General features: G+C 34.4%; 10 protein-coding genes across 15 annotated transcripts in view; 4 read left to right on the forward strand and 6 right to left on the reverse strand.

The window, feature by feature from the left end:
* The window catches only part of LOC125865938 (protein DETOXIFICATION 18-like), a 5,120-nt gene extending 2,275 nt beyond the window's left edge, over window positions 1-2,845 (reverse strand). The window contains exons 1-2 of the mRNA XM_049546204.1: window positions 2,503-2,845; window positions 473-1,020 (exon numbers count right to left, since the gene is read on the reverse strand). Of these exons, the coding sequence (XP_049402161.1) occupies window positions 473-1,020; window positions 2,503-2,781 (827 nt within the window). The 5' untranslated portion in view covers window positions 2,782-2,845. The remainder of the gene's footprint in view (window positions 1-472; window positions 1,021-2,502) is intronic.
* Window positions 2,846-4,266: 1,421 nt separating this feature from the next.
* LOC125865937 (protein DETOXIFICATION 18-like) lies at window positions 4,267-7,425 on the reverse strand. The gene is made up of 7 exons (XM_049546203.1): window positions 7,033-7,425; window positions 6,037-6,584; window positions 5,697-5,783; window positions 5,548-5,604; window positions 4,826-5,064; window positions 4,581-4,699; window positions 4,267-4,461 (listed from the first exon to the last, which is right to left on the reverse strand). Exons 1-7 carry the CDS (start codon window positions 7,423-7,425, stop codon window positions 4,327-4,329), a joined length of 1,578 nt encoding a protein of 525 aa, XP_049402160.1. The 3' UTR covers window positions 4,267-4,326.
* A 6,323-nt stretch (window positions 7,426-13,748) lies between these two features.
* Window positions 13,749-16,233, reverse strand: LOC125865445 (protein DETOXIFICATION 18-like). Its single transcript, XM_049545643.1, has 7 exons — window positions 15,811-16,233; window positions 15,159-15,706; window positions 14,853-14,939; window positions 14,714-14,760; window positions 14,206-14,454; window positions 13,961-14,079; window positions 13,749-13,871 (listed from the first exon to the last, which is right to left on the reverse strand). The coding sequence occupies exons 1-7, from the start codon at window positions 16,231-16,233 to the stop codon at window positions 13,749-13,751; spliced, it is 1,596 nt and encodes a 531-aa protein (XP_049401600.1).
* Window positions 16,234-18,227: 1,994 nt separating this feature from the next.
* LOC125864717 (uncharacterized) lies at window positions 18,228-22,291 on the reverse strand. 2 transcript variants are annotated; one of them, XM_049544768.1, is made up of 7 exons: window positions 22,226-22,291; window positions 21,316-21,682; window positions 20,002-20,229; window positions 19,560-19,914; window positions 19,326-19,450; window positions 19,064-19,199; window positions 18,228-18,750 (listed from the first exon to the last, which is right to left on the reverse strand). In XM_049544768.1, the coding sequence occupies exons 2-7, from the start codon at window positions 21,657-21,659 to the stop codon at window positions 18,511-18,513; spliced, it is 1,428 nt and encodes a 475-aa protein (XP_049400725.1). In that variant the 5' UTR covers window positions 21,660-21,682; window positions 22,226-22,291; the 3' UTR covers window positions 18,228-18,510. The 2 variants fall into 2 exon arrangements, with proteins under 2 accessions (XP_049400725.1, XP_049400726.1); XM_049544769.1 differs by having other exon boundaries at window positions 21,316-21,679; window positions 22,226-22,287.
* A 967-nt stretch (window positions 22,292-23,258) lies between these two features.
* On the reverse strand, window positions 23,259-29,553 carry LOC125866002 (sister chromatid cohesion protein PDS5 homolog C). 2 transcript variants are annotated; one of them, XM_049546276.1, is made up of 8 exons: window positions 29,375-29,553; window positions 27,818-27,873; window positions 27,605-27,729; window positions 26,385-26,541; window positions 25,761-26,179; window positions 25,068-25,637; window positions 24,435-24,534; window positions 23,259-23,746 (listed from the first exon to the last, which is right to left on the reverse strand). In XM_049546276.1, exons 1-8 carry the CDS (start codon window positions 29,441-29,443, stop codon window positions 23,608-23,610), a joined length of 1,635 nt encoding a protein of 544 aa, XP_049402233.1. In that variant the 5' UTR covers window positions 29,444-29,553; the 3' UTR covers window positions 23,259-23,607. The 2 variants fall into 2 exon arrangements, with proteins under 2 accessions (XP_049402233.1, XP_049402232.1); XM_049546275.1 differs by having other exon boundaries at window positions 26,385-26,544; window positions 29,375-29,551.
* A 2,952-nt stretch (window positions 29,554-32,505) lies between these two features.
* On the reverse strand, window positions 32,506-39,477 carry LOC125865588 (gamma-glutamyl hydrolase 2-like). The gene is made up of 10 exons (XM_049545788.1): window positions 39,051-39,477; window positions 37,610-37,696; window positions 37,229-37,318; window positions 36,313-36,407; window positions 35,410-35,470; window positions 34,498-34,587; window positions 34,300-34,362; window positions 33,576-33,664; window positions 33,025-33,120; window positions 32,506-32,939 (listed from the first exon to the last, which is right to left on the reverse strand). The coding sequence occupies exons 1-10, from the start codon at window positions 39,354-39,356 to the stop codon at window positions 32,882-32,884; spliced, it is 1,035 nt and encodes a 344-aa protein (XP_049401745.1). The 5' UTR covers window positions 39,357-39,477; the 3' UTR covers window positions 32,506-32,881.
* Window positions 39,478-42,048: 2,571 nt separating this feature from the next.
* On the forward strand, window positions 42,049-54,755 carry LOC125865048 (uncharacterized). Of its 3 annotated transcripts, none has more exons than XM_049545211.1 (4): window positions 42,049-42,844; window positions 53,688-53,805; window positions 53,969-54,228; window positions 54,335-54,755. In XM_049545211.1, exons 1-3 carry the CDS (start codon window positions 42,120-42,122, stop codon window positions 54,185-54,187), a joined length of 1,062 nt encoding a protein of 353 aa, XP_049401168.1. In that variant the 5' UTR covers window positions 42,049-42,119; the 3' UTR covers window positions 54,188-54,228; window positions 54,335-54,755. The 3 variants fall into 3 exon arrangements, with proteins under 3 accessions (XP_049401168.1, XP_049401166.1, XP_049401167.1); XM_049545209.1 differs by having other exon boundaries at window positions 54,351-54,755; XM_049545210.1 differs by having other exon boundaries at window positions 53,969-54,755.
* A 1,717-nt stretch (window positions 54,756-56,472) lies between these two features.
* LOC125865049 (protein trichome birefringence-like 42) lies at window positions 56,473-59,979 on the forward strand. The gene is made up of 5 exons (XM_049545212.1): window positions 56,473-56,746; window positions 57,300-57,471; window positions 58,611-58,786; window positions 58,862-59,020; window positions 59,675-59,979. Exons 1-5 carry the CDS (start codon window positions 56,490-56,492, stop codon window positions 59,967-59,969), a joined length of 1,059 nt encoding a protein of 352 aa, XP_049401169.1. The 5' UTR covers window positions 56,473-56,489; the 3' UTR covers window positions 59,970-59,979.
* Window positions 59,980-63,759: 3,780 nt separating this feature from the next.
* Window positions 63,760-67,873, forward strand: LOC125865051 (uncharacterized). The gene is made up of 4 exons (XM_049545213.1): window positions 63,760-64,486; window positions 66,143-66,260; window positions 66,421-66,676; window positions 67,530-67,873. Exons 1-3 carry the CDS (start codon window positions 63,873-63,875, stop codon window positions 66,637-66,639), a joined length of 951 nt encoding a protein of 316 aa, XP_049401170.1. The 5' UTR covers window positions 63,760-63,872; the 3' UTR covers window positions 66,640-66,676; window positions 67,530-67,873.
* A 1,095-nt stretch (window positions 67,874-68,968) lies between these two features.
* Window positions 68,969-69,897, forward strand: part of LOC125864922 (zinc finger BED domain-containing protein RICESLEEPER 1-like) — a 4,165-nt gene continuing 3,236 nt past the window's right edge. Inside the window, exon 1 of one of the 2 annotated variants that reach the window (XM_049545043.1) lies at window positions 68,969-69,175. The gene's annotated coding sequence lies outside the window, so the exon portion shown is untranslated. Of the gene's footprint in view, window positions 69,176-69,255; window positions 69,382-69,897 lie in introns of those variants that run through there. The other variant, XM_049545044.1, reaches the window with a different exon arrangement.

Here is a 69,897-nt window from a genome sequence, read left to right on the forward strand (position 1 = left end):
TACTCAAACTTGGCCTCAGTTAGCAAGTAAGCACTTTTAACTTTGAGAGTGCATAATTAGACACCTCAACTGGCAACTAAACGCTCCACCTCGTCCTCATTGTGTCCTGTCTTGTGGAAACCTAATGCTGACGACGCGACACATAAATTTTTGAGGTGCTCATTTTGTAAGTTTGAGTATTTAATTAACAGAAAGGAGACGAGTTGAAGTGTGTAGATGTGCATACTCAAAGTTAAAGTGTTTACTCGCCAGCTGAGGTCAAGTTTGAGTGTTTGTTTATATATTATGCCAAAATTTTATATTAGCAATGTGATTTAACCTGCTATAGAAGGTTACTAGTCTTATTTTACAAGTAATTAATTTTACTCGTTATGATTAGTTGCCTGTAATCGCCTTTGTGCAAAAAAAAAAATGTCTATGAATATATAAGTTAACTCTTCTTGTAATAACAAAATTTACAGTTAATTCTTACCATACCATGGCAGCAGAGGGCAAAGCCAACTTCAAGTTTGTAAGGATATGATGAAACGGCTCGAACGAGAGACCATCTCTCCAGATATGGTTGAATCTCTTCGAAAGGAGCACGTATAGGCCCAACGTCAGAAATGAGATCCAGATCGAAATGGAAGCCGCTAATGATGCTCCTTTAAAAGCAAGACCTGTCCAATGAACCAAGGCATAGGAAATCCCAATGTGGATGACTAAAGATCCAACTGAACAGAAAGCCAGAGGCATGATGATCGACTGTGCCTGAAGAAATCTCAAAATGTTTTGCAGAAAACTATATGCAAACAATCCAGGAATGAGGAACCTCAAGAATACGCCGGCTTCTCTAGCAATGTCAGGATCTTGATGAAGTAAAATCAGAATCATATCAGAATACCACCAGATGGCAGAAATCACCACAGAAAAGAAGAACGATATGATGCATGATGCCTGCAAATGTATCCCCAACATTCTGTACATTTTTGCTCCGTACCCTTGGCCGCATAATGTCTCAAGTGCACCACTTAGACCAACCTATAGATTGTTCACTAACAAGTTTAAGGCTTGCTTCAGTAACATTGGAAGCACAGGGCATCATGTAAAAGTTGGATTCTTATCTTAGACATGCTCATTTCCGGGCAAGCACGATCTCTTTGAATATTTTAAACACTTGCATAGAACATTAATACAAGAAAAGTTGCATAGCTAATCATCATTTTGTTAAGAGCTGCAAACAGTTCTACTCATTCCAAGAACTACTCTTCACTCTTTAGCACCTAAACAATTACCATTTTGTTAGAGTTCAGATCCTCATTTCTACAAGAGTATGGTTATGGGATAAGGCACATGTACCACCTAGACTATGACCGAAATCCCACAAACACACCTTAACTAAACTAAGGTCCTATTACCCCGAACTCATTTTTTTGTAATTTTGTACACCTTTTTGGGTTTCGCGGCATCCAAACATCTCTTACACGCCTCAACTACGTGAGTCACGGAGTGTGCCACGTAAACCAAAAGGTGTATAAAATTACAAAAAAAATGAGTTCGGGAGGGTAATAGGACCTTAGTTTAGTTAAGGTTTGTCTCTGTGATTTCGTTCATAGTCTAGGAGTACTTATACCTTATCCCATATGGTTATTGACAAATATCGGTTTAACTAATTTGGAATTGAGACAATTGACTGGTAGTACTCTGAACAAAATGATAGTTGGCAGGAAAGAAGAAAATACGAACAAATATTGGAAGAAAATGGTAATGCATAAGTTAAAGAGATATCAAACTAAGCAATAAATTAAGGATAATTTGATTAGACACAAATTTTAAGACATAAATTGAAACTTATGATCTTAAATATGTCTTTAGATGTTTGTTGCTGTAAAAGCATGTCATTTAGGATAAATGGAACCTCATAACTTTTTCTCATACCATATATATATTTAACTATTTTGATTAAACATTTATAAATATTTGATTGTAAATCCAGTTATTATATATTAACTTGAGATCTTTGTAGGAACTCATAAACTTCAAGTCCTCGATCCCCTATGGTTCTTGTTGGATGTATTCAGCAACAGATGCAAGTTTTGTACAGAGTTAATTGTCAAAAACACATCTAAAGTATTCCGATTGTTTGAGTTTCATACGTGATCTATTAGATGTTCAAGTTTCCTACCTAAACTATCAGCAATTATTTATCAAAACACACCTCAACTACCCATCGTCCCTTTGTCCTACCTGAAAGATGAGTGATATTTTATGTAGGAAAACTAAAAGAGAACAATTGATAGTTGGAGTGTGTTCTAATAAATAGTTAGTAATATTTCAGGTAGGAAACTCGCACGCCTGATCGTTTATGTATGTTTTTGACCGTTAACTCTTATATATACTAAAAGTGTAATGAATTTTTCACACAATTACCTTTTTAAGTGATCCGATTATATAAATATTTTCTCATCATCAATGCATAAAACTTAAAAAGTTGTAATCTAAAAGCAATAAGTTTTTACATACCATGAAACTGAAACCAGTAACCATAGCCCATGAATTAGCAAGATTTGATGCAGCCAGCTCGAGTTTCCCGAGGTGTCCGGCGAACATGACGGAAACAAGGTTGATAAAATAGAAACAACTGTTCACTACAATCATTGGCAATGAAAATAACATCTGATTCTTAGCTTCTTCTACGTCGATCAACTTTGCCCACCAACTGTTCGATGAAATGCCTGACGACGATGATGATGATCCTAACAGGGGACTTTTCGGACCGGATGAACAATTCTCCGAAGCCATTTTTTCTGATTTTTTTTTTTGGGGCTCTGCCCTGAAAAGTCTACAATGAGGTCTTTTTTATTGGGAAACAAGCTACCATGTAATTTGGTTACATAATCGAGATCTTCGTTTTTACATATAAGAGATATAATAGTTATGTAATCGAAATTTTCATTTTTACAAGTGAGAGATTTGAAAAAGAAATATTTTCTTCTGTTTACTACTCTTTCATCCATATTTACTCGTCAAATATTTCTTAATCAATTAATAGAGTAAAATAATAAATTAATATACCAATCATTGTTTCTCTAATAAATGTGTCAAATCAAAATTTGATAATCTAAGAGATTTGATTTCATATTTGATTTGATAGTCTTTTAAGAATTAATCATTTCTCAATGATAAGATAAAAATAAAATTATGATTCCGCCTCTTATATAATAATTTCTCATCGCTATCAAATTGAATACGAAGTAAAATTATTTATCTGTTTATGAACTCCCAACTTGTCAAATTAAATGTAGCACTACTTTCTATGTTGTTGACTAAAATGAAGCACTCTGATCCATTCAATTTATTTTATTTTATTTTAATTTGATATAGGATTTTAAAAAGTACTAAAAGAAAAATTGAATTTTATGTGAAATATATTAAAATGTATTTTAATATTATAGTTTTAACTTTTTAGAATTAAAGAATTGCTATAAATACTTTCCGTTTTACATAGATTAAAAAAAAGTATGACAATTAAAACGAATGAAATATTATGTTTCTGACAAATCATCTTTTTTATTTTATACATATACAAAAGGAAGTTTGAAAGTGATATCTCAATTTCTTTTTGGTTTTTTCTATTTTTACATTATTAAACATTCTTTGTAATATCATTATAAAGTATATTATAAATTCTTTAATGATCATGAAATACCTAATTTTTTCTAATTTTTATATTCTTTATGCTGGTTAATTTGTAAAAATTCGTTACTTCATTAGAATTAGTAATATAAGACCTGGTTCCCTTTCTTATACTTATTCACGTTAATTTTTTTTAATCTATTATTAATAAAAATTCATTAAACGCTGTCACGTCGTCAAGTTGTGTCTAATTGGTACAGTTTGAGCATAGATTATGCGTTTTATAGCTTGTAAGTTTAGTTTAAGTATCTAAATAAAATATCTCCATAAATTTAAGTATCATGTATTTGGCCTATTAACAAGTAAAAATGTGATTTCCGCACCTATTTAGAAAGATCGGTACTAAACGAATCACTTCTCAAAATGAAATACAAACTTCTTCTCTTCAAAACTACTTTTCCGAAAAGTTATCTTCACAAAAAATTATTCATTAAAATTCGGACACAATAGAAGAAACGCGCTTAAGGACTCAAATCTATATGATTTAGATTCATACCTTCATAAGCGCAAATAAACTAATGTCTACATACACAATTTATTCTAAAACTGCATCGATACGTCAAAAAATTTCTCAACATCACAAATCATATGAATTAATTAATTAATTATAAATGATCAATCCAAGTAAATTACATGAACTCTATCCTTAATTTAAGGCTGGGGTTCATTTTCATGGTTGGTATCCTTTGAGACTTGGTCTTCTTTTCCCCATTTTATAAAGAATGTCAATAGCAACAAGCTAGTAGATTGGCATGCTAGACCACAAATCAACCCTACCCATAAACCCTGCATCATTCACAAACAACAAAAAACGATACTCTGTCAGCATATAGAAGTTAAACTCTTACACAAAAACATACTGAATGTTTAAACTCTTACACAAAAACATACTGAATGTGAATTACCTTATATCCTTTGTTGAACTTGAAAGCCAAGACCGCGCCTATTGTCATACCAAAGAAATAGAAACTTGCCAAGTTGATGCACATTGCGAAACGTTGCCATCCACATCCTCTTGCCACTCCTGATGATCAATATTCATTTACAAGTTAACGTTTTAGCTTGTTCAATTCTATTGATCAATATGTTAAAACTAAAATGTAATTGTCGCGAAAACACGCACATATATATGCAAAGAAAGTTGATTAACCTGATAGAATTCCTTGTATGAAATCGAACAAGAAAGAGACTAATAGGAGAGGTGTCATTGAGGCAAATTTGCGAATAATCTCCGGTTCATCACTGAAGAGGCCAGCCCAGGCATTATGACCAAAACCTAGGGCCAAATCAACTATGAGTGCAGCAACAATAGCTAGCTTGAGAGTAACAGCCATAGCTTGTTTAGCTTTGCGGATATTTCCTGCTCCTATCTCGTTTGACACCCTCGTGCTGCACGTTAAGAACATAATTAAGTTAATAAGAGTTATACGTCTCCTTTCAAATGACATGGTCACACAATTCAATATAGTGTTCTGTCATCAAAAGAGAATTTTCACGTGCAGACCTTGGTCTATGAAACAGAATCAGGCTTGCACGTAATTAAGATTTAAGAGACATGTTGAGACATAGTTTAGTAAATAAGAGTTATACGTTTGATCTCTCTAACAGCTTAACATTTTAGATGAGTTGGTCGTCACACAAGTCAACATAGTGTTCCGTGCAGACCTTGTCCTAGGAAACAGAATCAGGCCCACACATTAAGAGGCGTGTTCAAACAAATTAAGTGAATAAAGTCGCGATATCTCTAATGATTTAAACATTTAAATGAGATTGTCACATAATTAATTCAACACGAGATATGTTTTAGCATTAGAAATTGATGGAAATATAAAGGAAAAGAATTATTTTCAACAATTTTGTTGGTGAAATTACCTTGCAGCTGCACTGAGGCCATAAGATATCATGTAGGCTATGGTTTCTGTATTTACACTGTAACACAAAACTTAGATCAGCAACTAAAATTCGACTTCCAAGAAATAGGAAAAATTTGCTTGTGTTTCAAAACCGTGTTGAAAACTTACCACATTGCAACGACAGAAGTAGTTGTTTCCGCGTTTGGCATCAAACCAGCTAATAACACAAGAATCTCAAACGCCCAATACTCCAAGCTGTTACACATCAATTAGAGACTATCAGTACCGATAAAGGTGTGTGGAGCATGTAATTTAAGGGGAAACATTTGAATTTGCTTTATTGTACGGTCATACCTCTCTATAACAGTCATTCATTAGGACAACATTTCACTACAACGACTAAGTTTTCTTTGGAACCAATTTTCATGTTATGTGATATAACAACCAAAATATATTCAGAGAAACAACGTCATTATAGAGAGGTTTGACTTTAATAACAAAAACTTACCACACCATTCCAGCAGAGGGCAAAGCCAACTTCAAGTTTGAAAAAAGATGCAGAAGTGGCTCGGATGAGAGACCTTCGGGCCTAATATGACTAAATTTCTTGGAGAAAAGCACGTATAGACTCAACGTAATGAATGTGATCCAAAATGAAATCGAAACAGCTAATGCTGCTCCTTTGAAAGCAAGATGTGTCCAATGAACCAGAGCATATGCAATGCCAATGTGGAGAACTAGAGCTGCAACCGCGATGCAAGCTAAAGGTAAGATGATCGATTGAGCTTGAAGAAACCTCACAATGTTTTGCAAGAAAGCATATGCAAACAATCCAGGTATGAGGAACTTCAAGAACACCCCTGCTTCATGTGCTATGGCAGGTTCTTGATGAAGTAAAATCAGAATTCGATCCGAATACCACCAGATGACAGAAACAACAATAGAAAAGAAGAATGATATGATGCTTGATGTTTGAAGATGTATCCCCAACATCCTGAACATTTTCGCACCGTATCCTTGACCACATAATGTCTCAAGTGCACCACTTAGTCCAACCTATATATAGATGATCAATCAACGAGTTCAGAGTTCACTTCCGTTGAAAATATAATTAAGTAAATAAAAGTATAGTACTCTTTCTGACAACTTTAATCTTTAGACGAAATGATCACACAATTGAACATAATGTCTCAAGTACATGACTTATATATTATTAGTAGCTAGTATTTTATATGAGCACCCTATGTGTATATTAAACCAATGAAAGTAAGATATAAACACCCAATGCATACATGTAAGTATTTACCCTTTTAACATTATCAACATAATTTAATTTGTTATAATACTACAATACTAATTATTGGATCTGCCCTGATTATATATATAGAGTTTGGAACATTGAAATTGTGTTCCACCCTTAACTACCACTACCTTTTTAATGAACATATTATTTTTGTATACAGTCAGTGCATAGAAGTTATTATTGTCATGTATTTTTACGTACCATGAAAGAGAAACCAGTAACCATGGCCCATGAATTAGCAAGATTTGAGGAAGCGAGCTCGAGTTTCCCAAGGTGTCCGGCAAACATGACGGAGACGAGGCTGATGAAGTAGAAACAACCGTTCACGACGATCATCGGAACGGAGAACAACACTTGATTTTTCGCTTCTTTACAATTGATTATCTGTCCACAAGACTTGTTCAATGGATTGTCCTTTTGTTCAACCAATGTTGATACCGGTGCCGGAGTTTGTTCCGGTGATGGTGCCGGAGTTTTTTCCGGTGACGGTGACGGAGTTTGTCCCGGTGACAGTGCCAGAGTTGGTGCTGGTGCCGGTGCCGATGGGACGACACTCTCCTCCGGTGAAGGGGCGTTCAAATTAGTTATTGTCATTGTGAAAATGAGATTGCTATAGTAGGAACAATAATAGTATGATGATTGAGAGTGTAGTGATTTCTAAAAACTCGAAATTTTGAATGATGACTTTGATATATCTTTTTTTTTGTATATTTATATATAAAAACAAGATTTTGGTTGAGACAATCTTGGGATTTGTTGTTGTCAGAGACAACTACAACAAGCGAAAAATGCTCAGTTGAACACGTTTGTATCGAAGGTGTACCAAAGAGATGAGTAAAAGTTGCTATGTAACAAATTTTCCAACAAATTTTCTAACTAATACTAATAAAAAGTAAAAATGTTAATAAAAGTTATGACATTCAATTTCATATCGCAAGAATTTCGGTATAAGTACTAGAAATGGTTGAAAAGTCTACACATCCTTTTATTTACTTAATATTCTTGTAAATATAAATTAAATATTTAAATTTAGAATATTTTTAGTGAAATTTTAGAGTTCTTATTATCTGATACGTAATGTGAATTGTAAAATGTGCACATACATATCAAAACAATTACTCAATTCTTTTCCTACCCTTTTCTTTCTGCAAAAAATTATACTATCCGTTCATAACGAAATTATTTACTAAATAATTATATTTAAATTTGCATATTAAAAAATTACACTTATAATGCAATTAAATATTTATATTATTCATGTATTTAATTTAATTAAATTTGAATTTTATCCATTTAATATCAAGCACTTTTTTAAAAACTACGATCACGTGGTGTGTACATTATTTTCGTGAAATTATGTGAATGAGAGAAGAAAAGAAGACTGAGAAAAATATTGGATATATAGAGTTAGATTTAAGATTTAAATTTAAATATATTTAATTTTTAAGGTAATTAGAACAAACTTTATTACACTTTTCATACTACGAATTTGAAATATAATATTTGAGTCATTAAAATCACTCAATTTTGTTTTATCTTACAAAAGTCATTCAACTTTTCCCAGTTAGATTTCATGGTTGCCTAGTTAGCTTTCATTGTCATTTTATCTGAAAATACCGTTTTCTATGCTTATTTAATGATGTCGTAGCTTTAAATTTTTAGGGAAAAAGATATTTCAATGTATTTAAGACTGGACTCATTCTAAACACGATTCAATTTTGACCTAAACCGCTAAAAAATGTCTTTAATAACATACCATTAAAACATATAATAATTAAATATTATTAGGGCATTTCTAATATTTTTGAAGAATCATTTATTATCATAATCGTTTTGAGTCGGATAACGGTTTACTTTGCATATGGGATCTAGAGTATATTTGTCACGCCCCGAGCTAACCCCGAGACGCGGACACGGGACCTAGGACCACAAGTGATCCCAAGCTAACCCTGCTGGCATGATCATGAGCATACTAAATATAAGCATGAATAATAGAAACTGTGCGGAAGCTATAATCATAAACAAAATGAAAAGATGGGGAATACCCATATACTATAACTGAAATATATGAAAACTNAAACTGAATAATAGAAACTGTGCGGAATACCCATATACTATAACTGAAATATATGAAAACTGATGAGTTTAATACAAAGAAGATATTAACTCAATACTAAGTTGAATCTATATATGTCTGAAAATAGTCTCTAACTGACTAGAAATGCCGGGAGGCCCCAGCTAAGTCTAGCAAAACTGAAACTAAAGGACTAAAAATATTGAAAAGAAACTCATGACTATTGTCCTCGGAGAATAAGGACTCACCACTGATTCTGTTGAACTGGAGATCGAGAACCGATCTAAGCGTGATCTGGATGCTGAGAACCTGAACCTACATCACGAGAAGATGTAGCGCAGCGTATGCGTCAGTACTTGAAAGGTACTGAGTATGCAGGATAGAATACAGTTGAAATAACATATAACTAAACAAAGCAAATAAGCAATGACATAATCTGAACATGATATAGATACTGAATGCTGAGATAACTGAATGCATTGACCAATTTATAACATTCTGAAATTGAATACTGGATATATTGATAAATGGTCAATACAATAGAATCTAACTGAACTGTGGAAGCTACTAATAACCGATAATAAACCACATGAGCTAAATGTGGAGTCCGATGTATATGCCCCAACGAGTGGACCCAATATACCCTAGTAGAGGTATAGAGGCATGCTGGCGTGATCACTGAAATGATGCCCACAAAGGGGACTTACAACTTACGTGGCTAGTAGTTTTGGATTATTTGGTACGCTGAACCCTAGCCCAACTCGGTATTATGCTACTCCCAATGGATTAAGTAATTAACACATTATGACTGAATTATTGTAAGTTACTGGATGGCTCGAACTAAACATGCAAACTGAGAATGCAACAATTAAACTGATATTGATGCATTAATAACTGAGGCATGTATAACTGAATAACTGAAATATCTAACCTAGCATATGTAATTCAAGAACTAAAGAAATATATCTCTAGGGTTCTGGAATTGATGCATTAAACTGAATATTAACGTACTAATCTGATTTGGATCATTCTAACAACTAAGAACCTAGTAATTCTAACATTCAAGAAACCCTAGGTCTAGTCATAATAAGGGAATCAAGAAACTGATTGAAAACTAAGGACCTAATGGGTGAAAGCAACCCACTAGTGAAATCCCACATACCTGGTGACGAATTCCATGGAGAAATCTGTAGATTTCGGGGCTAGAACTGAAGGAACGTTGTTGCGTTCTTGAACTAGGGTTCTTGACTTCTCTTCTCCTCTTACGCTCTAATTTTCTAAGTTTTGATTAATGATTTGACTTAGGTAAGTTCTAGTTATGTTTCTAGGCTTAAACTAACTAAAACCTCATAATTTAGGGTCTAAACGACGTAGCTTAGGGGTCCAACGAAATAGGAAAAGACCAAAAGACTCATGACTTAACTGTTGTCGAAGTGATCGACTGATGGGACCTACGGGCCGTAGGTCAATCTACGGTCCGTAGATTGCAGTCGTAGGTCAAGTTTGCCCGACAAGGCTTCACTAAAACAAGCATAAATTTTTACTCGGAGGTCGGATTTTAGCAAACTCGGTGACGTTGGAAAGAGGATTCAATTATCTATCATACCATAGGTCATGAGACACATAATTCATTTTGTGCTAAGAGTTATGACTATTTGAAGTTGACCCAATCAACAATTTCCCTCTAATTGGTTGCTGACCCTCACCTACGGTCAGACCTACGGACCGTGGATCGAACGACGGTCTGTGCTGGTCGGCCATGTTTGCGTCAGAGGCTGGGTAAAGGGGGCCTCGATCCACGGACCGTAGTCTGACCTACAGACCGTGGGTCTATCTGTGGGTCGAGACTTGGCCGATTTTCTGAGCTGGATTTGGGGAGGGGTTGCAGTGGTGAACCACGGACCACCAGCACGGGCCGTGGTCTAACCTACGGTCCGTGGATGGCAACCGTGGGTTGCACCTGCAACTTCTCAAAATCTGCATTTTTGGTCTGTTTTGGATACGAGGTGTTATAATATTACCATTTGCAATCCCACTATTAGAGAAGTAAGATTTCTTTCCGATGTACCTCACAAGGAGTTTATATGTTCAATAGGTTTTGAGCCCGAAGAAAACAAATATAAAATTGTTTTGACTGTTGAAATTTGCAGAAGATTATCATGAGCATGAGTTTTCACTTTAGGCATAGATAAATCATAAAGGGAAATGATTAAATATGACAAACGTGATTATTATTATATTGCACCATCCATATCTGAAATTTGCTTTAGTGGGATTATCTATTGGTTTAGCCTTGCTCCAGACTATTGTATAGTTGTGTTTGATGTTAAATCAGACATTTCACAAGTATAACAATGTCGACTGAATTAATTATTAATTTAAATCATTGCCATTTTGACTATATGTTAATAGNTAGTTTTGGATTATTTGGGTACGCTGAACCCTAGCCCAACTCGGTATTATGCTACTCCCAATGGATTAAGTAATTAACACATTATGACTGAATTTTTGTAAGTTACTGGATAGCTCGAATTGAACATGCAAACTGAGAATGCAACAATTAAACTGATATTGATGCATTAATAATTGAGGCATGTATAACTGAATAACTGAAATATATGACCTATCATGTGTAATTCAAGAACTAAAGAAATATATCTCTAAGGTTCTGGAATTGATGCATTAAACTGAATATTAACGTACTAATCTGATTTGGATCATTCTAACAGCTAAGAACCCAATAATTCTAACATTCAAGAAACCCTAGGTCTAGTCATAATAAGGGAATCAAGAAACTGACTGAAAACTAAGGACCTAATGGATGAAAGGAACCCACTAGTGAAATCTCACATACCTAGTGACGAATTCCATGGAGAAATCTGTAGATTTCGGGGCTAGAACTGATGGAACGTTGCTACGTTCTTGAACTAGGGTTCTTGACTTCTCTTCTCCTCTTATGCTCTAATTTTCTAAGTTTTGATTAATGATTTGACTTAGGTAAGTTCTAGTTATGTTTCTAGGCTTAAACTGACTAAAACTTCATAATTTAGGGTCTAAACGACGTAGCCTAGGAATCCAACGAAATAGGAAAAGACCAAAAGACCCCTGACTTAACTGTTGTCGGAGTGATCGACTGACGGGACCTACGGGCCGTAGGTCAATCTACGGTCCATAGATTGCAGTAGTAGGTCAAGTCTGCCCGACAAGGCTTCATTAAAACAAGCATAACTTTTTACTCGGAGGTCGGATTTTAGTAAACTCGGTGGCGTTGGAAAGAGGATTCAATTATCTATCATACCATAGGTCATGGGACACATAATTCATTTTGTGCTAAGAGTTATGACCATTTGAAGTTGACCCAATCAACAATTTCCCTCTAATTGGCTGTTGACCCTCACCTACGGTCAGACCTACGGACCGTGGATCGAACGACGGTCCATGCTGGTCGACCATCGTTTGCGTCAGAGGCTGGGTAAAGGGGGCCTCAATCCACGAACCGTGGTCTGACCTACAAACCGTGGGTCTGTCTGTGGGTCGAGGCTTAGCCAATTTTCTTAGCTGGGTTTGGGGAGGGGTTGCAGTGGTGAACCACGGACCACCAACACGGGTCGTGGTCTGACCTACGGTCCGTGGATGGAAACCATGGGTTGCACCTGCAACTTCTCAAAATCTGCATTTTTGATCTGTTTCGAATACGGGATGTTATAATATTGCCATTTGCAATCCCACTACTAGAGAAGTAAGATTTATGTCCGATGTACCTCACAAGGAGTTTATATGTTCAATAGGTTTTGAGCCCGAAGAAAACAAATATAAAATTGTTTTGACTGTTGAAATTTGCAGAAGATTATCATGAGCATGAGTTTTCACTTTAGGCATAGATAAATCATAAAGGGAAATGATTAAATATGACAAACGTGATTATTATTATATTGCACCATCCATATCTGAAATTTGCTTTAGTGGGATTATCTATTGGTTTAGCCTTGCTCCAGACTATTGTATAGTTGTGTTTGATGTTAAATCAGAAATTTCACAAGTATAACAATGTCGACTGAATTAACTATTAATTTAAATCATTGCCATTTTGACTATATGTTAATAGAAGTTAATGGAAAATTAGGAATCCTGAATTATTTGGTTGGTTTTAGGGGTGTCAAATGGGCGAGTTGAGTTGGAATTTGAAATGTTAAAATGGGTTGAAATAGAAATTGGGTTGGATCCTGACCCGCCCAATTTGACCCGCGTAATATCAATCATTTTAATTTATTGCTATTTAAATTTCATAACCACAATTTGAATCTCAACTAAAGAAAAGTTTTAAAAAAAAGTCAGAAATTGATAGATAAATTTTGAAAGATATAAAATAGATAGTAATTTATTTCTTCAATATAAAAACATACATTACATCAATGCAAATAAAAAAAAAATTAAAACAGGCTGAAATTGGAGATTAAATTGGGCTCAATTAAGGATTTTTTTAAAATGAGTTAAGGCTTGAATGAATTGAGATTGAACTCAATTCTCCCTTCAAATTATCTTGAGTCCAACTAGGGGTGTCAAAAATAAGCCCAACTATAGGTCACCCGTCCAGAATTTTAAGAGTTGGGCTCAAGATAACTTGAATTGTCGTGAATCAATTGCCCCTGTCAGATCAGCAAACACAGTCAACAGGCTGATGCAGACACCACCAAAAGCTGCAGTTGTTGGTATATAGCAGTTCAACTCCTTGTACAAATTAGACTCCCTGTGCCCAGGCATTACCATTTACGATAGTTTGGATATATTCCCTTCATTAATCATCAATAATCAATGCAAGTAAATTACATGATCAACTCTATGCTTAATTTAAGGGTGGGGTATCATTTGAGACTTGATCTTCTTTTCCCCATTTTATAAAGAATGTCAATAGCAACAAGCTAGTAGATTGGCATGCTAGACCACAAATCAACCCTACCCATAAACCCTGCATCATTCACAAACAAACAAAAAAATGATACTCTGTCAGCATATAAAAGTTAAACTCTTGTATAAAACATACTAAACGTGAATTACCTTATATCCTTTGTTGAACTTGAAAGCCAAGACCGCGCCTATTGTCATACCAAAGAAATAGAAACTTGCCAAGTTGATGCACATTGCGAAACGTTGCCATCCACATCCTCTTGCCACTCCTGATGATCAATATTCATTTACAAGTTAACGTTTTAGCTTGTTCGATTCTACTGATCAACGTGTTAAAACTAAAATGTAAATGTCGCGAAAACACACATATATATATGCAAAGAAAGTTGATTAACCTGATAGAATTCCTTGTATGAAATCGAACAAGAAAGAGACTAATAGGAGAGGTGTCATTGAGGCAAATTTGTGAATAATCTCTGCTTCATCACTGAAGAGGCCAGCCCAGGCATTATGACCAAAACCTAGGGCTAAATCAACTATGAGTGCAGCAACAATAGCTAGTTTGAGAGTAACAGCCATAGCTTGTTTAGCTTTGCGGATATTTCCTGCTCCTATCTCGTTTGACACCCTTGTGCTGCACGTTGAGAACATAATTAAGTAAATAAGAGTTATACGTCTAATCTCAAATGACATGGTCACACAAGTCAACATAGTGTTCCGTGCAGACCTTGGCCTAGGAAACAGAATCAGGCCCACACAATAAGAGGCGTGTTCAAACAAATTAAGTAAATAAAGTCACGATATCTCTAATGATTTGAACGTTTAAATGATATTGTCACATAATTCAACGCTAGATATGTTTTAGCATTAGAATTTGAAGGAAATAAAGAGATAAGAAATTACCTTGCAGCTGCACTGAGGCCATGTAGGCTATGGTTTCTGTATTTACACTGTAACACAAAAATTAGATCAGCAACTGGAATTCGACTGTCAAGAAATACGAAAAATTTGCTTTTGTTTCAAAACCGAGCTGAAAACTTACCACATTGCAACGACAGAAGTAGTTGTTTCCGCGTTTGGCATCAAACCAGCTAATAACACAAGAATCTCAAATGCCCAATACTCCAAGCTGTTACACATCAATTAAAGACACAGTCAGACCTCTCTGTAACAGTCTTTCTTTATTACAACTTTTCACTATAACGACTAAGTTTTCTTTGGAACTAATTTTCATGTTATATTATATGTGTTATATAACAACCAAAATATATTCAGACAAAGTACGTCATTATAGAGAGGTTTGATTGTAATACCAAAAATTAACAAATACAAGACTAAATATTCTTACCACACCATGCCTGCAGAGGGCAAAGCCAACTTCAAGTTTGAAAGAAGATGTTGAAGTGGCTCGGATGAGAGACCTTCGGGCCTTATATGACTAAATTTCTTGGAGAAAAGCACATATAGACTCAACGTAATGAATGTGAGCCAAAATGAAATCGATACTGCTAACGCTGCTCCTTTGTAAGCAAGATGTGTCCAATGAACCAGAGCATATGCAATGCCAATGTGGAGAACTAGAGCTGCAACCGCGATGCAAGCTAAAGGTAAGATGATCGATTGAGCTTGAAGAAACCCCACAATGTTTTGCAAGAAAGCATATGCAAACAATCCAGGTATGAGGAACTTCAAGAACACCCCTGCTTCATGTGCTATAGCAGGTTCTTGATGAAGTAAAATCAGAATTCGATCCGAATACCACCAGATGACAGAAACAACAACAGAAAAGAAGAATGATATGATGCTTGATGTTTGAAGATGTATCCCTAACATCCTGAACATTTTCGCGCCGTATCCTTGACCACATAATGTCTCAAGTGCACCACTTAGTCCGACCTATATATAGATAATCAATCAACGAGTTCACAGTTAAGATACAATTAAGTAAATAAAAGTATAGTGCTTAAAGTTATTATTATGTATCATGTATTTTTACGTACCATGAAAGAGAAACCAGTAACCATGGCCCATGAATTAGCAAGATTCGATGAAGCGAGCTCGAGTTTCCCGAGGTGTCCGGCGAACATGACGGAGATGAGGCTGATGAAGTAGAAACAACCGTTCACGACGATCATCGGAACGGAGAACAACACTTGATTTTTCGCTTCTTTACAATTGATTATCTTTCCACAAGACTTGTTCAATGCATTTTCCTTTTGTTCAAGCAGTGTTGGCGCCGGTGCCGGAGTTGGTGCCGGTGCCGGAGTTGGCGCCGGTGCCGAAGTTGGCGCCGGTGCCGGAGTTGATGCCGGTGACGGAGTTAGTGCCGGAGTTGGTTCCGGCGACGATGCCGGAGTCGGTGCCGGTGCCGATAGGATGACAATCTCCTCCGGTGACAGTGCGTTCAAATTAGTTATTGTCATTGTGAAAAGGGGATGATTTGATACAGTAGGAATAATAGTACGATGAGTTACTTCTTTGTAGAGAGTGTAGTGATTTCGAAAAATTCTAAATTTTTAATGATGACTTTGATATATTTTTTTGTATATTTATATAAAAAATAATATGATTTGAATTGAGATAATTTTGGGATCTGTTGTTGTTAGAGCCAGCTCAACAAGCGAAGAATGCTCAATTGAATACGTTTGTATCAAAGGTGTACCAAAGAGATGAGTAAAAGTTGCTATCTAACAAATTTTCTAACTAATACTTATAAAAAGTAAAAATGTTAATAATTGTTATGACATTCAATTTCATATGGCAAGAATTTCAATATAAGTGGTTAAAAAGTTTATTTGTATAAATTCTAAAATTCGTTTTATCTAATACGGAATGTGAATTGTAAAATGTGCTCATACATATCAAAACAATTACTCAATTTTTTTCCTCCCTTTTTTTTTTCTGCACAAAATTTAACTACCCGTTCAAAGTGAAACTATTTACAAAATAATTACATTTTAATTTTCATATAAAACTAATTATACTTATAATGCAATTAAATTTTAATATTATTCATGTATTTAACTTAAATTTGAATTTTATCCATTTAATATCAAGCACTTTTTAAGAAACTAAGATCACGTGTGTGTTGTACATTATTTTCGTAAAATTATGTGAAGGAGAGAAGAAAAGAAGACGAGATGGAGAAAAATATTGGACGGTTAGAGTTAGATCTAAGATTTAAATTTAAATATATTTAATTTAAGGTAATTTGAACAAAACTTATTACACTTTTATATCATGGATTTGAAATATAGCATTGCAATCATTAAACTTTCAAAAGTCATTCAACCTTAATGTTATGGTTCGGTCGATTATTTTTTTTAAATTCTATCATCCCAATTTTTTGGATATTTTTTAATATAAAATCAAAATTAGATTCTTTTAAAACCAATCCAATAATGCGGTTTCTTTTCGGTATCAGTATGGTTCAGTTAATTTTTTTATTTTTTTTACTTTTAAAATATCACCTCAAAATATACTACTATTAAAATATTTATTTCACAAATATGTTCTTGAAGAAGCATTTTAGTTCTTCACCAAGAAGACAGGAATGTAAAACCTTGTTGTCGTACTATTTGATCTTAAGCATTTAGCAGGAGTGTTTGCATAGATTTTGTTGTATTGTTTGATAGAGTATCTATTACTATATCTTTTAGATTTAAACTTAATTAAGTAAAGACTAATTAAAGAGCAAAGACTCAAAATCGTCTAGTCACCAGAGGCATAGGACCTAGGTTATATTTATATTTGAAAAATATATAAAATATTTTTATATATTAAATTTAACATATTGTTAATGTATAAAATATATTTACATACATGTAAGGTTATTCGGTTCGGTTAGAAAATTAGAAATTAAAAAGACCATCTCAATTGTTCGGAACGGTTATACACTTAAATAAAAATCCATGATTTTATTGAAAAACTAACATAAATCGATTCGATTCGATTAGATTTGGTCGATTTTTCATATATAAATTAAAAAATAATGAACTTTTCTAAAAGTTAATTGTTACACATACAATAACTTTTTGTTAATATGTAATGACCCTCATGGTCATTTCTGTGTCTTGCCTTCTGTGTGTCATTTAGAGCGTTCCTATAGCGACCCCAAGTCATTTATGACTTGCTGGGACTGACAGTTCGGTCANTGAAATTAAAATTATTATTTTTTGGTAAACTTTTGTCACCATTGATCATTGTTGCAAAAAGTTGCATCTTCGAATTTGGCATACTAAATTTTGTGCATGATCAATGATTTATCCTTCTTCCCATACATTTTATCTCCTTTTTTCTTGTTCATGACAATTTTATATTCCGTTTTATACTTACTTATTATGAATCAATTATTTCATTTATCTATTAACAAGTATTTGACTGAATTAGTTCAATCTAATGCCCTCTCTAAAGAAAGTCAGGAGAAGAAAATGAAACACATTCAAAATATGTGTAAAATGTTCCTTCAAATATTTTCAGTAACTTCATCAACTAGCATGAATAGTAAGTACCTTTGATACAAAAAAGATTATACCTAGTCAAACTATAGCTGATACACGACGTAGAGACAAAGGACTGTCGAAACTAATCACAAACTACCCAGTCTTCTCTGATCTCGGACTATCCATGTAAGAGAAGGAAAACCTACTTACACATTGCAGCGCGAAAGAGCGTAGACAAAATTGCATTAAGGTGTTGTATTAAAGACCAAAGAAACCCATTTCACTGGCTTTTTCCTTCTCAAATGTCTCGAAATACTGGTAGATGATAGTGACAGCCAATAGAATTCCTGTCCCTGAACCAATTGCCCCCATCAGATCAGCCAACACAGTCAACAGGCCAATGCAGACACCGCCAAAGGCTGCAGCTGTTGGTATATAGCGGTTCAACTCCTTGTACAAATTCGACTCCCTATGCCCGGGCATTACCATTTGTTGTTCCTGGATTAGATATATAGAAAGAGAAGGATGTTATCACGTAAACAAGTCTTTCAAGTATACATTTATGTACCAATTGCAAATCCGTCTTGCAGTTTCATCTACAGTAAGAATATTCAGGCAGAAGGAATGCAACTCTATTCTAGTAAATTCACTAGTTGCATCTGTCAATAGAATACACAAATTAAGCCACTAGCAGCTCTTTTCATCGTAATTCTTCTAACTTCAAAGTGTTGTCCCATTTATTTGCTCGTAAAGTACACAACTGATAAAAGCACACAAGAAAGTTAAAATAGACAAAAACATTAGTTCATACCTTTAACTGCTTAGCCACATCTCTTGCTGATGATCCTGAGACTTCTATCCAAGTCTTTGAGAATAAGGCACATGCTGATAGCATGAACACAATGTAGAATATCGCGTGGAAAGGATGTGCTACCATATCTGCCAAGCTGCAATTGGGAGTAATAAGTGCAAGTGAAGTTTTGAGAAAGAAATTCCCGTAGAGTGAGGCCTTACACAGACAAGTCCCATCAAGCAAAGGCAATCACTTGTATAGTGAGACAGAGATAAGTTACCTTGATGGTGCAGTAATATAATACGCAAGACCACCGACAGGTACAGATTGACCAGAATATTCAGATTCTTTCCACTTGCCCAAGAGGTTCACAAAGAAATTGCCACTGTACTTCCTATCCAGCAACTGCAAATATACAAATGTATTCAGATGATGACGCTGTAAAGAGCTTACAGGATTAGACGATTAGTAATCACTGCCATTTGTTTAATGTCATATGCAAAAAGTCATATACCTGGGAAATGAAGTAAACATTGGATACAAGTGCTGATTGTAAGATAATGGGCATATTGGAAGTGTAGAACAGCTTAATTGGATATGAACCCTGCTGTCCACGGGCATTCTTTGACCTTACGGGCAAAACGACACGGAAGCCTTGCAGGTAGATAACAATAAGGAAGATCAAGACTGTCGCAAGCAAGTTCGTTACGTTCGGAAGGTTCTGCCGGTAGAATGCCTCACGAAGTCCACGAACCTTGTCAGTTCGAGTGATCAATAAATGGAATAAAGCTATAACAGCTCCTTCAAATTCAGCTCCTCGGCCACTGTTGATTGTGGTTGGACTAAATGCTTTCCAAATGATGTTCTCGCTGGCGAAGAAACCAGCAAAATTGCAAAAAAGTTAGAACAGGTTGTAGTACCCGTGTAATTGAGAGGAGATAAGATCAGAAGCTTACCACATGTTGGTAGCTATAAAAAGTGAGATACCGGATCCCAGACCATATCCTTTCTGAAGGAGCTCATCAAGGCAAATAACTATTATGCCAGCAAACCACAGTTGAATGATTATCAGCACCGCGTTTCCAACCCCAAGTTGGCTAACACTGCCGTACATGCCAGAGAGAACATATGCAACTGCTTCACCAATCGCTATGAGAATCCCTAATAACTTTTGTGCACCATTCCTGAGACAAAAAAGAATACCGATGAGTGATATCATGAAAGCGCTGCAAGATTACTTATAGCTAATCAGAATGACTACATAGCCTAAAAATATTAGAAAGTGGAGCTACAAAAGGCATAGACATAACACAAACTCACAACTGGTTAATTGAGTGAAGTGCAATACCACAAGCAAAAATGCAGAAAGACAAGCTTAAAACTTCACTTGACAGATAAGATGCACTTAAGAAAAAGATATCACACCCAAACTTCCAATTAACTTCATTTATAGCCTTCCATCTATTTTCTTTTTGCAAACTGAACACACTTATCCCAAAAATAGTTGACACTTTTTTTTCACTTTCTCAGTCAGCAAACAGCTGAGTAATAAATGGTCTCTATTGTCTGTACTAGTGTAAATCAGGGCCTGCAACCATGCAGGTTCTTGTACAGTGCCTGTTGAGGTCTGGCCTCGTTCTTGTGAGCCATGAAAGTTTGGCTGTCTTTGGACCTCAAATACAGTTGTTCCATTAGCAGACTCGAGGTGGTCAGGCAATAACTTGGGATTTTGACCGTAGCTTGGGTGATGTAAGAGGAGAAAGGTGCAGTTTTGTGTTATTTTTGTCTAGATGGGCTAAACTGACATTGCTCGTCTGGGCTAGCATAAACCATTCTTGATAAAAGATATAATTCCAATTCAAGTTTGACATTTCTGCAACTTATTATCAGCAATATGCCACGACTGTTGTTAACTGTCAAGAAAATGACAAAAGGACAAACGGGAGCCTGGAGCTTACAAAGTTCCCATCAGCACCTTTTTTGCTGGCTTACGTTAGGATTGGGACTAAACATGACAAAACAGTAAGCACAAGTTATGCAGAACCATATAAGGATTGCGAGCATGTTGCACAGATAGGCCTGTTTGCTTGACATGTTCCCAAATGCATTATCCTAATAAAATTGTTGCATAATCGAGCTTAAAAGATGAGCGGGAACCAATCAAACACACAGCTCAACTGGAACTAAAGGGAAGCAACATACGAGTGAGGGATCCAGCAAGTTTAGGAGAACCCAACATCAAAACATATTTACTGAACTATAGTACTTACAGAAGTGCTCGGTCCTCGCGTACATTGTTGTCAACTTCAATGATCTTTGACCCAGCTAAAAGTTGCATAACCAATCCAGAAGTCACAATTGGGGTGATTCCAAGCTCCATGACAGTTCCACGATTTGAAGCAAGGATAGCACGCATCCAATAGAACGGATCGGCACCAGTTGTGGAGTGTATGCCATACAAAGGTAACTGACTGCATACTAGGAAAATAAATAGAGAGATCACAGTGTACAAAACCTTCTCTCTGAATGGAATTTTTCTATCAGCACTCTGAACTTCAGGCAGGAACGAGAGAAATGGACGAACAAGATGGAGTACTCTGAATCCACCTCCCATCTTGTTTTCTACAACTTCACCTGCTGGTCCAAAATACAAATTCTTAGAAAAACTGAAAAACTAATCAAATACATAGAACGCTCTACTAAAACAGGCACAAACAGGGATTTCAAATCTAAGATTTTAGCGAATCAAGCGGAATTAATTTGTTTAGATTCAAAACTATTCAATCAGTCCATCAAATATATCTCAATCTCAACCAAATTGTCTTTATCTATAATCGATTTATTTGCAATTCAAAAAACAGATAAAACGATCAAAACTCGTAGCTAAATAACTCGAAATAAAACTTCAAAATGAACAAATGCATATAGTACTTTGGAGAAAATGCATAGAAATATGAGCCTTAACTCACCGAAGTGAAAGTTTGTTGATATTTCTGAGATTCAATCAATCAAATAAATCTCAATATCAACCAATTTATCCATATCTATAACCGATTCACTTGCAATTCAAAAAACAGATTAAACGAACAAAATTCGTAGCTAAATAACACAAAATAAAACTTGAAATGAACAAATACATACAGTAATTTGAAGAAAAATGCATAGAAATTCGAGCCTTACCGGAGATTTGAACGGAGGAAGAGAAGGGTTTTTCTCCTTTCAGATCTATGAGCTCCGGCGGCTTTGATTTTTTTTTTAATTTTAAAGAGGAAGGAGTGTTGATTTACTTTGTCATCGTTCCAATCATATAATGACACGTATATTCATTATAACAAAGCTGAATTGAATTACTACCTTATTGTGACATAATTTGATAAAATTTTAATTAAATGAATTGAAAAGTATTAAATGTTTGAAAAATAATTTGGAAGTGTTCAACATTTTTAAAAAGTAATTTCATGTGGAAAAAAGTAACATTTTTTTAAATTAATTTGCGAAGTTTAATTTGAAAAATAACATAAATGTATTTTGTACTTTTTTCACTTTAATTATTCACAAAAAGTCAAAATAATTTCAATTTGTATTCATGGCCAAACACAACTACATTTTTTAAATACAAATTTCATTTTGGAAACAAAATATAAAAGAAAAAATGATTATGACTTTGTTTGATCTTCCGCTTCCTTTGCCACATGTATCAATGCTAGTATAAAGTTCAAGCCTTCGAAATTTCTCTTGAACGATGGTCAATCAATATTTTTTGTCTGTTGATACCGAGACATCACAACAATTGAGTAGAAATGTTACGCACTATTGCTACTCACAAACATCTCTTTTTCGCACATTGTATGTAGAACCTAATAGTTTTGGCTCAAATTTTGTATCATACCGAACCAATAAGCAAAAATATAGCTTCGCCCCTGATTATACATAGGTTCATATGATTTATGAGGTTTACAAAATGAAGAGCTTTGAAATTCTTGATGACCAAACAGTGGAGTTATCAATATTAAACTTCACATAACAATAGAAGTCATTTGGTATGAGTATAAAGTATAATAATCCAAAATAAAATGCAAGATTATTTTATCCCATGTTTGGTATGAGGTATTAAGTATCATTGAATTATTTATATCATAGTGATGAGATAAATTATCCCATCAGAATAATTAATCTCGGAATAATTTGTTCCCAACCACTCGGCCCAAGTGCATGATGAGAATACTGTAATTTATAAAAGAGTGGTATGCCTTTTCGACACAGTATGTCAAGAAAAGAAGAGATACACCACTTACCAACTTCTGTAAGTTTGAGCATTAAGTAAAATCTGCAACTTTACAAACAATGAAATGCCACAAGTCATGCGGAAACAGGCTACGCTCCTTACAATCAAGTGGTTGAACGCTCCTCTCTAGATAAGAAGCAGAACGCGTCATCACCTACAGCCCTTTCCTCTACCGGGGACTTCACACATACAAGAAAGTGATTCAAACTATGCTGTAAACAAAGCTATGCATACGCGAATCAGTCTAAAGTTCGATAACCTTTTGGTAATCACATCTCTAAGCCTTCTTCTTAAAAAATGATAGGATATTTCCTTGTTTAGGATCCTTATTTCCAGTTTTCTTGTTTCCTGCTTTACTGGCTTGATTTGTAGGTGCGGTACTTCCCAGAGCGGGAGACTTCTTAGCCATAGGTGCTCTGAAATAAACCGCAAGTCAGGTAAATACAAACAGTTTACAAAGTAATGTTAAGAGATTACTAACGGTAGAAAGGAAGTCAGGAAAGGGTGACGACTAGAAAGGGCTCAAAAATGAAGAAGGTGCAGTAATTACGACTGAAGTTGCACGTAAACAAATAGAGATGACCTATAACAAACCCAATAAGTTCAAATCCTGAATACACCTCTGATCAAACCTTTGGCCAAGTTAATCGAGAATAGCTGAAATTATCTGCAGACCCATTACATGCATAGCTTGGCTGATTTTAAGACCACAACAGTAATGTCATCCACTAGTTCAGCATTTGTACACAGAAGGTGACGGTAACCATGTCTTAACATTATCTTAGCTGAAAAATATAGGAAAGTTTTGTATGTTTGGCTAGTTAGCATCAATTCTCTACAAGCCTCTCTAACATGCACATACTTTTAATTAGATGTCATTAATTTTATCTCTTATTAGGCCAAATACATACACAACCCCTTAAACTCACCGGATCTTTTTATTTAGACACCTTATCTAAAGGTGTGATATTGATGGAAAGTTTAGGGGATGGTCTATGTATTTGACCTTTCTTTTAATATATATTAGGACTTGGAATGTCCAAAATAAGAGCAACCATGTAAACTATCCAGACATCAATGAAAAGACTGCAAAATAATGTTCACCTGTCACCAGTACTATTAACTGGATTGTTGTCAGCTTTCTTCATTGTATTACTGTCAGCCTGTATTTCTGTATCTTCACCTTCCCAAACAACCTCGGTCACTGGAGAGTGTAAGCAAAAGAATCAATGCAAGAAAGAAAATCATTTAGGCAGTTATACTGGAATAAAAGCATAGAATCTGCCTACTCTTAAGTAGAAATTAGTAGAGAGCTCATCATATCTATGTGAAAGGAAATGAATGCATATCATAAAATAAGTAAATATGGATCAAGAATAAAAATTCATTGAATGGTAGAACAGGAACTGACAAAATTTCAATGCAATCTTCTTGGATGGGTCAACTACTTAGCTCATTAAGAAGATTATCTATTATTCACTAGGAGCTTTCTTAAGATTGCTCTAAACAGCCTGAAAAGCAACAATCGGGAGGTTTATGACTATAAGGTTTTCTTGAAGAAGCATAAAAATACATTATTAGATGCTTTAATTTTTCTTCATCTTAGATCATAGTATAACACAAGTACAGTGAGGAAAAGTCGACTCACGTTCAACTTTATTCACTCCATCGCATGACCCTAACCCATGCAAACTGTTATACTCAATTTAGACAATTATATTTCATCACAAGTCATACCTTCTCTTCCACGTTCGTCAATTCGTGTGTTCATTACTTTTCTTCTTTTAGGGGAAGTTGGAGCAGCATTGGTGACTTCATCCTTTACAGTGGCGTTCTTAAGACTTGCATGTTCTGAAATAATCTCTGAAGAATGCAACTTAGAAGACTTAGGTTCGCTGGTAGGTAAAGGTTTTCTTTCTTGCTCATGACTCCTTTTTGAGAATGTTTCTTGCTCATGACTCTTTTTTGAGAATGTTTCTTGCTCATGACTCTTGCTGCCAGCCTCCTTTGTTTCTTGCTCATGGCTCTTGCTGCCAGCCTCCTTTACTTTCTTGACTTCCCGCTTTTCCAGTTCTGGAGTACTAGGAGTTTGTTTTGATCCTAAAATAGATTTCTGCTTTGGAGGATCAGGTGAGGCTAGGTTGACAGCGTCCTTGAATTCATCTTCTTCATCCGAATAATCAAAAATTACCCTCCTTTTTCTATTCCCCTCACCATTTGATGTTCTCCTGATGCTGACTTGCTGATCATCGTCATCACTGATCCTATCTTCTACTCCTTCTGGAGTACATATCTGAGCCGCATTACCTAAGTAAACATATGTTCCAAAGGAAAGGAAGTGGTCAGTCAAGTGCAATTCATAACCCAAGACAAAAGAAACAAAACATAATGCAAATTCAATTACGAGACCAAACAGTGAAAGGTACAAACCAACAGGATTTGGTATGGCATCACTGGTAGCAGCTGAAACAATGTCGACTTTTGGCTTTGTAGGTACACGACCCCACATATTAGCCAATGCCCCACCATTTTTAGAACTTTTTTCAGACTGAACTGCCTTCTTAGCAGGTGGAAGTTGAACAACTTTGTGTTTATCTGCGACAAACTTACTACCCTCTTCAGGACCTGATGTGCCACGACTCTCACTTTTGGCATCAACCACATGTGAAGATGGCACACTGGCACTAGGACTTGGTAGTTGAACCTTTTTCTGCTCAGGTTTCACTTGAGCAGTAGAGTTACTTTTACGAAGTCCTGATGCTTCACTTTTCATCTGAGGAACAGCATTAGTGCTTGGAATTGTTCCTCCACCGTTGCGCGTGATGAAAGGATTAGAAATTCCACAAAACCTACAATACCAGTAAGCATTAGAAAGGGAACGAATACCACCCAGCACATGTGCATTTCATAACATGGATTACCTAACCAATTTTGAAATAATAAATGGTTCTCAAAAGTCATAATGATACGCATATCAGGTGTGGGGAAAAAAGATGTTCATTCCAGAGCAGAAATAAAGGTTTAAATTTGAAGACTGAAACATAAGTACTATACCTATTATCAAGCAAACAATTATCAGCTGAGAGGGACTGTCTAAATAGCTCTTCGGCCTGGACAAATTCAGAATTCCAGAGGGCCACTGGATCCTTTGGGATGCAAGCTTGCACGCTATAGACCTGGACTGAGCAATCATCCGAAAATTCTTTCTTGGCTTCTGCATAGAAATAGCCGGTTGAGCTTTGATAAATAGTTGCAACAACTTGCCACAGAACCAGAGCGCATGAAGAAGAAGTAGAAATGCATAAGACTTAACTTCTGGCATATCTCCATCAAAATGTCACACATAAAAAGCTTAAGGAAAAGGTAAAATGGCATTTCTAACATGCTAGATTCAGACAAATGTCAACTTCTCAATAGCAGATGAGGGTAAGAAAGCTGCAAACAAACTTATGTAACAAAGAATCATCTTAATGCACTTCTTCATCAGAATTGACAGTCAACTGGTTTATGATGTCATGAGTTGGATAAAGGGCATCAATCCGATCATTTTTCTAAGTGACCAAAGAGAAACCTAATAGTCTCAAATTCTTCATCTTTGTTATTCGTTTCTTGCAGGATCAATAGAGTCAAACTACTTGCTAGATCTGAACAGAATCTCAACCACACCAAAAAAAGGCTGCATTTAAAGCTTGTATGACTTTTAGAGCTCTAGATTATCAGAATGCTGATATTGTCATTAGCATTTGCTGAACCAAATACTAAGCTTATGAATGCCAAACATACTTTCACTGTAACTAATCAAGGTAAATAAGACCATGGTTAGATTAAAGAGAAATCTTAGCCTTGTATGTAATGTTACAATAGCTTTGTTTCTCTATGAAGAAAACCTTCTCCACTTAAAATAACTGAGATTTTTAGTATGAAACAAGGAAGTGGCACCAAGAAGATACACATCTGTCTTTAGAAAGATAGCAAAACAATGAAGCATAACGAGAATTTAGTTCAGCTATCAGCCCCCCATACTGGCTTGACGAAGTTTTGAAGTTGATATATCACGAATATCCTTCATATGGTTCCAACTAAGGTGCTAAAGTGGTAAGAGAATGACAAAAACAATAATAAAAGATCGAAAAAGGGGCAACAAGCTCACTCCAATGCAAAAATGATATTAAGGATAGAGAAGATACAACAGTGATAATGTAATGTACCGTGGAGCTTGCGTCCAGTCAAATAAATTATTTTATAACAAAGTAACATTTAAAAGGATATCCAACCTGCGAGGTTAGCAGAAGAGACAAGTCTTATATGGTAAGTTGAAGGGCTATCTTTCAACCAGCCAGACAAGCTGTAGACTACTTCAAGACCACTTCCATGCTTTTCAACAAATTCCTGAAGCAACCTGTTGTAAACAATCAACTAGCCTTAGCATTACCAGATGAGTAAACAACAACATACTTCACAAAAAAAAAATCATTAAAAGCTCTCACCTCTTTGCAGAATTCGATGACACCAAAAAATTTCGACTCAGCCACTTGTACGAAACCTGCAGGCCAATAAAGATAGAAGTTTAGATGATTGTGAAGTTAGTTAGTTACAACTCTGGTTGAGCAGCTCATGATTCATCTTGTAATTGATTCCATTTCAATCTGTATATACAAACCTGTAAGAAGTACATTTGGGATTCACTGAATGAAATACAACTTCTCTCACTCTCTTCTCTAAACTCTCTTCTTCTACATTTAGAACTCTTGAACTCATTTGTTGATCTAGCTTCCATCTTCAAGAGCTATATAGCTCCTGGATTGTTTCTCATTCACTTGTTGTGTGTGTATGCATCACTCCCCACCCAGCCCCTACCCCACCACCACCACCACCACCACACACACCCCGCAACACATAAACAAAAACAAGGAGAAAGTCAAGTATTAAGAAGCCCTCTCTCTCTGAAATGCCACAAACAATGCAAATAGAGAACTCTCTGAACCAAAAAATCTGTGCTGTCTCATCAGTGAAAAGTATCTCTTTTAAAAATAAAAAAAATAGCAAGCAGAAAACTTTCTCAACTATAACAATGAACCTTTGGTGAAATAATGAAAAAGTTGGCATTTTCCTGGTCTCTTTTGAAATCAATAACTTTGTATTATATCAGGGATCAAAACAGTACTTGGGTATTACTGAAACCATATTTACAATAGAGCTCTAGTGTCTTCTCTCTCTAGCTAAAAGTAATCTAAAACGTCTATGAGTCTAGACACAGTATCATTAGAGTAAATCTGATTACACCAAAAAAATAGCAGTAAGATGAAGTTCAACTTGATCTTCTGCACATCATTATTATTATTTTTTGATAACCGAGAAATCCGTGTGTGACCTGCCCTTTGGACCAATCACAGCCTTCTAAACTTGGTGGATAATGGGTCCACCCCTCTACCCTTCTCCACTTAAATACCGAGCTCCGCTCTGCATGGTGTGGGGCTTGAACCTTCGACCTAAGCCACAAATCCTCCACCTTTTGCCACTCAATCCTAGTCTTTTATTATAAAATTATCAAAAGTAAGGAGCTGATGGAATCAAGAATCACCTTCAATAGGTCAATTATTATGGAAATCATAAATATAACAACTGCAAGCAACAAACTTTCTACAATTATTATGGAAATCATAAATATAACAACTGCAAGCAACAAACTTTCTACAACAACAACATACGAAGTGTAGTCCCACAAGTGGAATCAGGGAAGGATAGAGTGTAGCCAGATCTTACCACTACCTTAGGAGGTAGAGAGGTTGTGTCCAATATAACCTCAGTTCAAGAAAATAGTAGGAGTGAAGAAATCAAGAAAGGCAAAAAACTTTCTGAACTTTGTAAATCAATGAAAAATGGCATCTTTTTAGCAAAATTATCAAAAGTAAAGGAGCAGACGGAATCAAAAAAAACCTTCAATGGGTCAATTATAAATGAAATTAGAAACACAAAAATCGAAACTTTATCATAAACTCAAGAGTCAAAAAAGGAACAAAAACTGAAACAAGCTAAAGATATACCACTTGAAGTTTGTCTGATACAAGAGCTTGAATCTCATCGACGATGCCTAGGGTTTCGATATCCGCCATTATCGGGTACGTCCAATATGGGTCGGGTCAAATCTCACAAAGAAGAAAAGAGAATCCAAAATTTCCCCCCCTAAGGGCACACTCTATTTCCCGCCATTGTAAAGGACTTGGGAGCATTTTATATGCTAGGGCGTAGAGATTTTTGGGAATCACGTGCTTGGAGATAGTCTAGTCTAGCATTACACATATATACATATACTCTTTTTTATTTACAAAACTAAGTTTTTAATTACAAACATAACAAAATATTTAATTTTTTATTTGTTAAAAATATAGTTGGTATCCGTATCTATTACCTTTTTTAGGGGAGGTTATGTGCTAATTTTATGGGATTGATAATTATTGTTTACTTTTTTTTGGCTTTTTCAACCACAGTTTTACTCTTTTACGTTACTTTGTTTTTCTATATATTGATTTTCTCTCTCTTAATTTTTTATTCAATCAAATCATATTATTAATGGAAGCATTCTCTCATACTTTTACCATTATTTTCATCTAGGTAAAAAACATATAGGTTTCATCAAGTATGCATACTGTCTTCACAATTATAACTGCATCGTAGTTTCACCAAATATGCAACCATGTAATATATAAACATACATACATACCAATTATATAATCATCATTTTACCAATAATTATTACTATTTTATACCTTTTAAATATATCAATCATATAACCATCATTTTACCAATAATTATTTTACTACTATATATAAATATACTATTTTATACCAATAATTATTACTACTATTTTATACCTTTTAAATATACTACTATATATCAATAGATATTGCATAAATATTTTGAAAATCTTTATTACTGTAATAGGCTGAACAATAGTTTTCATCATGTTTGTTATTGTATCCGATAACAACAACTACATGACTATAAGGAATTTCATCATGCTGAAATTTTTCACAACTACATATGTCATAAACGTTTTAGCACGATCTGTAAATATATGAAGATATTATTAATATAATTACTACAAAAATTCATATACAAAGTTCAATTTAACCATTACAAAGTCTTATTCATCAATATGTACTCAAATATACATAAAACACTTTGGTGTATCTAAAGTTGATTTTTTGGCGTATTTTTTAAAACTATGAATCTTCAATGGTGGGAATGGATCAGTCACAACATATTTGAGTTCCAACTCAAAAATGATCGTGTCCACACCTAATTGAGAAGCAGTAGTATTAATCAAGTCTTGGTAATTGGTGTCCACATCATATCACTCCTTCAATCTTGAAATTCAGATACATTCCTGCGACATTACAAATATTTGTTAATCAAAATTCAAAAAAATTTGGTGGCAGATAACAAAAATACTCATTAACAACATATGTCTAATACACCAATATAAATTGGACCAAAAAATACACCAACACATACATTAGGCTATTAGCTTGGTGTCAGTTCGTAGCAACAAATATACCATCATATGTACCAGATCACATACCAATCCAAAATTTTCAATTTTATATTTTATTAGGATACCACCAATCAACATATGAACCTTTTTTCTAATTATTATATTATATACACCAACTTAATAACTATAATACGGACAATAATGTAACATACTTTCGAACCAAATCATATGAAACCTAAATTTTAATATAAAAAAAAAATTGACACTTCAGTTTACAACCTAATCATATGTAGTTATTGTAATTAAACCAAAATTTCGAGCATTCAGAACATAAACCAAATTAGATGAATTCAATTTCACCAAAATTAGACAAACTAAACCAAACGAATAACTCTCAAAAAGTACAAAATAGATATTTGTGATAAATCATATATAACCACGTAATAAAACACCATGCGAACTATTTTATACAATTACCTGATGAGTCCCATCGTCCGTTGTGTTGAATTAGAATTGAAAAATTATTGGTATTCATTTTTCGATAGTTATTCTTATCAGAGAAGGAGAGTTTTGTTTTGGTAGGAAACCTCTATTGGAAGATAATATATAACAAATTTGAATAAATAAGGAAGATAAAATAATTGGAGAAATTTATGGGAATAGTGATAAGCGTGGCTGATTTGGAAATCTTTTTTTATAATTTAAATTCTACTTTTGAAAAAAAAAATATTGCTATATGAATGAAAAAAAAGTATTGCTATTTTGGTGTAAATACGGTTCTTAATTTGTATACTAAAATTATTGGCCCTTAGAGAATTTACAAATTTGATGTTATTTTTGCGGAAATGGATTCAGAATTTGAAGTTTATGAGATTGATTCTAGCCTTTTTGAGATATTGGGTTCTATTTGGGTTTTGTCAAACTTGTACCTTATACTCTATCTCTGCTTCTACTATGAATTTACAGAGTCATATTATTTGAAGTAAAAGATGATAATTGTGGTTAATTTAATAAATTATAACATGTTAAATTAAACTAATTCTGTAAACATTTTATCATATTGTCAGTATATTTAACTTAAATCATTTTCTATATATATATGTGTCTCGTGTGTATTCAAACTTCATTTTTCTAAAAAAAGAAAAGAAAATCCATGACAATCCGCAATCGCTCCGCAAACCACGTAAATGTAACCCGCACTAGGCAATTCAAACTTCGATTCGAATTGTGATATCTTTGGTCACTTTCTTTTTTACAATGACAAAATGAAGTTTCTATTAAAAAGATCTTTTTCTATTACTGGGAGGAAATGAAAAGGAAAGCGACAAGAGTTGTAGTGAAATTGAAAGTATTGTCTCATCATTAATTAGGTAGGGTGGTCAACTTAGAGGGCGCCCGCCTCCTCTTCAGACGTGTCCTCGACAACCTGGCGGTTCTTCGGTCTCCGCTTTTGGGGGCGGGAGTGCTTGGTTGCTGGGGGTTCCTTTTCCTCAACCAATTCGGTTGTGTCAGCCTCGGTCTAACATGATTAGAGTTCACAATTCAAGTCTTGCTCGATACGAAGTCGCCTTGGTTAGGAAACACATAAATCAATCATATTTGAAATAGAAAAAACAACCTGTAAAAAGATTCTAACGAGAAAAACAACATTGATCCATGTTGAATCATCTAAGTGTCAACTAGGTTCCAAACATTTTGGTACTTAGTTGTAGCAAACAATATCATTAATGATGATTGAATGTTATCAATATGAATTATCTTTCTTTATAGTACAAAATAAAAATTTGTAATTACTACAAACACTTGGAAGCATAAAGGCTCAGAGACTTGTGCCCCAATTCAAATCATGCAAACCTGAATATAGAAGGTGGATGATGGAACAATTATAAACAATCATCATCCAAGTAGTCTAAAGTTATTCGTTTTCCAGGAGATCGCTGAATAACTGGAAATTGAAGACGAACACAAACCGTGAACAACATGCACTAATGACATCCATCTTCATCTATAATCTTTGATCATGCAATTAGTCAATGCTTTTGCAGTTCACTTGCATCTACAGAGAGCTGAAGGTGGGACACGGAGTGAAGAGGTAGACCTCCTCAAAGCTCCCCCTACATTACACGGGCACGAGAATCTTGAATATTGTCTTGTTTATTCTTAAGAATCTCAACCAGTAAGAGGGTGATGTGAACTTACCGAACCTTCCCAGCATAAGAAGGACTGTAATTGTAGATGAGGTTGTCAAGCACTTTGCTGGTAGCCGGCTTATTATTAGAAGATTTTCTAGCTTCACTGCAATTTACAAAGAAAAATAAATAAACAAACAAATAGAAGAGGCAAAACAAGAAGCACGGCTTTATTCAGAAATTGACAGGTTTCAGAATAACTTTGGCTCACTTATTACTGCACACAGAGCGGGAAAGAACTGAGAAAGGAGCTAATAATTATGGATTAACATAAAGGGTTGTTCTTGTGCTTTTTTCTCATTTTCTTTAGTGACGTAATAAAACAGTCATCACTGGCGAGGTGAAGAGTAGGAGGATCGCCTTATAACTTCCCATCAGAAAAGTATGAGCTTTCTGAAACATTTATTGCAGTTTCCTTTTGTAAACAAATCGATATCAAAAATCAATTTCCAAAAATAAAATTAGAAAATCATATATAAGAAATTGGCTATTGTGGTCTGAACAAATTCCAAGATCCCCCACCCTTACGGGACAAGAACACTTAGAAGAAAAGGTCAACACCTGACAAAATAGTTGGCAACATGTTGAGTCACTTGGATTGCATCCTCGGTATGTGGAATCTGTGATGAACCCCACTCGAAAACATTTTTCTGCAATGACCATGAGGAAGTAATGCAGTTAAATTTCAAACTTCTAGTGGAAAATGACGTCAAAGAGCTTGAATTATCACATTAAGTTCAACCATTTCCTTCAAGAAATAGCCATGCAGGCATGTAAAAAACCGTATCACTATTCCTCACTTAATAGAACCTTATAAGTCATGCAATCATTCCTATGGTCATCCCCGACTAGACATGGGCGGAACAGAATAAATATTGTTGATAATACCATTTCAAGAAATAGCCATGCAGGCATGTAAAAAACTGTATCACTATTCCTCACTTAATAGAACCTTTTAAGTCATGCAATCATTCCTATGGTCATCCCCGACTAGACATGGGAGGAACAGAATAAATATTGTTGATAATACCATTTCAGATACATAATTTTAAATCATGCATTCTAGAAAAGAAAAGGTGTTATTAGAAAAACTGTTATCAGATATCTAAATTATAGGGAAAAGCAACAAATCCACAAAATAAAGTAAGAAACTGCAGCACTTAAGAAATGCTACCTGACATGTTATCAGATCTAACAACAATGTTTTCTGTACTTTAAACAACAACTAAATCCTGTTTGTCTCAGATGGAATTACAGACAAGACAACAGTAACCAAAGACAGTACCTCTGGGTGCCACTGGAGTGCAGTTACGGGATAGTGTTGTGCTTGAACACTGGAGACATAGACCTGAATCAAGTTTTTAAACAAATCAGAAAGAAAAAGGTTCAACACTTCAACTAGTTTATACTAGACTCTGTACAATTTGATGAGATTCTTACAGATATTTCAGAGGGGGGTGAAGAGATAAATTATGTCATGTACCTTGTTTTTCTTATCAACACTAGTTGTCAATACCCTGAAAAAGCCACACAGGTCATTATTTGCTTGAAGCCTTTCTGGTGATATACCAAACTGTAGCATGAGAAAACAATTTTTATTCAGCCTCACCACAGTAATCCAAAAGTGCCAAATAAGGTCCTTGGGACTAGGATAATACAGATAAAAAATTGAAAGCCAAATTGCAATATCTAGCATACATAGAATTCATTCTAAGATTAGCATATATTCGTTTGAAACTGTTTTCTCCTCCGTCATTGCACTAACATAGTCTTTTTATGCTGTGATCACGAATCGCTGGAAGAATGATTTGATCTACAACCATGACCCATACAATCTTAACCTATCAAAAAAGTTATTAATAAAAATAAGGGCAGTTCTCTGGCCCAATGAGCATACACTACCCAATGAATCAGGATAAAGAATTTTTCTGATGTAATAGCAACAAAGTCTAGTTCATCTTTCAGTAAGGTATGACAAATACTCATTAGGAATATTAAGAATGTTGTCCAGAGAAATTGCAGTAGAGCTGCAGAAAGCAACTTGAATAAATTCTGCAGGCAATGAAACAGATATGGATGTAATCCCAAGGCAGGTAACTCAACAACAAAGATCCCAATTATTCGTAGCGAAACCAAGGAATCCTAGCATTTCTAAGTTCTAACCGTTTCCAACCTGATACAAGACATAAAACTACACAAAGTAGCTGGAATACTTTTACTGTAACATTCAGGAGTAATCATGATCTCACAAAGTACAAAGAGTATCATCGTGAAGTCATCACAATCTCCACCTCGAGAAGAGAAAAAAGATAGTAAATCTTGTACTGACCAAAAATAATGTACAGAAATGGAAGTGCGACGAAAGGAAAAGAAAAACCTATCATGTGAAACGCACACGATGATTTTGCATCACAAGACAATGTGTACTCATCTTCTTTAGCAGCACAGGTGGAAACCTGCAGGAAACAGTTCATAGCCAATTGTCTATTGTCAAAATTAGAATTACCATAGGCCCCTTCACACATTATGAAACTGTTGACATAGGTGTCAAATAATATAAATATTCAATTCACATGAGTTACTATATGCGTTGCTTTAAAAAAAAATGGCAAAATGTGTCTTGTGACAGTTCAATCAGAATGCAGGCAGAAAAACAACAGACAATGCCTTCCCACTATGCTCATAACCTACTAAATGAACTTGGTTGTGGATACGTATCCCGTTGCGGGTGGCCGGTGGGTGTAAGTATCCGGTATTATTACACGCAATTTCTTGCTAATCTCTAGACATATTTTCATATCTAACTAAGAGTTCGCATGCATATCACACCAGTTCAAAACTGGTGCTCCATGTATCATAGCTCATAATACCACCGATTCCCTGTAATTCTTTTAGGATCAGTCTTACAATCAAAACGACTGTTTCAGAACCACAGGTGCAAGAAAATATGGACACTTATAGCAAATCAAATTGCAATACCAAGTCTTAATCTTGGCTGTTCAAATATCCACACTTTCCTATTATGTGATAATTAGTACCACAGAGGGAAAAAAAGGATTCTACAAACCATTTGAATTTTCTAAATCTGAAAACACACACATTACTTATGATTTTCTGTCATTCAGGCACTTGAACTTGGAAGTTTTTTTAAAATCTAGCATTAAAGCCTTTAAATGAGGGTAATATGGGAGTTTCCCAAGTGGAACATAAATGGAGGAAAGAAGAGGGAGAAAGAGAAGAGAAGGGAAAAAGAAACTAATAGTCAACGATAAGAAAGGGCGTGAAAGGAAATTTATACCTTCCAAAAACTGTTCGGTCAAATTTTATATTTTCTACAAATTGTACTGTAGACGCTTGATGCGATGCACTGAATTCCTCAAGAATGTTATTGTCCTATTACATCAAAAAAAAAATGTTAATATCAACATAACACAAGATTATAGGAGTGAAACATTGAGCGGAGTTGTTTGGTTCACACAGGTATTGGGGAATAATGATCCCCTACACTACTTTAAAAGGTGGGAACATATCTCTCACATCATGTGTTTGGGTCATGGGTTACTTGAGAGAAACACGGTAGCTTTGATGTGTTAAATACTTTGCAAATTTATTCCAGAAGTAATTAATAAAATATCAACAAGGCATGAAATTATAGTCAAGTACAGTTAATTAGAATATTGTGAAATTGTGAAATTGGGCATGGGTAAAAACGAATTAGAACTCACTACACAAATTTAAATCAGAAAGAAAAAGCAAATATAATGTCGACCAGAATATATAATTCAATACCGATTACTGATATTATCTGCAGTTACTTCTTACTCCTCATCAAGATATGATCCAACACCCCTTTTTATGTTCTACCTCAAAACTGCCTTTGGAGTCTTCCCCAAAATAACTACGGTAGAATAATCAAATAATACCACAAACAACGAGCATCTTTATACCTATTCATAAAGATATTTGAATTTTTGGATATACTAAGAACGCACAAGTATTAAGAGCTTAAACTTTATCCGGAATGTGTAAGCTTTTGTTGACTTCCCATAGAAATTTTACATTCTGTTAAAGTTTGTTCGCTAGTTCAGAGAATTTCATATCAAGTGTCTATAGCACAAATTACTCAGTGCTAAACAGTTCAGACTTCTTTAATTTTAAGTGCCTTCTGATAAACTTAAGAGCACCAACTCTATCTTCCCATACACCCTCATTACCTTGGAGATGATCATTGTTAAAAGTTCAAAACCCAAGCAGATGGCAAGAAGAGGGAAATGCTCACCCGCGTCATTCTTCTCAAGAACTTTCTGCAATATCAGGAAAAAACTTACAATCAGTGTACAAACAATGTTGATACAAACATCTTCGAACTAAACAAAAACAACCCTTAAGACAATGATAATTAGCAGATAATGTATGTGAATTAAAGTATACAAGCTCGTAGATATCCTATTCAAAGTAAAACCTAGGGAATTTGTTTGTGTCAAGCTTTTGTCCAGGTATCATGCAGGTCCACATACAGGGTATTTTTCAAGTGAAGAAAAAATGCAGCAGCAGCGACATGATTAGAAGAAAGTGTACAAACAGGAGAAAGTTACCTCGAATATTCCTTTAACAACTTCAAAGTAGAGACCCTTCTTGCTCCATCCTCCAGTGAAGATAATTCCATTAACTAGATTAAGTTTCTGCACATACATTGAATTAACATATGTGATATGCCACACTGCAAATGCGAAGATGACAGATAATAACATGCTTTGTCAGGTCTTTTATAATAGCATAGTGGTTTTTAGATACCTTCAGGCTAATATGTACGCAATCATCATTTAAATATACACAATAAGAAGTTAATGATGGTGAAAGATAGAAGGGATTCTTATTATTTCCAAACACAAGAGCGAGCTAAAATTAGAGCAAAAATAAGTGTGAAAAAATAGACTTTGGGCCTAACTCAACTGCAAAAGTAAGCTCATATGGGGAGCATTGCCCAAGACCATATAAGGAGGATCACAACCCATTCTCTCAACCAATGTGGGACTTAACACTCCACTGCACGCTAGGATTGAACAACTAGAGTGTCAATAACATAACAAGGAGATCCAACATTAAGAAACATAACAATAGAGATCAATGGGTTTGACTTGATACCAAGTGAAGAAATGGGTTTTGGGCCTAACACAACCCCAAAAGCAACCTAATGAGTAGAGGATTGCCCAAGACCATATAAAGAGGGTCACAACCCATTCCCTCAACCATAAAAGGATGGTAAACTTCTAGATCAGATAAATCGACGTGTTTGGTCTATATAGAAGAGTCAGGCCCAGCGCTTGCTTGGAGATAAGATGGTGACATACTTAAATGATAAGGAACTAAGTAGTTTTGGGAACTCGGAGAAGGACAATCAGTAAATCAAATCAACTATATTTCAAACACAAACTAGTTGACATCAGCCATACAAATGCTTTTTGTATCCATACACTCTACTTAGACCCATGGGAGGAGCCAACTTGTGGTCAGGGGTTCATCTGAACCCCCTTCAACGGAAAAACATAATATTTCTACATGGCTAAAACTATTTTTTATGCATATATAGTAAATGTTGAATCCCCTTCACCTAGTTCATGTGTCTAGTGAAAATCCTAGCTCCACCAATGTTCACACCAATTTCATACTATAACAGACATGGACGTTCAGATGATTCATCATTAGAATATTATAGTTTCAACTTTTTGATAAAGTAAGTTAACTATCTACTCTAACTTATTTATGCTCAAGTTCAATGCAGAGCTTTTTGGTTGTTAAGTTATATCAACAGCTCTAATCCTTCTGATTTACACTAAAGTGGCTTCAGTAGCCCTCGAGGAATCTGATTATTCTCTCCGTCTGAGCTTTCAAGGATATACTGACAGTAGGTCGTCTTCTAACATTACCTACAAGTTTCAAAAGTCAACTTCGTGTACATCATACACAATCACATAAATTGGCAAGAAGAGAATAGTAAGTAAAGCTAAAATTAAAGGTAGGAAGTAAAATATTTACTTGATTGATAATTTCAGGAGGCTCTGTATATATAATCGGGATAACTCTAGCACCGGCCATTTCAGCAAACTTGACATAAGAAGCAGCTATGTATGAGACATCACTGTCGTTATTGAGACGACCGGAAGCTCCGTCGCCGGGATGACTAACAATTCCGATGACCGGCCGGTAATTAAGTGCCGGATCAGTCGCCGGACAGGTAGGAAAATTCAATTGGGACTCGATGATCTGGGGTTTCACATGAGTAGCCATCAATTGGATGAAAATTGTGAAAAATGGAATCAAAAAATTAGTTTCCATTTGCATCGATGAATTGATGAAATTTGAGGAGAATTGATTTTCTCCTCCTCTTGTCTTCTTTGAGTATTGGATAGGAGTATGAAAGGAACATCTTTAGTTTTTTATATGAAATATTTTTTTATTGCTAGTTTTTTATTTGAACTATCTCGTTTTTCTAAATATAATCGATATATATATATATATGAAAAGAAAACAATAATTGAGGTATGCTTGATTAATAGTTGGGGATATTTTAGATATAAATAAGGTGTGCATCGGTGGATTCGGTTCAATTCTATCTATTATCAGTTTGATTTATCAGTGTTCGGTTTTAAAATATGTTAAATCAATAAGATATTTTTTTTATCGATTTTTTATTTAACCAATAATAAAATGTTTATAAAACAAATATATGTTCTCTAATAATTTGACGCGACAAGATCACAATAATAACTAACATGAAAAGAACTATACAAGTGTAACATAAAGAGAAATTAAGAGGAATAACATTCTTACTTTATTTTTTGACGTTTTGTATAATGTGAAGTTAAACTCAACGTCACCATAAAGTGTGAATAGAAGGCTAAAAAGCAAAGATAATAACTAGTAAGGTATTGAGATTAGTAATATTTATGGATGGATGTAGTAGTAAATTACTATTGTCTTAATGAGTTATCGATTTATCCAATAACTCAATATTAAGAAACAAAAACCAAATCGATAACCCAATAATTTATTTTTATAAAATCATTAAAAATCGTTAATCCAAGAGCAATAAACTAATAGCACTTTTTCGATTCGACTTATTGGTCGATTCGATTTTTGCACACCCCTAAGAAAGTAAATATTTGATAATTTAGATAGGAAACTCGCACAAACGTGATACTTACGTATATTTATTTTACTATTATCCTTATAAAAAAAAAATATGCACAAACGAATTACCTTTTCATGAGTTTCATATCTAAACTATCGAGTATTTATATTCCATATTACCAATTATTTATCAAAATATATATATCAACTAATATATGATAGTATGTGGTGTACACTCTTTTTGTTTACAAATGGTATCAAATGAAATTTCATGGGGATAATTAAAGAAATCAATTGGAAAAATTTAAACAAGAATTAAGCACAGTGATTAAAAACAAACATGATTAATTTTTTTGGTTGCAAGTATCAATAATAGTGAATTCTAAGGATTTAAAACGATTTTCCTTTACATTTTCAAACAGACAAAACTTCTTATTATATAGAATTGTATATCTTAACTCATCATATACAAAAATTTAGTTCGATAATTATTCTATTTTTTATGTTATAAATTTTTGATTATTTTTTGTCGAAGCAAAATCTTTCATTATCCACATTATACATATACTTACTCGTTGTATACAAGTTTCGCCTGTAACGCAATGCAAAAATCAACTCAATAACTATTTTACTTTTTTGATATAGAATTTCAACTACTTTTACCTTGAGATAAAACTTTTCATTATAAACATAATGTATGTCTTGCCTTGTTGTATATAAATTTTGCCTCATACGGCAAAACTTAAGAATTTTAGACAAGGGCAACATTCCAACGCTTGTGATACACTATAAGTTGGAATCATTTATGCTTCAATGCATATAAAATATAATTTAGCAAAAAATTGCATATAAAAATAAAACATCAACGATATGTTTAAAAGGTTCAAACAAACATTTGTTAACTAACATAATGTTAAATCGCATTACATAGCATTAGTCACCGACTAATGTCATTATTTCACAACTTAAACATTTCATCCAACGTTTAATAAGTTAATACTAAGAATGTGTTTGCTGAAACACTTATTCTTCAATCATATTCTTCTTACCTTTGGCTTATGCTTTATCATCATTAACATCTACCAATTTTCGCTTCTTTTTATTGCATTCCAATGATTTCAATAGACTTCTAGGTGTAGCATACATGAATTTGAAATCCAGAGGATCGCCACCCTATAATAGAAAGAATAAAGTCATGTCAAAGTTATAAGAAAATAATATCTAAATATCTAACAAGAAGTAATTTTTTTTTTCATACCTTATCCATAAATTCTAAATATCTTTTCTGTTGTTGAATGAAATTATACTCCTCTCTGTCAATAAGAAGAAATCACACCATAAGTATGAATATGATAATTTATTATTAAAGAACTTCACGTAAATAAGTAGGTTGAAGAAGCATATGAAGCTAGCTAACACTACCTTATCTCTGCTTGACGCTTCTCAAATTTTGTCCTCTTTTTGATACCAACATCAACTTCGCCTTCAACAATTTTTTCTGGTTCGTTTTTCACTAGTCCTCCTTTGATCGAATTAGCTTCAGATAGATAAAGATACTTTTGTCCAGAAATCCCCATTAAATAAGTAACAAGAGTAAAAATTTAATACCTGAGATACGAAAATAAAAATTAAACATCACTTTTTTGAAGGACAATCAATATAAATTACAATGGAATAAATATAAAATATGTTAGAGGATGAAAAAGATACAATCAACAATAAATTATCACTTCTAAAACTTATTTTCCCTATTTTCATTTTTAGAAAACTATTTCACTCAATTTTAAATAAAAAATTATATTTTAAATATTTTAACCAACCGAACATAAAATCGAACACACCCCTAGCCCATAAGGAACTCCATGTACTTTTAGTTTGGCCCAACCCAATACAAATCCGCAGCTGTAAGCCTACATGTATTGCTTGCAAAACCCCTAAAACCCCTCTAATGGCAGAACTTCATCTTCCCTGTATATGCTCATCAATGGTTCAGTGACCAAATTACCAGTAAACCCACCAATGATATACCTGAGAAAATTCAATTCTTGGCGTTTTTTAACAATTCTTCAACTCCCCCCTAACTCAATAGCATCAACATGCTTGAATTCATCAGCCCCATATCAATTTTCATCATCTTTGGGAAGACCCTTTTCGTTTTCAGCTCAGTCTCAGAAAAAATCAGCAAGTTCAGATAGTGTAGCAAAGAAACCATTGGGTGTTTTCTTTCAAGAAGCTGTTGGTCTCTTAGAAAAGTCTGAAGTATCAGAAAGTGAGGATGAAACTGAAAACAAAGAATTGAAGTGTAAATTGAGAAAATTGGAGGAAGAAGTGAGGGTTTTGCGGGAGAAGAGGAAAAATGAGAAAGCTAATAAGAAGGAGGAAGCTGGAAATGGTCATGGGGTGTCAGAAAATGAGGGGAAGAGTAAGAAATTACGTGAATTGTTTATGAATGAGGAGGTTAGGAGTTTAAAATCAAGGAAGTTGACGCCGTTAAGCATGGAGGATCATACTGTGTTCAAAAAGCTTTCACCTGATATGGTGATGTTTGTGACTCATTTATACAATGAAGGGTACTTTAAAGATTCAAACTTTTTGCCTAGGAAGAAGTTCGATATTTCTTGCTTCGAGAATAGCTATGCCCGTGATTTTGTAAAGTATGCAGCTGAGCAGTTTGGCAGAGATCACCAAGAGATTGCTAAGTAAGAATCAATTTAGTTACATTCACCCATTTACATATTGATTGCTACTATTTGTTTTCTGTTTGTTACGTTGTTTAATCGTCGAAGTTTGTTAGTCTGATTTGTGTTTTGTTAATCTACTAAATCTTCAACAATGAATTCAGTATGCTAATTGTTGAATAAAAAAGAAGGAATTATTTGCTTATATCTTATGCAAAGATAGAAGCTGACTGTTAGTTAACTGATAACGTCGAATCGTTGATGATGTCGGCGTTTGGGGAATAAATCATTCTTTTGGATTCTTCCAGTATAGAAAAATGTTGGGCAGACTTCAGTACGTCATACCGAATGTGACGTCCTAGATTTGTGATGTCTTAAGTGATATGAGTGACACCATTATATCCCTTTCCCATGTTTTTTTTTTCATGAGCAGAAAAGAGATAGAAAAAGAGAGTAACTGCTTTATAAAATCATCAGATTGTCTAACGTGTAAGAACTCATCTTACACACCTGTACCAGATTGATCAGCAACAGATTACAAATGCCTCTCTTTTTATACACTTAATTGTCTACCAAAAATTCTTAGCAGATATGATAACCGTAGAATTGAAGGCTTTGGGGACACTGTCTAGTGAAAGAGTCATCTCTTCTCTCTGCTCACATACTTCACTAATCTAATACAGCTACTTGTATATTTTAGAATCATGGCTCTGTTTACTAATTCTTTTTCGTATGTGGTCCCTTCTTGATTTTTTTGTTGGCAATTTATGGTTATTGAACCCGTGGTTGGGGTTTTTTATTCGTTCGTGGTCCCTTTGTTTATTGTATGCCATTAGATCCAATATCTTTTTTTGTTCTCATATCACCGGACTGGTTCCTAATTCCTTTCTTTTACGGCTTGCATGTGTTGGTTTCCATAGAATGAATGAAAATGCTGAGTTGATTTTCAATTATGGGGGAATTTAGGTCCGGAAACCTCAGTTTTGATCTATACTAAAAGACGGATACACATGTGACCCTGCATTTAGAGATTAATAAAGTGAGGAGTTCAAGGTGTTTAGAAGGGAAAGGACTAAAGAAATCAATGAAAAATTAGACAAGTACAAAGATTAGATAAAGTATGAATTATAAAGATATCCAGAAGCTAGAAGAGTTATATGAAATTGCTAATGGTAAGAGTTCGAAGATAGAAAAGAGTGACACAAAATGTGTTAGATATAAATGCGACGTTAAATGTCCCTTCAAGTGTTTTATATTTAAGGATGGGCAAAACCAAGCCTTTTAAGATCAAGACTTTGAACTCCAAATCACCATTGTAATCCAAGTTACCAGAATCATGGAGGTGATGCTCAAACTTTAGCACAATACTTTAGGAGAAAAGTCCAGAATAGTCCTAAGTATTAGAGCAATGATATGAGAAGATCAAACATATGAGGGGAGACTGGGAGGGAGAATTCAAGCTTAATGTTAGCAAGTTAAAGATGATAAGAGTTAAGAGGATTGTTTTGGAGAAGTGGTATATGCCCAAGAATTGAGAGAGAGTAATCCTGATTCTGATGTGGTGATAAATATATCCAAGGAACCTCTGGCAGAAGGTAAAAGAAGATTTCTTAGGATGTATGTGTGCTTCCAAGCCATGAAACATGGCTTTGAAGATGGGGTTGAGACCATTAGTAGGGCTGGTTGGCACATAAACCAGTATATAAGTCTCCTTAGAGTTCCATCTATGCACCTCAGTCAAGTGGTACTCTTAACATTTTAAGCTTGAATTCTCCCCTCATATTAGTACAACACTAATCTATAGTGCTAGAAGAAACTTTGCTATGATCAATAACACTAGGAGCAAACATTCTCTTCACCCTCATCTAGTGCAAATTGTTTAGTACATTGAATTCGATACACAACAAATATTTAAGGATTCTAACACCTCCAATACATAGAACCACCATGTGGCCTCGTAATTAACAACTACATCATCTCACTAAACCTTAGCCTTTTCTTATATTCTCGACAAATCTCAATATATGACAATAGGTCTACATCATACGCATGCCAAACGTGTATCCATCTTTTAATATAGATGAACTAAGGTTTCTGGACCCTATTGCACCATAATTAAAAATTAAGTATGCCTTTCATTCATTCTTTCGAAACTAGCATATGCAAGCCATAAAAGAAAGGAAATAGGGACCACATCAGAGATATACAAACATAAAAAAGTATTGGAATTATGAGGTCTGAGGTTCAAATCTCAGCAGAGACCCTGTTGCTAGTGAGAGGTGGTAGGTATCCCGTGAAATTAGTCGAGGTATGCAAAAGCTAGTGTGGACACCACGGTCAATAACAAAACATAAATCCTAGCAGAGACAAAAACACTAGGTGATTTCTTCTCATGTGTCTTAACCTTGGTGGGCAGAGTTACCTGTTGCTGGTGGGAGGTGACAAGTATTCCGTGGAATTAGTTGAGGTGTGCGAAAACTGGTCCGAACGGCGAACACCACTATTATCGAAAAAATATTGGATCTAACGACATACAACAAATAAAGGGACCATAAACGAATAAATAACCCCATCTACCAGTTCAATAACCATACAAATCAAGAAGGGGCCACATACAAAAAAGAATTACTCTCTCCGTCCCAAGTTATTTGAGTTGACACAAAGTTAAAGAGAAAAGGACTTTGAAATGTGTTTTCTAGAATAAACCTTAGATATTTGTGTGGGCTTTTAAATTGTTTTATTAAGAGTAAGTGGAGTTTGAAAGTTGGGTTATTTCTAATTATAGAAAGGTGACATTCTTCATAGGACAATCATAGAAGGAAAAGATGCCACATAATTGGGACAAAGGGAATTGTAAACAAAGCAATTAAAAGCTTCAACATAGCTAGAGTAAAAAATATCTGCTTCAACAAAAAGCATTAAAAGCTTCAACACGACTGGAGTAAAAAATAGTTATCGAAGGCCAAGAATATAGGGGTGTGTATTGGTCGATTCGGTTCGGTTTTAAGTATCATCGGTTCTGTTTATCGGTTTTCGCTTTTTAAATATGCTAAACCGATAACCAAACCAATAAGATATTTGTTATCAATTTCGGTCTTTAACGGTTCAGCTTTCGGTTTAATCGACAAGAAAATGCTTTCAAAACAAATATATGACTTGTCCAACAATTTCTTGCGAAATAAAGAAGAGAGAAATCAAATTATTCATTGAGTGCAAAAATTCTGCTTAGTGTAGTAAAAGTATAGCAAATACTCACAATTCACAACCCTAGCAGTTGCCTAGCCCTTGCCGTCGTCGGTGCAAACCCTAGCCGCCGCCGTTCTTAGTTCTTTAGGTTTTGATGTTGTGAACCTAAAAACTAAATTAATACTAAAACCTAAGGGTAAATGCAGAGAGCGAATTAAGTAGTATTAGTTGTGTAGGGTCTTAATAGTTATAGTCTAATATAATGATTATATTAATATTTTTTGTTTGATATTTATGTGTGCCTAAAAATTAAAATAGTTAACTATTATATTCTTAATGGGTTATCGGTAAACCCAATAACCCAATATTAAAAAATCAATATCGAATCGATGACCTAATAATTTTTTTTGAAACCATTAATCCTATAACCCAATAAGAATAAACAAATAACACTTTTTTCGGTTCGATTTTTGCACACCCCTACAAGTATATATAAATCCCAAACCATAAAATGTTTCATACAAGCAACAACAAGATACCCAGTGTAATCCTACAAGTGGGATTTATGGAGGGTAGAGTGTACACATACCTTACTCCTACTTTGTGGAGACTGAGAAACTGTTTTTGAAAGACTACACAGTCTCCAAGATGATTTTTTTGAACTCTGGGCTCAAATGCATCAAATAAAAATAGAAGTTTCATATAAAGCATTAATTTTTTTTTTTACCTTAATAGTAAGACTTTGGAATTGAATCTTCAAGAAGAATCTTTCAACATTAGTTATGATCCACAATCTGCCGTTTGAAGTACAAAAGTTTAGCCCTAAATTGCCTGCCACCTCTAAGCTTCTAGGAAATAACAGATGCTTTGGGGAGAAAAGATTGTATCGGGTGTTAAATTTCTTAAAAATGAAAACGGGTTGAGTATTAATAAATAAGTGGGTTTTAATTTAATCCAGAATAAAAAACGTGGCAAGCTTAAATCGACACATGACTATTTTAAGACCCAAATTTGACCCAGGCTGGTCCGTTGGTTTCAGCAGTATGTTTGAGCCCAAAAAAAAATGTTAATGAGTATTTTTAGATCAAAAGGTTAACAAAGGGTATTTGTGAGCCATTTTCAATCGTTAGGGGTATTTTTGGCTTGTTTCCACTTTTTTGAAGATCCAAATTTGACCTAGCTTGGTCAGTTAGTTTCACAGGTATGTTATAGCCAAAAAAACTTAAGGGTGTGTTTAGACCAATTGGTTAACGTAGGGCATTTGTGAGCCATTTTCAATATGTTAGGCATATCTTTGGCCCTTTTCCGAACTTGAAATGGTATGAAGTGATGCTGTTTTGCATCTGCACCGGAACGATTTAAAAGTCTATGAATTACGAATAAATTAAATCATTTACTAAACAACTAGTATTGCAAAAAAATAACGAGCCAAAATTTTAGGGGGAATTTTTTAGGGTCATTGGCACAAATGCCACATAACTTTTTTTGTCCTTTCACACTTTAAGTTAATAATAAATGGACGAAAATTACCCCTCCTATGCCCATTGCTTAGGTTTCTTCCCAATTCATCTTCTTTCGTAACTTCATCTTTCTCTACTCCTTCAGATTTCAAACCCAGGAGCTGAAGTATCAACAATGGCAAATTATAGAGATTTTTAGCTATTTAATTAATAAGACTAGTTTTATTTCAACTATTTTTTCAAAGAGACAAAACTTCCTATTATATACACTATGCGTATCTTGATTCGTTGTGTACAAGATTTACCTCATAAGACAAAACTTAGCTTGATGATTATTGATTATCCTGTTTTTTTTTTTCCATAAAAATTTAACTACTTTGCCTCGACATAAAACTTTCCCTAATACTCGTTGTATACAAGTTGTCTCACAAGGCAAAAGTTAGCTTGATAATTATTCTACTTCTTTTTTATAAAATTAAATTTCAACCACTTTTTCCTTGAGGCAAAACTTCCAGTATATTTACTATGCATACCTTGTCTCGTTGTATAGAAATTGGAAGTTTTTTCAAAGCAATTCACCTAATACTCTTTACCAACAATACATGGGCAACAGTTCAGCATGTGTGGTGCACTATAAGTTGGAACCCCTTGTCTTAAAACATGTAAAAAATAATTAGCAAAAATTTTCACAGGAGAATGATAAAGCATCCATAGTATGATTAAAAGGATCAAGCAAATATCTGTTAACTAACAGAATCCTGAATTGCATTACAAAGCACTAGCCACTGTCTAATGACATCATTGTTCTACTTAAATGTTCCATCCAATGCCCAATACATCAATAAATGATGGGCTTGCGGGAACACTTATTCTTCAGTTTTCTTTTTCTTCCTGTTTACCTGTGGTTTGTTTTTCATCATCATTCCACACGTTTCCGCTTCTTTTCCTTACATTTCTGTGAGGTGGATTTCTCCCCAGGTGAAACAAAATTCTCAAGTTTGAAATCCAGAGAATTGGTACCCTGCAATAAGAAGAATCGTGTCATGTCAAATCTACAAGAAAAATATATCTGAACATCTATCAAGAACTTTTCTTCCTTCCATACTTTCTCCAGAAAGTCTAATATCCTTCCATATTCTGCCTGCACTTCACGGCGCACATGTCTGCCAATAAAAAGAAATCACATCATAAGTATAGACGAGGTAATTTATAATCGAAGAACTTCATTTAGGCTGGTTAAAGAAGCAGTGGAATCTAACAGTACCTCATCTCTCCTCGAATCTTCTCAAGTGCCAGTGCCAGAGATGTTTTGGTACCAATACCAACTCCACCTTCAACAAATCCTCTCAGTCCATTTTTGTCCACAAATCCTCCTTCGACCGAATCAGGTCTAGACTTTGGTCCAGAAATTCCCATTAAATCAGCAGCAAGAGGAAAAATTGAACACCTGAAATAAAAAAGAGACAAAAATTAAACACTAGTCCGTTTGAAGGACAATCTGTGCAAAAACTTGGGAATTTTGCCCATAAGGAACTTCATGTACTTCTGTTTTGGCCCAACCCAATACAAATTAGAGTCCGCAGCAGTAAGCCGTAGATGTATTGCTTGCAAAACCCCTAAAACCCTTCTAATGGCAGAACCTTATCTTCCCTTTATATGCTCATCTATGGTTTAGTGACCAAAAAACCCACCAATGATATACCTGAGAAAATTCAATTCTTGGCGTTTTCTAACAATTCTTCAACCCCATATCAATTTTCATAATCTCTTTGGAGACCCTTTTCGTTTTCAGTTCAGTTTCAGAAAGAATCAACTAGTTCAGATAGAGTAGCAAAGAAACCATTGAGTGTTTTCTTTCAAGAAGCTGTTGGCCTCATAGAAAAGTCCGAAAAATCAGAAATTGAGGATGAAACTAAAATCAAAGAATTGAAGTGTAAGTTGAGAAAATTGGAGGAAGAAGTGAGGGGGGTTTTGATGGAGAAGAGGAAAAATGAGAAAGCTAATAGGAAGGAGGAAGCTAGAAACGCTAATGGGGTGTCAGAAAATGAGAGAAAGAGCAAGAAATTACATGAATTGTTTTTGAATCAGGAGGTTAAGAGTGCATCAAGAAAGTCAACGCTGTCGAGTTTGGAGGATCATACTGTATACAAAGAACTTCACCTGATATGGTGATGTTCGTGACTCATTTATACAATGAAGGTTACTTTAAAGATTCAATTTTCTTGCCTAGGAATAAGTTTGATATTACTTGCTTCGGAAATAGCTATGCCCATGATTTTGTAAAGTATGCAGCTGAGCAGTTTAGTAGAGATCGCCAAGAGATTGCTCAGTAAGGATTAATTTAGTTACATTGATGGCTACTATTTGTTTTCTGCATGCTACGTTTATTCATCGAAGTTTATTAGTCTAATTTGTGTTTTGTTAATCTACTGAAATCTTTAACAATGACATTTTCGAAAGAATTCAGTATGCTAGTTATTGGGTAAATATGGAAAGTATTCGTCTTTGCCTTGTGCAAACATAGAAGCTAACAGTTTGTAAACTGATAATGTTTAGAAAGTCAACGCTTTGACTATGTAGGATCATACTTTGTACTAAAAGCTTCCACCTGATAAGGTGATGGTTGTGACTCATTTATACAATGAAGGATACTTTAGAGATTCAAACTTTTTTCCTAGGAAGAAGTTCGATACTACTTGCTTCGAGAATAGCTATGCCCTTGATTTTGTAAAGTATGAAGCTTGGCAGTTTGGTAGAGATCACCACAACATAATCAATATCAAGTTTACGAAATGTCAGCTTCTATAAGGTATAGACAAAGACAAATGCTTTCCCCTTTTTTCTATAATTAGCAAACTAAATTATATTAGAAATGTAATTGTTGAAAGATTTTGGTAGATCGACATGTAAGAATTGCTTCTAGTATTATTCATCATACTGAAGTTTCTTCATGTACCGTAGATGTACTAGGTGCAATCGCATTCTCTTCAACCTCATCTACAGTAAATTGTTTAATACATTGAATTCACTACACAACAAATATCGAAGGGCTCTAATACCACCAATACATAAAACCTACTAGGTGGCCATGTAACTAACTTAAATAGATAAGGAGTAGATGAGTGAGTGAGTCCTACCTGAGCGATTTCGATCACCTAGCAGGCCTTTGTGCTTGACCTCACTAAACCTTAGTTTTTCCTTGTATTCTCAACATATATCAATATATAACAATAGGTCAACATCATACCCTTGCCACATGTGTACCATCTTTTATTATAAATCAAGCGAGATTTTCGAACCCAAATACCCCATGATTAAAAATTAAGTCCACATTTTTATTCATTCTTTTGAAACTAGCACATGCAAGCAATAAAAAAAAGGAAATAGGGACTACACCAGAGATATACAACAACATGCCTAGTGTAGTCCCACAAATGGGGTCTTGGGAGGGTAGACTGTATGCAGACCTTATCCCTATCTCGTAGAGATAGAGAGGTTTCTGCTAGACATCGGCTTAAAATAAAGAAATTTGAAAAAGGGAGTACATAAATGAGAGCAGTAACAACAATTAAATAATGTGAAATGGGAGAAACACACAACATAATGTGGAAAGAATAGTAATGACAACAAAATAATGTGATAACCAAGGCACAAAAAGCACAGGTGATAATCGAGATCGAAGAACAAGAAATTACGATAATAATGCTCATACCACCTGTAAGAAAGAAGGTTCACGTATGACCACCAATCCTATACCTAAGGAAAGCAAGAGAACGCTCAACTATCAACTAACCTTGTATCCTAATCTGCGACCTCCATACCTCCTATCTAAGGTCATGGCTTCAATAAGTTCAAGATGCACCATGTCTTTGTCTAATGGCCTCTTCCAATACTTCTTCGACCTGCCTCTACCTCTCTTGATGCCAATCATTGCCAACCTCTCACACCTCTTCACTAGGCATCTAACTTCTCCACTTCACATGTCCAAACCATCTCAACCTCGCTTCCCTTATCTTATCCACTTGTTAGGCAACTCCTACCTTGTCCTAGATATATTCATTCCTAATCTTATCCCTCTGAGGATGCCCACACATCAACCTCAACATTCTCATCTTTGTAATTTTCATCTTCTAAACGTATGATTTCTTGACTGGTCAACACTCTATCTCATACAACATAGTCGATCTAACCACCACTCTATAGAACTTACCTTTAAATTTTGGCAGTACCTTCTTATCACAGTAGACTCCGAAAGCAAGCCTCCATTTTGCTCATCCCACATCAATATGATGTGTGACATCCTTGTCGATCTTCCTATTACCTTGAATTAATGACCCTAGATACTAGGAACATCCTCTCTTGGAGATGACCTGAGCATCAAGCCTCACTTTTACGCTGACCTCATGTGTAGCTTCACTGAACTTACACTCTAAGTATTCAGTTTTGGTCTTGCTCAACCTCAACCCTTTAGTCTCTCTAGAATTTGTCTCCAAACCTGAAACCTATCGTTAACTCCACACCACATATATACATAAATAATTTTATTTATTGGAATCTAACGACATACAGCAAAGAAAAGGACCACATATAAATAAATAACCCCTATCCACCAATTCAATAACCATAAATCTCTGACAAATCAAGGACCACATACGAAAAAGAATTACTCCTTGCGTCCCAATTTATGTAGGCACCATTTGATTGGCACAAAATTAAGAAAAAAGGGAGGACTTTAAAATGTGTCGTCTAAAATAAACCTTAGATCATTTTACTAAGGGTAAAGGTGAAATATTAAAGTTAAGTTATTTCTCTAACTATAGAAATGTGACATTCTTCTTGGGACAAACTTAAAAGGAAAGGGAGTCACATAAATTGGGACAGAAAGAGTAGTAAACAAAGCCATTAAAATGTTCAACACAGATGGAGTAAAAAAATTAGCTTCAATAGAAAGCATTGCTTCAACATGATTGGAGTCGATGGCCAAGAATATAGAAATCCCAAACCATAACAAGTTTCATACAAAAAACAACATCATACCTAGTGTAATCCTACAAGTGGGTCTGGGGAGGGTAGAGAGTACGCAAACCTTATCCCTGCCTTGTGGAGGTAGAGATGTTTCCGAAAAACCCCCGGCTCAAGTGCATTATTTCAAAATAGAAAAAGTTTCATATAAAGCATTAAATTTTTTTACCCTAATAACAAGACTTTAAAAATGATTTATGAAGAAGAATCCTTCAACATCTAATGAAGTTATGACCCACAATCTCCGGTTTGCAGTACAGAAGTTAAGCCCTAAATCGCCTATCACCTCTAAGTTTCGACGAATTAACGGATGCTTTGGGGAATCCTACTAGTGGGTCTGGGAAGGGTAGAGTGTACGGAAACGTTATCCCTACCTTGTGGAGGTGGAGAGGTTTTTTGCGAAACAGCCTCCGCTCAAGTGCATCAAATTAAAATAGAAAAAGTTTCATATAAAGTGGTAAAAAGAATTACCTTAATAACAAGACTTCTGAAATTGATTCTTCAAGAAGAATCCTTCAACATCCAATCTCCCGTTTGAAGTACAAAAGTTTAGCCCTAAATCGCCTATCACATCTAAGCTTCTAGGAAATGATAGATACTTTGGAGAGAAAAGATTGTTTTGGGTGATTAATTTGTAAAATGAAAACGGGTTGGGTTTTAATAAATGGTGGGCTTTAATTTAATCCTATATTGAAAATGTGGCAAGCTTTAAAATGACACGTGACTATTTTAAAGACCCAAATTTGACCCAGACTGGTCCGTTAGTTTTAAGGCTATGTTTGAGCCCAAAAGAAAACGTTAAGGGTACTTTTAGACCAAAAGGTTAACAAATGGCATTTGTTAGCCATTTTCAATACGTTAGGGGTATTTTGGCCCTTTTTTTTTTTAAAGACCCAAATTCATTAGTTTCCGAGGTTTGTTTGGGCCCCCCAAAAAAACGTTATGGGTACTTTTAGACCTAAAGGTTAACGGAGGGTATTTGTGAACCAAATAGGTTACATGTATTTTTGGCTCTTTTCCGAACTTGAAAGGTATGGACTGATGCTGTCTTTCATTTGGAATGGTTTATCTTGACGAATTCCCACATTTCGCTTGTGTTGTGTTTGGGATGTTTTTCTTTGTTTAGTTTAGACACTGCTTTATACACCTTAGCTTTCTTCATTCAATTCCTTAATCTATTAAACTTGGTTGTTCAGATGGTTGTCTGGCAGTGACTTGAAAAAAGTCGCCCTTTTTGGTTGCCCTTCTATTGCTAAGAAGAACGTTTTATCTGCTAAGAGGTTGCGTACATATTTCAGAATTCAAGAAGATAATGTGAGTCACTTTTGCTCTTAAGAAACTTCATCACTTCTCTTCTCTGCTCCTAAGATCAAATAAGATTATGTAAAATTTCCTTTTTTGGTATATTCTCGAATTTCTTCCCACCTTTCTCCTATATTCCCCTTATGACCTGAAACTTTACGTGCTTTTACTTCAGGTATGCAGCAAATGTGCCTTAAAGGCATCATGCAAGTTTGTGAATCAGAATCTCCGGAAAGGCGATATGACAAATTTACACTTGGCTGGTGTAATGAGGGTTATTACTCTGTATGCGCTGGAATCAGTTCCTCCCCAGTTAGTAATACCAGATGAAATAAAGGCTTCTGTCAGTCGATTGCTGATGGACATCTTGAGACTTAGTCAAACTGTATCTTAAACGCTTCTTCAGAATCCGTTGAGTTGATCAGCAGCATACAGGTAAAATTGGTCTCATTATCAGTGAGGTGCTTATAATCCCGACAGGATCATGCTAGTTCTACGCCTGGTTGCACTACATTTTGTCATGCTTATTCACGACTAGTAGTGCCTATGGTATTCAGGTAATGAATCCACATGCCAAGATGGGATGTGGGGTTGAATCTCTGGATAACAACTGAACCTTAGTTGGTCAAGGTGATCGAAGTCAACTGCTCGTTTCTTATAGGAAAACTGTAAATGCATCTCCTTCGAAACATATCTTTCTTGATCCAAGACCCGAGATCTTCAACAAGATTTCGTTCAATTTTGCAGATAACCTAAATGTACTGAAGTTTGCAGGAAATATATCAAGAAGTTCCTCCCATGGATGTACTTAGAATTTACTTATTTAGAACAGAAATTTGATCATACTTTCCTATTTGTTATCAATGTTTAATACTGAAAATATTACTTATTAATATTCATTTGATTGAATTCAATGTCCATATAATAATCTTATTGAATGGAAAAATGAAAGGCAAGTAAAATCGTTCTTTACTCTCTACAAGTATTTCGCTCTAGCCCACACATCCTCTAAAAAGAAATATGAAATTGGCCTTTGAACTAATTGTGGCAAAAGAAAACGATAATCCATGGACCGATCCCATCATCTCCATCTTGTTTTAACTACGAGATCATTCCATGGACCTTTTTGGCTATCATAGATCAATCATTGACTCATTCTTAAAATCGAAGTTCTAAAGATTAAAGAGTTAGGTTAGATCAACGATCATAGATCGATTAAAGAGTCTGGTGGAAATTAGAATGAGATTCCAACATTAGTATATGTATAGTATTAAAATTTTGTCCGTCTACAATTATTTTATTAAGGATAAAATTGGAATTTTAAATTTTAATTACAGAAATATGACATTATTTTAGCAATAGGCAAAAAAAAGTATGTTATATAAATTGAAACATAGGGATATTATTATACAATCTTTCAAGTTCTTAATGTGTGATAATATCAAATTTCTAATATTCGGATATTAGAAAATGATCATCATAATCTTAATGAGATCATCGATTACCGCGTGAAGCGCAAATATGTTATCTAGTTTAAATTTTTTAAAAGATATCTAAAAGAATTATGATAAAAGAATACTAATTTGAATCTCAAAATTCAAAAGGTACCAAATAAATTAAGACAGAGAAAGTATGAACTTCTCAAAATCGAAAAAGGAAAACATTTTTCTTTTTAATCTTCTACTTAGAATTTTGTATTTCCATTTGAAGTTCGATTAAATTTAAAATCTCAAAGTAAATAAAGCGACAAAGAAAGTAAAGATTGTGTTTCGTTGGGGATGTATGGGTTCTTTCTATTTAATTTAGTGAAAGTATAAATCGCACGACAAGGCCAATTTTGTGTTCAATATTTCTTTTATTCTAATTTATGTGTTCTAATTTGATTGGATATAAATTTTAAAAAGTATTTTTAATTTTTTTATGATCTTAAGTTAAAGTTATTTATAATGTGTCAAATATTTTCTAATATTGTGATTTTAATATGTTATATGGAATGTTGATATTTAAAAATCATTACTAAATTTTAAAAAATATTTTTATTTTTGAAAAAAGGACTAAAAAAGAAGTAAATAGATAAATACTTTTTCCATTTGAAATTATCTGTCGTGATTTATAGTTATCTGAAATTATTTTCTTATTATATTTTAGTAGTAATTGCTCATGAACACTACAAACACCTCAATTATGGAGAGATGAGATGTAATGAATAAAAATTATGGTAGTGTTTTTGACTATATATTTTGAATCGGATTTTTAAAATTTCTCTTCAAATATATGTTTGACCATATATTTGAAAAAATTATCTTTAAATATATATATTTGAACATTATGGTACTGTTTGACTATATATTTTGAATCAGATTTTAAAATTTTTCTTCAAATATATGTTTGACCATATTTTTTAAAAATTTATCTTTAAATATATATTTAACCATATATTTTGAAAATTTATCTTTAAACATATATATTTGACCATATATTTTGAAAATTTATCTTCAAATATATGTTTGACCATTATTCAGTTGCTTACCTTACTAATTAGTGCACTAATTAATTTGTACCACTAACAAAAGAACAACCAACTAATTAATCACACACCAAAAATCTACACATAAAATTATTATAAAACAGTACAATTTTCTTTTTCTTTTTACTCAATTTTTAGAGCTCTCAATTTGAGTTCTAAATTTTTCACCATGTCTACTAAGAAGAATACCAAAATTTACCTTTTTGTTGTTTTTTTGCATCTATTAATAGTACTATCTTATGAAGAACAACAATTGAAGAGTTGTAATGTTTTTGAAGGAAGTTGGATTTTTGATGAATCTTATCCAATTTATGATTCTTTGAAGTGTCCATTTATAAACCAAGGTCTAAATTGCATAAAAAATGGAAGAAAAGATAAATTTTATCTCAAATATAGATGGCAGCCTACTGATTGTGACCTCCCAAAGTAAGAAACTTCTTTCTTTGTTCCACCTAAATTCCAATGATTTGTGTTTATTTTTAAAATTTTGTTTGTTGTTTTTGTTAGTATGATGATGATATAAAATGAGCTTAAATGACGAAGTAGATATTCATATAGTCGACCACAACTTGTAACTTGTTTAGGAGTGAGGTGTAGTTGTTGTTGGCGTGTTTGAGATGCGTACACACTACTCTCTCTCGAAACTCCACTTGTTAGATTATACTGTATATTGTTGTTGTTGTATCTCAATGTATGTGACATTGATTGAGTCAAACTTTTGAATTTCAACCGAATTCGGATATGAAATTATTAAGTTTTTTGTTTAAAATAAAATTTATATATTTGGAAACTACTAAAAAAAGTAGTATAAATAACATCAATCAATACTTTAAAATATTTTATAGACATATGAAAAGATCGTCGTCAAAGAAGAACTGTTTAACTCTCAAAATTCAAAAGATGTCACATAAGTTGGGATGTAGGGAGTATTATAATTTCACTATATACAAATTTGAATGCATTTTTATGGTGTATGTAGGTTCAATGGTGAAAATCTTCTGAAAAACTTCAGAGGCAAAAACTTCATGTTTGTGGGAGATTCCTTGAGCAGTAACCAGTGGCAATCACTAGCATGTATGCTTCATGCTGCAGTTCCAAATTCTAATTACACATTTGACAGCACAAAGGAACGTTCCGTTCTCTCATTCCCGGTAGGTCAATTTAATCGTTGTCCCTCTATCATCTTCTATTTGGTAGACTTGAATTTTCTGTAAATGATTTTGTTATTATTTGTTATGTTTGCATGGCGTCTGTATGCTATTTTTAACGTTGATTTGTATGAGTTACTTGAGCTGAGGGTGTTTCGGAAACAACCTCTCTACCTCCACGAGGTACGTGTAAGGTCTGGGTACATCATACCCTCTCCAGACCCCACCTAGTGGGATTACACTGGATATGTTGTTGTTGTTGGTAAAAGTGCTCCAACGTTCGGACCAATCGAGGGCAGCACCTTCTTCCCATCACTCTCCATTCTGTAGTACAAACCTTTAGTCATCAAAGCTTTTTTGACTTTATAAAGCCTGGCGTGTGTACATGACTAGCGCTTCAAAAGGCCGTGACTGACACTTAAAAAGGCAAAACTCTTGGTCGTAGTTTGGCGACCTGTGTTCAATAGGGGCTATTAGTCTTTTGATTAGAGTAAAAGTCGGGATTTTGACAGGTTAAAAGTTCCTGTCACTTGCGAAAGTATTTGCTTCCTTTTGTCTCGCGAGGAATTAAAGCTTGTAAAAACAAGTAGTACTCCTAATTTAATTGATTTAGTATGATTCGATATGATCTGACTCCAATTTCAACAATGCTAGCATGTTATAAGATTGATAACATATTAGTAAATGATCTTATATCCTGCAGCGGGGTTAATTGCTGGAATTCTTTCAATATGTGATAGATTCTTCGATTTAGCAAATTTTCATATATACTTCTTGTGGTTAGTGCCAAGATGTTAAACTGCAATCGTTCTTCGAATACTTAGCCAACGATGAATTTTCTGTCTGACATAAAGAAGCATCAACTGCTAAAATACTTGAAATAGATTCAGTAATAACCCTGCTGCTAGCATGACATTTTATTATTGTCTATGTTTGCTCGGATCCTCCAAAAATTTCGCCAGATATGTGTCAGATCCTCTGAAAGTATTGCATTTTCGGAGGACCATACACGAGTACACAACATTTCTTTGGAAGATTCAAGCAACATAGATTGTTGATAAACACTAAAATCTGTTCTTGTTCCAAAACTTCTGATATGTATTCTTCCCTTCTTTCTCATGCTCTCTTTTTTTCTGCTGAAGGAGTTTAAGTTCACAGTCACATTCTTGAAAGACGGATTTCTCGTTGACTTAGTGGTTGAGAAAGTAGGACGAGTTCTCAAGCTCGACACTCTCAGCCAGACTGAGCTGTGGAAAGGAGTTGATGTCTTGATCTTTAATAGCTACCATTGGTGGATACATACTGGACGCCAACAAACGTACACTTCTTCTTCACTAACTTACTAGAAACCGAACTTCGTTATTTTACATTGTCCTGTTCTTTTTGTCCACAGGTGGGACTATTTTCAAGTTGGTGACAAACTCTACAAGGAGATGGACCATATGGCAGCATACAAGATTGCTTTAACTACTTGGGCTAAATGGATCGATTCCAACATTAATCCTGCTGTGACTAAAGTGTTCTTCCAAGGAATTTCTGCTGTTCATGCTCGGTAAGTTCTAAGACAGCTTCTCATTTCTGTCGTAAACATTTAGGGCTTGTTTGGTTGATCGTACTAAGATAATTAATCCAGGATTGAGTTAATACAGTGTTCTGTTTCCCGGATACATAACTAATGCACTGTTTAGTTGGTTGTATACGAAAAGAACATCGAGTGCAAGACTAATGCAGTGGTTGGTTGGCAGTACAAAATAATTATCTGCAATAAGTTATACGATGTATTATTCTCTGCAGATAGAATGTGAAATAATAGGTGTACATGTATCAGCAATACGAGAATTTAAACTATTGAAAGACAATAGTGATCTTAAAGCCTTTGAGCAACAGTAAACTTGTCTCCATCTGACCTGTAGATCACGGGTTCAAGTCGTGGCATTAATCTCTAATGCTTGTGTCATGGTAGGCTTCCTACACTACATCCCCTTGGGGTTTGGCCCTTCCGTGAACGCAGAATGCTTCATTCACCGGACTGTCCTTTTAAATCCCAACATACTAGTACGTTATACTGTGAACCAAACAACACCTTAGTCTCAACGAATTGAAGATCAATCACATTTTCTAGCAAGTTTCCATTTAGTATATGGGTTGTCTTGTAGAATTTTAGACCATTTTCTTCAACTTAGTTCTGTTTTCTCGATCTTTTCAGTGGCAAGGATTGGAATGAACCACAGGTGAAGGACTGCAGCGGACAAACAAAGCCAATAGAGGGATCAACTTATCCTGGTGAAAGATATAGAGGAGAGGCAGTGGTGAAAAGTGTCCTAAGTAACATGACAAAGCCTGTCAATTTACTTGATATTACACTGCTTACACAACTACGAAAAGATGGACACCCCTCGAGAATTGCTAGTGGCGGGTTGAACGACTGCAGCCACTGGTGTGTAGCTGGTGTTCCAGATGCTTGGAATGAACTATTGTACACAATCTTGCTCCAGAAATGATTTTTGAAGCTAGTGTATTGAATCTTGAATCTCAATTTTTCATAAATAAATGGAAGTTGATGGCTAGGTAGCTTTTATTTTGCTGTTGTTATTGCTTTTTTGTTTATTCTATTCTTGAGCGAGGGTTTATCGAAAACAACCTCCCTAACCTCACAAGGTAGGGGTAAGGTCTGCATACATTCTACTTTCTCCGAACCCACCTTGTGAGATTATACTAGATATGTTGTTGTGGTGGTGGTGGTTTGATGGCTAGGTGGCTTCCCCGCATAAGAAAAATGTCTAATAAGTATACTTTTTGAGTAGTTTAAGTGTTCAATAGGAATAAGTCCAAGATGTGGACGATCAGATAGTTCATCATTAGAATATTATACTCAGTCCCAACCTTTTGCTAAGGGCAGACAAATATCTATAACTTATTTATGTTGACGTTCGACATAGAGCTTTTTGGTTAAGTTATAACAAGAGTATTCATGACTGAGCAACATCCAACAACTTTAGTCCTTTTGGTTTGCACTAAAATGTCTTAAAGTAGCCTTGAGGAGTCCGTCTTCTAACATTGCGGACAAGTTTCAAAAGTCTAACTTTGTGTACATGTAGGAAGTAAAATATTTACTTTATTTTTTTGCGAGTTTCATATCTAAACTGTCGAGTGTTTGTGTTTCATATCACCAATTATTTATTAAAACATATCTCGACTAATATATGATGGTATGTGGTGTACATTCTCTTTTTTAATTTACAAATGGTATCAAATGGCATTCCATGTGGATAGTTAAAGAAAGGGAAAATGCATACGTACCCCCAGCCTATGCCCGAAATCCCAGAGACACACCTAACCTTTACTAAGGTCCTATTACCCCCCCGAACTTAATTTATCTATAATATTCTACCCCTTTTCTGCCTACGTGGCACTATCTTGAAAAAAATGTCAACATGCACTGGGCCCACAAAGATAGTGCCACGTAGGCCAAAAAGGGGTAGATTAATACATATAAAATAAGTTCGGGGGGGTAATAGGACCTAGTAAAGGTTGGGTGTGTCTCTGGGATTTTGGGTATAGGCTGGGGCGGTACTTATGCATTTTCCCTTAAAGAAATCAAATGAATCATTTTAAAAAAAGAACGGAAAAGGGTCAAAATTGCCCCTGAACTATGTGAAATAGATCACTTATACCCTTCGTTATATTTTGGGATAAAAAATGTCCCTGTTATTATCCTAAGAGACCACAAATACCCTCAAGAGTTAGCACCCCAAATTTTTATTGACGTGGCAAGCCACGTGGGACTAATCCTTCCACCTAGCGTTGCCAACTAGGATTCACTACAAAAGAACTAGACCTTTAGCGGCAACAACAATCGCCACAAAAGCCCAAAAAATCGTCACTAAAAGTTTTTAACATTAAATTCTAATTTTGTGTTTTTTTCTTCATTGTTTTTAAAAAATAAAAAATGATATCGATTAAATAGGAGTTTGAAGACACTGTATGTTTTATTTTTATATCATATGTAAATGTATAAAATGTACAATGATGCATTATATTATAGGAGATTTGAATCGAGAAGTAATTTTGATGATTTTTCGTAATAATATTGCATTTTTTTAATATTGATAGTGCAAGTTATTTATTTTAGAAAATTAGGTTGCAATAGAAAATTAATTATCATATTTTTTTTGTTGAAAAAATAGGTTTTACTAGCGAAAGGTTAATGGAGCCTTAGTCGCCACTAAAAATCACTCATAACCTTTAGTGGCAATATTTTGGGAATTTGTGGCGACTTTGTCGCCACTAAAGGTCAAGTTCTTTTGTAGTGAATTTTAGTTGGCAACGCTTAGGTGGAGGGATTAGTCTCATGTGGCTTGCCATGTCACTAAAAATTTGGGGTATTAACTCTTGAGGGTAATTGTGGTCTCCTGAGATAACGGTAGGGGTATTTTTGATCCCAAGTAATGGAGGGTATAAGTGGTCTATTTCTCATAGTTCATGGGCAATTTTAACCCTTTTCCGAAAAAAGAATTAAGCATAATGATTAAAAACACATGTGAACTATTACTTTTTTTTGCAAGTATCCATAATAGTGAATTGTAAAGATGAAAAACTATTTCATTAGTAAGACTAATTTTATTTTCATTTACATTTTCAAAGAGTCAAAACTTCTTCTTGTATATAGTATGTATATCTTGTTGTATACAAGATTTGGTTCATAATACAAAATTTAGTTCAATAATTATTCTACTTTTTATGTTATGAATTTCGATTATCTTTGTCTCACAGCAAAACTTTTCATTATCTACATTATACATATCTTTACCTGTTGTATACAAAGCCTACAACATAATACAAAAATTAACTCGATAACTATTCTATTTTTTATATATATAAAATTTCAACTATTTTTACCTTGAGATAAAACTTTTCATTATAAACACAATGCATATGTTGCCTTGCTGTATATAATTTTGCCTCATAAGGCAAAACTTAGGAAATTTAGACAAGGGCAACATTCCATCACATATGATACACTATGAATTGGAATCATTTATGCCTCAAAACAAATATAAAATATATAATTAACAAAAAATTGCATTTGAGAATAAAATATCAATGTTATGTTTGTTTAAAAGGGTCAAATAAGCATTTGTTAGGTGACATAATATTAAATTGCATTACAAAGCACTAGTTACCAACTAATGTCATTATTTCACAAGTAAAACATTTTGTCCAGTGTTTAATACATTAATTTTAATTATTGTCTCCTAAAACACTTATTCTTCAATCATCTTCTTCTTCTTACCTGGGGCTTATGCTTTATCATCTTTAACATCTACACATTTTCGCTTCTTTTTACTACATTTTAATGAGGTCGATGAAATACTAGGTACAAAATGCATAAATTTGAAATTCAGAAGATCGCCACCTAAGAAAATATCAAGTTACGTTAAATTTATAATAATATGATACTGAAATTCTAACAAGAAGTAATCTTCTTCTCATACCTTCTCCATAAAATCTAAATGCCTTATATGTTCATGTATGTAATTAATACTCCTGTCTGTCAATAAGAAGAAATGACACATAAGTATGAATGCAATAATTTATAATAAAAAAACTTTACATAGATAAGTAGGTTGAAGAAGCACAAGAAGCTAATACTACCTTATCTTGGCTTGAATCTTCTCAAATTATGTCCTCTGCAAAGAGTTTTTGGTACTAATATCTACTCCGTCTCCAACAAATTTTTCTAGTCCATTTTTCACTGATCCTCCTCCGGTTGAATTAGCTTCAGAAAGATAAAGATACTTTTGTCCAAGAATCCCCATTAAATAAGTAACAAAAACAAAAATTAAGTACCTGAGATACAAGAAGTAAAAATCAAACACTAATATGTACAAAAACATACAAACTTTAGGTTGTGGTATAAAAAAAATAATTCATGAAAATTGTTTCTTAAAATTTAATTTCTAGAAAAATAAATGAATTTCATACTTTTTTTTTTGTATTCGGTACGTAAGTAAAATTCTAACAATAATTTTATATAATAAAAAAAAATACTATGAAACGTAAAGATGTGGGATACTAAACCATCAAAGTAGAGTAAACTGTAAAGATGAGATATGTAAAAAGATGGATAAGACAAAATCATAATATTATCACTTATAAAACATATTTTCTCTATTTTTATTTAAAACAAATATTTTAACCAATCGAACGTGAAAAAATCCAAAAAACAAAACTAACCCCTAACCTAACCCGACCCATAAGGAGTTCCATGTAGTTTTATTTGGGCCCAAATAGATGTATTGCTTGCAAAATCCCTAAAAGCCCTCTAATGGCAGAACTTCATCTTCCCTGTATATGCTCATCAATCGTTCAGTTCAGTGACCAAATTACCAAAAAGCTCACCAATGATATACCTGAGAAAGTTCAATTCTTGGCGTTTTCTAACAATAGCATCAACATGCTTGAATTCTTCAACCCCATATCAATTTTCATCATTTTTGGGGAGACCCTTTTCGTTTTCAGCTCAGATTCAGACAGAATCAACTATTTCAGATAGTGTAGCAAAGAAACCATTGGGTGTTTTCTTTCAAGAAGCTGTTGGTCTGTTAGAAAAGTCTGAAAACAAAGAATTGAAGGGTAAATTGGAAAAATTGGAGGAAGAAGTGAGGGTTTTGCTAGAGATGAGGAAAAATGAAAAGGAAGCTAGAAATGGTGATGGGGTATTGGAAAATAAGGGGACGAGTAAGAAATTACATGAATTGTTTATGAATGAGGAGGTTAAGAGTGTAAAATCAATAAAGTCGACTCCGTTGAGTATGGAGGATCATACTGTGTACAAAGAGCTTTCACCTGATATGGCGATGTTTGTGACTCATTTATACAATGAAGGGTACTTTAAATATTCAAACTTTCTGTCTAGGAAGAAGTTTGACATTACTTGCTTCGAGAATAGCTATGCCCGTAATTTTATAACGTATGCAGCTAAGCAGTTTGGTAGAGATCACCAAGAGATTGTTAAGTAAGAATCAATTTACTTACATTCACCCATTTTCATATTGATTGCTACTATTACTATTAGTTTTCTGTGTGTTAAGTTTATTCATCGAAGTTTATTAGTCTAATTTGTGTTTTGTTAGTCTGCCGAAATCTTTAACAATGACATTTTTGATAGAATTTGTATGCTAATTATTGGGTAAATATGGGAAGTATTTGTCTTTGCCTTGTGCAAACATAGAAGCTAACAGTTTGTAAACTGAATAATGTTCCTGATGAGGAAGAAAATTGGAAAAGCTAATAGAGGATGGAGGCTAGAAATGATAATGGTGTGTTGGAAAATGAAGGAAAGAGTAAAAAGTTAAACAAATTGCTTGTGGATGAGGAGGATAATGAGAGTGTAGATTTAAGAAAGTTGACGGTGTTGACTACGGAGGATCATACTGTGTACAAACTACAAAGAGCTTCCACCTGATATGGTGATGTTTGTGACACATTTATACAATGAAGGGTACTTTAAAGATTCATACTTTTTGCCTAGGAAGAAGTTTGATATTACTTGCTTCGAGAATAGCTATGCCCTTGATTTTGTAAAGTATGCAAGCTGGGCAGTTTGGTAGAGATCACCAAGAGATTGCTATTCTTCTTCATAACTTTGAGAATGATTTATGAAGAAGAATCCTTAAACATCCAATGAAGTTATGACCCTCAATCTTCCGTTTGAAGTACAAAAGTTTAGCCGTAAATCACTTATCACGTCTAAGCTTAGAGGAAATAACAGATGCTTTGGGGAATCCTACTTGTGAGTCTGGGGAGGGATCGGATGGTGGAGTGTACGGAAACGTTATCCCTACCTTGTGAAGGTGGAGAGGTTGTTTCCAAAACACCCTCCACTCAAGTGCATCAAATCAAAATAGAAAAAGTTTTATATATAGTAGTAAAAAGAATTACCTTAATAACAAGACTTTTGAAATTGATTCTTCAAGAAGAATCCTTCAATTTCCAATCTCCCGATTGAAGTACAAATGATTAGCCCTAAATCGCCTATCACATCTAAGCTTCTAGGAAATGACGAATGCTTTGGGGAGAAAAGATTGTATTGGGTGATTAATTTGTAAAATGAAAACGGGTTGGGTTTTAATAAATGAGTGGGATATAATTTAATCCTATATTGAAAATATGGCAAGCTTAGAATGATACATGACTATTTTATAGACCCAAATTTGACCCCGGCTGGTCCGTTAGTTTCAAGGCTATGTTTGAGCCCAAAAGAAAAAATTAAGGGTATTTTTAGACTAAAAGGTTAGCAAATGGTATTTGTTAGCCATTTTCAACACGTTAGGGGTATTTTTTGCCCTTTTAAGTTTTTTTAAGACCCAAATCCATAAATTTCAGAGGTATGTTTGAGCCCCCTAAAAAAATGTTACGGGTACTTTTAGACCTAAAGGTTAACGGAGGGTATTTGTGAACCATTTCAATAGGTTACAAGTATTTTTGGCCCTTTTCCGAACTTGAAAAGGTGACTGATGCTGTCTTTTGTTTGGAATGGTTCATCTTGACGAATTCCCACATGTCGCTTGTACTGTGTTCAGGATGTTTTTCTTCGTTTAGTTTAGACACTGCTTTATGCCCCTTAGCTTTCTTCATTCAGTTCCTTAATCTACTAAACTTGGTTGTTCAGATGGTTGTCTGGCAGTGACCTGAAAAAAGTCGCCCTTTTTGGTTGCCCTTCTATTGCAAAGCAGAATGTTTTATCTGCTAAGAGGTTGCGTAAATATTTCAGAATTCAAGAAGATAATGTGAGTCACTTTTGCTCTTAAGAAACTTCATCACTTCCTTTCACTGCTCCTAAGATCAAATAAGATTACGTAAAATTTTCTTTGGGACATTCTCAAATTTTCTTCCACCTTCCTTCTATATACCCCTTATGATCTAAAATGTTACGTGCCTTTACTTCAGGTATGCAGCAAATGTGCCTTAAAAGCATCATGCAAGTTTGTGAATCAGAATGTCAGGAAAGGCGATAGGGCAAATTTACACTTGGCTGCTGTATTGAGGGTCATTATTCTGTATGCGCTGGAATCAGTTCCTCCTCAGCTAGTAATACCAGATGAAATAAAGGCTTCTGTCAGTCGGTTGCTGATGGACATTTTGAGACTTAGTCAAACTGTGTCTTAATGCTTCTTAAGAATCCGATGAGTTGATCAGCATATAGGTAAAATTGGTCTGATATCCCGACATGATCATGCTAGTTCTATGTCTTGTTGTAATCTATTTTGTCATTCTTAGTCACAACTAGTAGTGCCTATGGTAATGAATCAACGTGCCAATATGGGCAGTCGGGTTGAATCTCTGGATAACAACGGAACCTTTGTTGGTAGAGGTAATCAAAGTCAATTGCTCGTTTCTTATAGGAAATCTGTGAATGCTTCTCCTTCGAAACACATCTTTCTTGATCCACGACCCGAGATCTTTAACAAGATTTCATTTAACTTTGCAGATAACCTAAATGTACCGAAGTCAAATATTTGTGTTTGCATGAAATATATCAAGAAGTTTCTCCCATAAATGTACTAAGAATTGCTTCTTTAGAACAGAAATTTGGTAATATTTGCCATATTTGATAGTGATGTTTAATACTGAATATGTATCTGGTAATTGTGGTATTCATTTGATTGAATTCAATGTATACTAAATGTGATGTTCATTTAGAATGTAAATGACTAATAATCTTGTTGAATGGAAAAATAAAAGGTTACTGAAATCGTTCTTTACTCGCTATAAGTATTTCCCTCTTGCCCGTGAAAGTGAAGTTAAACCCAATCTGACACATCTTCTAAAAGTAAATATGAATTTGATCCTTTAAACTAAATGTGACTAAAGGAAAGGAAAATTTATGGACTGATCCCGTCATCTCCACCTTCACCTTGTAGGAACTACGAGATCATTCCATGGACCCTTTCGGCATTCAGGGTTAGATCAGTCACATTTTCTTGCAAGTTTCCATTTAGTATATGATTTTTCTTGTAGACCATTTTCTTCAACTTAATTCTGTTTCCTCTTTTCAGTGGCAAGGATTGGAATGAACCAAAGGTCTTCGACTGCAGTGGACAAACAAAACCAATAGAGGGATCAACTTATCCAGGTTAAAGATATCCAGGAGAGGCATTGGTGAAAAGTGTCCCAAGTAAAATGACAAAGCCTGTCAATTTACTTGATATTATACTGCTTACACAACTACGAAAAGATGGACACCAGTCGAGAATTGCCAGTGGTGCATTGACGGACTGCAGCCACTGGTGTGTAGCTGGTGTTCAGATGTTTGGAATGAACTATTGTACGCAATCTTGCTCCACTAGTGTATTTGAATCTTGAATCTCAATTTTCATGTATAAATGAAAGTTGATGGCTAGGTGGCTTTTATCTTGCTGTTGTTGCTGTTTTGTTTCTTCTGTTCTTGAGCCGAGGGTTTATCAAAAACAACCTCCCTAACCCCACAAGGTAGGGGTAAAGTCTGCGTATAGTCTACTCTGTTGTTATTATGATTTGATGGATAGGTGGCTTCCATGCATAAGAGAAGTGTCTCATAAGTGTCAATAGGAACAAGTCCAAGTTGTAGCGTTTAAGTAAAAGAAACAGAAGTTTAAAGGTCATTTTTGGATTATTATATGATGAATTTTGAACTTTCCTATAATAGAAAAGAAATAGAAATAAATTGACTAGAAACGACATTTGTTATGTCAATGACACCAAATGAATGAAATATAATGAAATAGAGCCACTTTTAGGTGCCTTCTGAAATGAGGCAAGTAAGGGAGCCATTACGATACGATACCTAAGGAGAGGTTTTTACAAAAGAAACATCAATTTAGAACAAGAAGTAGAGTTTAAGTACCTCTACAGTTTCAGATCCAAACATACATTCACAGTCACAAGCCAAATTGCAGTAGTAAATTCATAAGTAAAACAAGAAAGAGAAAAAATAAATCACTTTTAATTATTGTTGTATGCCTTTTTCGAAAGTCAATTTGACTAATTTTTAAAGTTAAATTAGATTAAATTAATTCGACATTTTAAGCAAAAAATTTAAATATTCAAAAACTATATGGAAAGTACTATAAATTGCAATTTTTTTTTGCATATTAATATGATTAAAAAATACATCATAAAATGTTAGTCAAAGTTCGTATAGTTTGACTCTAAAAAAAGAAAACCATGACATTAAAAGTGGACGAAGGGAGTATTATTTCTATATTCCACTTAACAAATTACACTAATTATATTATTGTCGTTGAACATTAAATATGTTGAATCATATTTCATAAAGATCCTATAAATAACTATGGACCAAAAGTGATATTCTTCCTTTTAGAAATTTAGAAATAATAAAATCTAGAAGCTTAAGAAAAAAATAAATCTCAAAATAAAATAATAAAAAGAGAATATCCATTTTAACTACACACACCTAACCTAAACCAACACGACCCGACCCGACCCGAATTCGGGTACATCTTCAAAAACGGACCCTTCAAATGTATGAACCACCCAAATTCCAGATCACGCAATCGGGCATTCTTACCGGATCTTCCCGGTTTACGGTTCAATCTTCTCTTCTCCGTTTAATAATCCAAAACCCTAACCCTATTCACTTTCGGATCCTCCGATCGGATCTACCTGACAAAGACGTCAACGGAAAAGTTCTTCACTTTCTCAGGTTTGCATTTTTCTGTTCATTATTTGCCGGATTGAAACCCGAATCCTTGTCAAGTACATCTATTTGAGCTCAATTTTGATGATTTTTTTGTACATTTTTTGATATATTGGGGCTGAATAGAGTTGAATGGATGTAGAGGATTTTGTTTAATGGATCTCAAGTAGTTTGAAATTGAGGGGTTGTTGACTGATTGATTGACTTTTTAGGTAAAGATTGATTTTTTAATGTTTTTCTTCTGTGGATTTTGAATAATGTAATTTGGGATGTCTAGTTTTGTTGTTGTGATTTAGGATTTGGATCATGTGGGTGTTGTGTTCACCAAAGAGACAATGATGGTAAGTGTTGGAGATTGGTTGAGCTGGTTAATGAGCTTAAGTTGGGTGTGGGGTGTGGGGGGTGGGTGTGATGCATATAATTTTTCCTGTGTCAAGTTACTGTGGCTATTGTTGTGGATCAATGTTGTCGTGAATTTTGTGAACACGTCTCCTTTAGGGAAATGCCACGTCTATCAAACCTGTAGTAACCCGTTGTTGTTACTGCTCTCATTTATGTATTTCCTTTTTCAAACTGCTTGGAAATGCTTTATTTTTAAGGTGAGGATATATCGAAAACAACATATGTATCTCTACGAGGTAGGGGTAAGGTACACTCTACCTTCCCCAAACCCCAATTGTGGGATTACACTGGGTATGTTGTTGTCGTTGGGTGGGTAGTCTCTGGCT

Source organism: Solanum stenotomum, chromosome 5 (genome assembly GCF_019186545.1).
Source record: "Solanum stenotomum isolate F172 chromosome 5, ASM1918654v1, whole genome shotgun sequence".
Classification (NCBI taxonomy): domain Eukaryota; kingdom Viridiplantae; phylum Streptophyta; class Magnoliopsida; order Solanales; family Solanaceae; genus Solanum; species Solanum stenotomum.

Coding starts and splice junctions, on each gene's coding strand:
- LOC125865937 (XM_049546203.1), bottom strand. CDS start 7,425: ATGACAATAACTAATTTGAACGCCCCTTCACCGGAGGAGAGTGTCGTC. Junction 5,784..6,036: donor CCCTCTGCTGGAATGGTGTG/GTAAGTTTTTGT, acceptor GATGTGTAACAG/CTTGGAGTATTGGGCGTTTG. Junction 4,700..4,825: donor CATACAAGGAATTCTATCAG/GTTAATCAACTT, acceptor ATTGATCATCAG/GAGTGGCAAGAGGATGTGGA.
- LOC125865445 (XM_049545643.1), bottom strand. CDS start 16,233: ATGACAATAACTAATTTGAACGCACTGTCACCGGAGGAGATTGTCATC. Junction 15,707..15,810: donor TTACTGGTTTCTCTTTCATG/GTACGTAAAAAT, acceptor ATCTATATATAG/GTCGGACTAAGTGGTGCACT. Junction 14,940..15,158: donor CCCTCTGCAGGCATGGTGTG/GTAAGAATATTT, acceptor GATGTGTAACAG/CTTGGAGTATTGGGCATTTG.
- LOC125864717 (XM_049544768.1), bottom strand. CDS start 21,659: ATGGGAGGTGGATTCAGAGTACTCCATCTTGTTCGTCCATTTCTCTCG. Junction 19,915..20,001: donor TTTATAGCTACCAACATGTG/GTAAGCTTCTGA, acceptor TTTCTTCGCCAG/CGAGAACATCATTTGGAAAG. Junction 19,200..19,325: donor TATATTACTGCACCATCAAG/GTAACTTATCTC, acceptor TCCCAATTGCAG/CTTGGCAGATATGGTAGCAC.
- LOC125866002 (XM_049546275.1), bottom strand. CDS start 29,443: ATGGCGGATATCGAAACCCTAGGCATCGTCGATGAGATTCAAGCTCTT. Junction 24,535..25,067: donor TGACGAACGTGGAAGAGAAG/GTATGACTTGTG, acceptor TACACTCTCCAG/TGACCGAGGTTGTTTGGGAA. Junction 23,747..24,434: donor GTTAATAGTACTGGTGACAG/GTGAACATTATT, acceptor GGTTTATTTCAG/AGCACCTATGGCTAAGAAGT.
- LOC125865588 (XM_049545788.1), bottom strand. CDS start 39,356: ATGCAAATGGAAACTAATTTTTTGATTCCATTTTTCACAATTTTCATC. Junction 33,665..34,299: donor CACTCCAGTGGCACCCAGAG/GTACTGTCTTTG, acceptor TGGTCATTGCAG/AAAAATGTTTTCGAGTGGGG. Junction 32,940..33,024: donor TCTTATGCTGGGAAGGTTCG/GTAAGTTCACAT, acceptor CGTGTAATGTAG/GGGGAGCTTTGAGGAGGTCT.
- LOC125865048 (XM_049545210.1), top strand. CDS start 42,120: ATGCTCATCAATGGTTCAGTGACCAAATTACCAGTAAACCCACCAATG. Junction 42,845..53,687: donor GATCACCAAGAGATTGCTAA/GTAAGAATCAAT, acceptor TTGGTTGTTCAG/ATGGTTGTCTGGCAGTGACT. Junction 53,806..53,968: donor TCAGAATTCAAGAAGATAAT/GTGAGTCACTTT, acceptor CTTTTACTTCAG/GTATGCAGCAAATGTGCCTT.
- LOC125865049 (XM_049545212.1), top strand. CDS start 56,490: ATGTCTACTAAGAAGAATACCAAAATTTACCTTTTTGTTGTTTTTTTG. Junction 57,472..58,610: donor GTTCCGTTCTCTCATTCCCG/GTAGGTCAATTT, acceptor TTTCTGCTGAAG/GAGTTTAAGTTCACAGTCAC. Junction 59,021..59,674: donor ATTTCTGCTGTTCATGCTCG/GTAAGTTCTAAG, acceptor CGATCTTTTCAG/TGGCAAGGATTGGAATGAAC.
- LOC125865051 (XM_049545213.1), top strand. CDS start 63,873: ATGATATACCTGAGAAAGTTCAATTCTTGGCGTTTTCTAACAATAGCA. Junction 64,487..66,142: donor GATCACCAAGAGATTGTTAA/GTAAGAATCAAT, acceptor TTGGTTGTTCAG/ATGGTTGTCTGGCAGTGACC. Junction 66,261..66,420: donor TCAGAATTCAAGAAGATAAT/GTGAGTCACTTT, acceptor CCTTTACTTCAG/GTATGCAGCAAATGTGCCTT.